General features: G+C 39.2%; 1 protein-coding gene and 1 pseudogene across 5 annotated transcripts; both read right to left on the reverse strand.

Moving 5' to 3' along the window:
* Window positions 1-387: 387 nt before the first annotated feature.
* OTUD4 (OTU deubiquitinase 4) lies at window positions 388-42461 on the reverse strand. 4 transcript variants are annotated; one of them, XM_084886336.1, is made up of 22 exons: window positions 41675-42461; window positions 34107-34190; window positions 30827-30877; window positions 27033-27079; window positions 26334-26406; window positions 24299-24380; window positions 22539-22671; window positions 19397-19454; window positions 19061-19178; window positions 18904-18968; window positions 15910-16004; window positions 14779-14882; window positions 14492-14678; window positions 12370-12532; window positions 9878-10001; window positions 9526-9581; window positions 8747-8824; window positions 7784-7922; window positions 6965-7225; window positions 6464-6504; window positions 4691-5285; window positions 388-1900 (listed from the first exon to the last, which is right to left on the reverse strand). In XM_084886336.1, exons 1-22 carry the CDS (start codon window positions 41831-41833, stop codon window positions 1845-1847), a joined length of 2769 nt encoding a protein of 922 aa, XP_084742462.1. In that variant the 5' UTR covers window positions 41834-42461; the 3' UTR covers window positions 388-1844. The 4 variants fall into 4 exon arrangements, with proteins under 4 accessions (XP_084742462.1, XP_084742461.1, XP_084742459.1 ...); XM_084886335.1 differs by having other exon boundaries at window positions 15910-16007; XM_084886333.1 differs by having other exon boundaries at window positions 388-5285; window positions 15910-16007.
* Window positions 42462-59482: 17021 nt separating this feature from the next.
* Window positions 59483-60626, reverse strand: LOC311623282 (proteasome subunit alpha type-1-like; annotated as a pseudogene). The gene is made up of 2 exons: window positions 60029-60626; window positions 59483-59939 (listed from the first exon to the last, which is right to left on the reverse strand). The product of its transcript is annotated as a proteasome subunit alpha type-1-like (transcript).
* Between the last annotated feature and the right edge of the window lie 11463 nt (window positions 60627-72089).

The raw sequence follows: 72089 nt of genomic DNA on the forward strand, positions 1-72089 counted from the left end.
AGATACCAGACTGTCGATTTAGGCCACTCCGCAGCAAGCCTAAACTGACAGTTAGACATCCCTCTTGCAATCCAGGACCGCTGGCTCCTAACCATTCTCTCCTGCTGGACTGATTGCCCCTAACTTCCTCTGCCTTGGCCCCTGCCACCATGACTTTGTCTGGAAGATGTCTGGTCTAATTAGCATATTACCCTTTTATTAGTATAGATATATAGAAGTAGGGAAAAGAATAGTACCTACCCCGTAAATTACACATGGTTTTTAGTTATACACACTAGAATTTTGACTGGATAAAAATCACTTATTTTTAGGAGTTCAATAAATTCCTCTTAAGATTTATATGCTATAAACTGAGTTAACTCTGGAACCAAAGAATCACAAGCAAAATCAACAGACAAAATTTAATATATGCACACAGTTTCATATATAATGCAGCATCACACCATGTAGGGCATTTACTCTGATACATTCAGATATGTTTGAAACACTTCTTAAGGCTACAAAACAGAACATAGAAAAATAAACAGGAATATATGCAACACTTACAAAAAGTGATATGATAAAGAATATAAAGTACTATTTTCCTTTCAACACTTCCAAAGATATTTATATATAATTTTTTACAAGTAACATCACAAATGATCACATCTTCACATGCTTTTAAAGTATTATTTGTACTCAGTATAAGGCTATTATTTTTCATACTTAAATTTTTTTCTATCTCTGTAACAATGCAATTTTAATCCATTCAAGTAAAATTCAACACCAAAGTTGCTGTTCCCCAGCATTAAGACATGCACTCTCCCCTTTACTAGGATTTTCTAAAACTTATTTCGGGGGCGGGGGGAGGGGTGTCCCGATTAGTGGGAAAGTAAATGGCTGACACTAGTAGTAAAACCTTAGTTCTTTGAGACTGACATGCTGGAACTGAGCCATTATTAAGGTTTTAAACAAGAAACAAAACATAGTAAACAGAAATAGTGTAGCCAAATATGCATTCTCTTCAGCTACACCAAAATGGACCTTGCTTAGTTAGTACCCACAAGTGAAAGACTACAATTCCCTCATCTAAAACTGAAGGTAAAATAAATGAGACATAAATAAATATTGCTAGTTTCTAGGATGGCTGAATGTTTTCTAAACCAGAAATGGTTAGAAAGGAACTTTATTGCACCAAGTCAATCATAAGCAAGTTTGCAGTTCACAGGCATTTTAATTCAATCTTCAATCACAAAGGAAACATAATGCAAAATATACAGTTTATATCAACTAAGCACTGTGGTTTGGGAAAACCTACTCCTGCCAGATCAAGGCAGGGTCTGAGCTCAAGTCAAGATGAAAATGAATATATGGGTTACCAGAAAACAGAATGAAAATTACACAGATGCTAGCATCCTGGTTCCAAGGAGTACATGGAGCAAAAGGAAGATTTTATCAGAAGAGCTTGAGGAAAAATATACCCAGTACTAAAAAGGACAAAATCAAGTTTAGCAAAAGCCAAAAGAAGTGACCCTTGGTCATTCTAAACATTTGTTTTTTAAAATGTATATAATCTTAATACAGTGAAGTTCCATAATTTCCAACTCAAAATAAAAATGATTCTCACTTCTAAGCATTAGTTTTTCTTATATGGAAACATTGTATGATAAACATTGTATCTCATGTCAACATACCATATGACTCAATCAAAATGAAGGACAAAAGCTCACTTGGTTCAACCTCGGCATAAGGCAAATCCCCTGAATACATTTAAAACAAAACTTAAAATAAAAAACTGACCTTCATGCAAGGACTCATAATTTTAAAACTAATTATCAAAATTCAGAGTTCTTTTATTCCAGAGGTCACTGAGTAAAGTACCATCTGCAAAGTTCTCTTTCAGCACTGTTTCCATCATGTCCTGGAGGTAAATATGGGAAACAGGAAAATCAGTATTTCTTACAGGAACTATAGAGTATGTTGTTACTCAACTGAGGTAAGACAGTGAAGAAATGAACAGTATTCTTTCCTATCCAATTTCAACTTTTCCAAAAGAAAGTGAGAAGATCAAATCCCAGTCAATAAAAGACGCTGGAAACACCAAATTTTTTTTTTTTTTTGTCTCCTGAGTTTAAATTTACATTGAACTTTTAAATCTGGCCATAATATCTAAAGGTGATTTTCATAAAAACTATCAGATACACTAATCTTACATTAAAAAATATGAGCTGAGAATAAAGGACCCGCTAATCTCATTCCATAACAACTGATGTTAACTAAGAAAAAAATGGCTTAAGCAGTACCTTCCCCAATTGTTAGAGCTTAGAAGGTGACAACAGAAATTCCTTTCAGCAGGTTCTCTCTCAATACTTCCCACACAACCATCTTAGTCTTTAAAGTTTTTACTTAGCACCATCATAATACATCTTTCAAAGTGCTCGCTAAAATCCTATGTTACAAAACATCTAAATGATAATTCACTACTTGAATCAGCAGTTACACAGACATTAGGTAATTAAAACAGAGGTAAAATAACCATTATTACAGTACAGTGGAGATTCAGAGCCTGGCTGGCATCCCAAATAATTCTGTACGTTATCAGAGAACCCAGAAAACTCATCTGTTTCAGTTTGTCAAATTCAAGTGAATTGTATTTGCTTTTTTAAAAAATATTCATTTTTGGCTAGGTATATTATACATTGCATGCAAAGAGAAATTACTACTTTATTTGCATAGCGCTCAAACTTCCTGATCAAAAGAGAACATAAAAAAGGGTATATATTCACATTAGTATATACAAATGAGAAATAAAAGTTATAATTATACAGTATAACACAGATTAATGAATACTGTGTTAATTCAAAGTCAAATCTCCAAATGAGGACAGAGTGCAACATGCAAAGGGAACTTCTAGTGAAATACTGCGAAGACGAAGACAAGAAGGAAGCAGGATGGACAGGTTACCCAAGAGGTAACAGGATATAAAATGCAGAGCAAAACCACTTTCTAGCAGCATCCTCTAGAAAAGAACTAGAAGTCACAATCATCCTTTTCTGTACAATAGTTCCAGCTGTGACAAAGTGAACATGCAAATGTAAAGTGATGCACACAACCAATGGTGCAAAGTGAAAAAACAAAACAGGAACTCTATTGAAACCTGTCAAGCTAAAAATTTTTTAACATTTCGTCTCTCAAAATATTTAAATCTGTCAGTGCATTAGTGTTAAAGTGGCATTAAAAAACTTCTGCAGTTTTAACAGATGCAGATTATTTTCAAAATGCATAGCATCTACATTTCTTTCGAGTAGGCACCATATTTACACCAGTGCTAAGAATTCTTGGTGGAAACAGCCATTTCATTGTATTTCCTATTATTTCTTAAACGTATGTTCTTGTATGCGATCTCAAATTCAACAAATACCAAAATTCAAAAATATACCCTATTAATATTAAAAGAACTATATACAACATTTCTAAGACACAGGTTAATAGGCTGCCTTATGTGTAATATTAAAAAGAAGACATTATTCAAGTTTGACAGATATTGAGATGAAAGGCCTTTGGGTTGGAAGCATTTCAAAAGACAACAGTGTTTTAGCCTAAGAACTGTTTGAGCCCAGTTTATGACTAAGGCATTGCATAATAAAATATACATTTCTATTTGGTGCAATGTTATGTTTTGGAATCTATCATATGTCAAATGGTGTATTTTCTTGTCACTTTAGTAAACACTATACAGCACACATTTCCAACATTTAAAATTAAACTTATATAAGGGAAAAACAAACAAACACTAAATCTATAATGTTTTATATTAAGCTGTTTATAAAAAATACTTTAACAAACTTATTTTCTACTTATGGGGGCAGTCACCCCATAAATAAACAGATTTTGAACAAAGAGAAATGGCAATGCCAGGAATTCACCTGCCCCCTTGAACACATATCCAAAATCTCTTGTCCAAAATAGAAGTGAGGGTAAAGGGGTAGGGGAGGAGATAGTTCCAATTTGGGTTTTTATTTTAATGTATTTTTTTTAAAGCCTTTAGAAACATTCCACCTAAGAAAAGTTTCTGCTCTAATACACTGCAACAATAGCCATCAAGTGTGTTGTCCCCGATGGCCATCTCCCATCCCTGACCTCCTCCTATCCCCCCTATAGGGTCGTCCTCTGCCATTTCGATGGTACTGATAGCCTTCATCTCGGCTTCTGCTTGGCTGCCCTTTCCAGGACTCCTCACCTCTTGTATGTTGATATCCTCCCCTACCAGAATAGCCCCAATCACTTTTGTACTTCCTGCCTCCATACGTCTGATTATAGAACTGCTTTGATCTACCACTTCTCAGAATATTAGACACTTCATTCTCATCTTCTGAACTCTCTTCTTTTGGTCTCTGTAGTCTGCTATCCACAGAGTTGGCCCCACTGACCACATCGGCAGCAGTCTTAGGATCTTTCACTTTTTCTGGTTTTTCTTTCAGACTTGGAATGGTCCTTTTAGGCTCAGGTTCAACAGGCACAGTTTCTCTCTCTCTGTTTAGATTCTGATTGGGAAGATGAGCCTTTCCCTCTGCTACTGGAGGGATGGAAACCAATGCCAGATCTGCCTTAGGTGTCTGGGACGACTGCTCTGCCCGGCCTTCATGCTCACGCACATCTGCTTCAGGGAGAGCATGTTGTGTGTCTTCACATCTGGCCTCCTGAAACTCACCTGCTGAAGCTGAACCACCTTGTTTAGACAGATCCAGATTTTCCAAGGGTAGATCCAATTCTTTCTCATCAGAAGGCAGAACAATATTCTGCCTCATTACTGGACTTTCTATGAATCCCTGAAAGGGGTACCCATACCAAACAGGAGGAAAGAAAGGAGGTGCAATGGGAACTGGGCCTAAGAATGGATTAGGCCCAAAGGACGGTTGTGGGTACATATTCTTGCCATTTAGTGACTCTTCATATTCAGCATGAAGAAGATGTCCAGAGTTTTCAGATTCAAGATCAGCCTGGTAAGACAACTGTCCATGACTTTCAGACACCTGAGATGGAGGGATAACCAGAGGTGAAGAAAATGTTGGTGGTCCAATCTCTGCATGTGGCATTTGACCATTAACACTGGGCTCAGTCTGCATAGGAAAGTGTGCATCAGCACAGGTACAATCACTTTCATTCTGAGCAGGAGCTTCTTGGAACCAAGGGTTTTGAGGATACACAGGGACAGGGACCTTTGGGTACATCCTGCAGGCTGCCAGGTAAGCCTGGTGCAGAGGATACAGGTAAGAATGTGGAGCCCACATAGGACAACTATATGCCTAAAAGAAACAAAACAAAACAAAAACAAAAAACAGTTAAAAAAACAAAAGGTTGAAAGTTTAAAGTTGGCTCAAGATGTTTCTTATGTCTACAAAGAGCATATAATCTGCAGTCCAAGCACTACATCACTGTGAGACTCAACATGGAAAAGAATTATAAAATCAAAACTGCTCTAAAACTCCATTCCTTGTCCTATCCTGAAACCAATCCAAAGTCCTGTATAGATGTTGACAAATGACAATATAATGAACCTACCCAAAGATTATCATGACCATTAATTTCATTCTTTGGATATAACTGCACGAAAACAATTATAGGTGATATGGATCTCAAAAGCCACCAACAGAAAGCACTTGAGCCTCCAGCTTCAAGTACCTCAATCATTGGCTGTATAGCTCGACCTGCATTTGTATTTTGGCTCTATCATTAGCTCACTGTGTGTGAACCCATGCAAACTAAATAATTGGTCTGGACCTGCTCTACCAGAAAAATGCTAGTATAGGAGTAGATGACCCCCAAGGCTACAACTCCACAGTTCTAGGAGACCCCAGAGCACTCCACAAAGATAAAAGTGAGACTCCTACTCACAGAAGGTAATACAGGAGACAACACAGCACTGACAAGGACAAAGAGTTCCCCCCCCCCCTCTCTCTCCAAGACAAACTATTGTTTGGCTGACCACTTCCCAAAGGAGTCCTCCACTCCACTAGTGAACACCCCACCTTCTATAGGGATATTTTTACATGGTATTTCCTTGATCCTAAGTTTAAACAATGAGGCAGGTCAAAGAATGCTACCACTATTCCATAACTTCAAAAAGCTGGGCTCAAATACATTAAATGACTTGTCCAGAGCTATCCAGCTAAAAAGTGATGCAACAGAACTTTAAACCCAGATGGCTCACTCCCTCACTGAGGGTATTTCCACTAGGCCACCCAGGGACAGAGCCATCCCCTGAACATACTCACAGAGTTAAATCACTGCCCATTAAAAGGAAACTCAATCAAAAATTGGAGCCTCAACCACCACCAAAAAGAAACATACTACACAATTCTGAAATTGCTAGTTAAGATGAGATTTAGTAAATCTTAGGGAATTTACTCTTAAGATAATTAAATAATAAGAATTTAAAATCTGTTTACTTGAAAATAACTTTAAAATGAAAAATTGTAAATACCTTTACACCAAGATTAAAGAAGAATCGAAGAATGTTCTTATCTGAAAATAAATAACATAATCATCATTCACTATAATTATACATTTCAATTCACATTGAAATCATCACTTTTAAAGTGTTTAAATCAGCATTCACAATTATCTTGAGATGGGGAATGTTCACCATAAGCTTTCTTAACTATTCAGCAGCACTTTTCTTCAAAATAAAGTAATGAATTAAAACTTCCCTCAAATGCATTCTTTGGAATAAAACTAGACATTTTTAAGTGTAAAAAATGTCTATGATGTTAACATCTTCAGAAAACTTGACATATAAAGATTTGAAGCTTGTTGTCAACACAACAAGATAGCATACATTTCAAATTGCATATCTATCAACATATGTGTAACTCCATCTATTGAAAAAACCCCAGTTAACCTAGATGTACCTAGTACATCTCTAACTCAACCAGTACCAGTACTTGACAAATAAAATCAGTTTTAACTTGGAGAAGCAGCTCACCTTTAGGCAGGTCCTCCCCAGTGTGACACAGTGAATAAGGTGGTGCAATGGCTCTATCTCCTTTTTCATTACAAGGAAACCCAGGGTAGAGTGGGTCTTGGTAAAGGCTCAGAGTCTGAGGCAAAGGCATCAAGGGCTGGTTAACTGCCTGTATTGACACAGGAACTGGAGAGGGTGTTAAATGAGCTTGGGACACGGCAGAATCAGGTCCAGTGGTCAGGGTCTGTGTCACTGATAAAACCGGGATTTGAGCAGGGACACCTACAAAAGAAAAGGAATCAAAAACTATAAATAGTTGAAAATAATTTTCTACAACTACAAATTTACATTAAGGTAAAAAGTAAAGTATGCTATACAAATTATATACCTGTTAAAAATATGTATACTTAAGCAATACAAAGAAACTTTTTATATTAACCAAGGACCCTTCCTGATATACAGGAGAAAAGGAACTCAAGAAACAAGCTTTTCATCAATATCACGAGTGTAGCTCTTACAAATATATGTACACAGAGCCTGACAAAGGGTTCAATGAGGATCATTAGAACTGGTCCATGGGGAAGGAAACTTTGGTGTCAGTGCTGAGTAACCAAAGCAACCAGGGGAGATAAACAGCTCACACATCTTCCTCCTGGGATGTTGAGGGAGTATCTCAAATGAATTCCACACAAGAAGCAAAGAAGAGGAGAGGACCGCAAAAAAGAGGCTCCATATATCTAACCCTACTGCGAGGTCAAACTCTCACTTGAACATTTGAAGTCTCTAACTTGGAAAGCTTACGTTGGATGGTTCATTGTATTTTTAAAATTCATAACTAACCTGTTGGTCCAAAAGATGTAGGCTCACTTGGCCAGGCTGGCACAGTGGCTGGTAAAGAAGGCACCGCAGGAGCTAGATGTACCTCTGGAGAAACCAGAAGGGGAGCTGGATTTGACAAAGACACATGTTCTGCTGGCTTCTTCAAAAAGAGAGGATAAAGATATAAGAGTTCATTTTAACCACCAAATGTACTCTGAGTTGCCTACCTTTCTACTGCAGCTTCTATATAAATGGTCTTTCTGATCTTATAAATGAAAGAAAAAAAGCACAGTAGCTAAAAATTCCACAAAAACAAATTTGATTCTAAACAGGGACTGCCTGCCGAAAGTCACAGAAGTCATTGGCAGAGTTACAAACAAACTTTGAAGCATTGAACACAATGCTTTTAAGGCAAGGAAGCAAAACCATTGAAATTACTTTGAAATTCATGAGTTTTTAGGAATAGTTCTTCACACGAAGACATGCCACAAAATTGTGTATGCTTTCTAACTGACATAAGGATGTTAACTGAAAGGCAAAAACTACCACCTTTCTCTAGGCCTATAGTAGACCAAGAATCAAAATGCCTGCTGGAACTCGGGTTCCTTCATCATTAAATTCAAAAACTGGTGATATGGCTCTTTAAACATTTTTTTCCCCTAATGTTAATGCAGACTACTGAAAAGTTTTTAAAGTAGAAAATTCCAAAAATCAAATTTTCAAGCCAACCCACCAAATACAAATTTATTCAAAATCAATTTAGAATGACTTCTATGTCCAAAATATAGTGTACCTAAAAATAATATCCCATTAAAACTGAAAACATTCTGAACAACATTATAAAAAATTACAGCTATCCAAATTATGTTAAAATATATCCTCCCATTTTCTATATAGATGTTTTCTGTTTTTAAATGTTATCAAATACAGAGCTAAGAGATCAGAGAAGGGAGCCTTCCATAACAGTTACAACAATGTACTTACTTGTTCTGAAGGAGGTGGGCATTCTAATTTCTTTGACTTTGATGGTGATGAAATTCTTGCACACTTATCATCAATATTCTTTAGAAGCAAAAAAACAAAACAAACAAAAACACCAAAAATGTAATTTTGTATTTCAAAGACCCACATTCTAGGATCATAGTGGTTGCCTTTATTGTTCACTCTACCACGTGATTGAACCCTCTCAATGGTCTTTTTTTCAATTACATCTGGTCTTCATCAGATAGTAACACTGCCTGCACATCTTTATATCAAACTACTAGGACATTTTTATTGGGGACAAAGTTTCAAAGAGCACACTTTTCCTTTAAAAACCTCAACCCACTGCCCTGGCCAGGTGGCTCGGTTGGAATGTCCTCCTGTGCACCAAAAAGGTTGCAGGTTTGATTACTGGTCAGGCACATACAGGTGGCAGCCAATCGATGTTTCTCTCACACATCAATGTTTCTGTTTTTTTCCTTTCCTCTCTCTAAAATCAATGAACATATACTCAGGTGGAGATTTTTTTTTTTAATCTCAATCTACTATAGATTATTGGAAAAGCTACTCCCCACCAATTCAGATAGGTCATCATAATGTACCCAAGAAATGGTTACAATGGTGAGTGAATTCTCCTCAAGCATTACTATCTTTTCCCCATTTTTTCTCTACCTTTCTACTTCCCTAACAGTTATCAAATGCTACTGTTTCTTTCCTGATATATTATTATCACAGTGTTATAAGGAAAATGAAAAGATGCAATTAGTATTTAAAACATTTACCTCTGATGTGCTTGGCCCAGGTTTTTTATCCAGGTGAGTATGTCCATGGCTAGAGTCTGTTAACAGATCAAGATTAAAAAAAACACAGCATCAGCCAATAGGTTTGAAGACAGAAAAACACATTATAAAAATATAGAAAGCCAAAAGTACTATTTGCATAATTTAATCCATAAAAAATATAGTTTTCTGAATGACATTTATTTAACAGGAGTGTTAGCCTGAGTCAGTTTCTGTCAGCAACAGATATATGACATTAAATTGCTTAATGATTTTAAAAGTTCTTTTTCTAATGGATGACTTTAAATCAGACACAGAACTCCAGTACATGCTTTCATATGATGAAATAACATACCTTTATCTTTTCGTTCTTCGGTATCCATTCTCCGCCTGCTTCCTTTTCTATCACTCACATATGATGATTTTTTCTGGATGCATGGATTGCTACTCTGAGAAGATGACTGACTGACTGATGAACTCTTCAAATGAACAAAACCCAACACTTTGTGTTAAAGATTTACCCATAAATATATTCTTTGTACATCTGATTAAAAATCTCAAAATTCATAGTCGTGTCTTTATACTTCCAAAAATAAGACCTAAGATTCATATTTAATTATGTCCTCTACAGTTATAGGCTTATTAATAAGTCTAAGTGTTACGCAATCAGACAGACCTTTGGCCTAAATTATTTTAACACTTCTTCATATCCTTATAAGAGAAAGCTGCTCTGACCAAACTTTCACCTTGCAATTTATATTCTTTGGACAAAGAATAGCAAGCACCCTTCCGAGCAACCTTCAAAAACAGCTATTGTAGAGCCACAGTCCTTTTGTGGGGAAAGATACCCAAGTGCAAATTAACAGATACAGTGCACTATGATTGTTATTCACTGAAATGCTACCGATGTAAGCACTGCATGAGATCTAACTTTCTAACTGGTGTAACAAAAGGACTAGAATAGGTCAGGTTTTTAAGCTAAATTATCATTGAAGGTCCTCTCCTGTTCTGGTACTAAGAGCTGAGAAGGGGATCTTAGGAGTTTTCCAGAAGACAAGACAGGATTCAAACTGCCTACTAGTAATCTAAAAATGATGAGTATGACTCCATTCTGACAATCAAATATTTCACATTGTATTCCTACATTACAGTAGTCATAGTCTTACCGTTCACTAACTGAAAAAGGACAAAAAGCTATGAGTACAAGCTTAAATGATTTGTGTCTGTTTTAAAATCTAATTATTATGGGAAAATAATATCCTATATAATAAAAGGCTAAATATGCAAATCAACCGAACAGTAGAATGACCAGTAGCTATGACACACACTGACCACTAGGGGGCAGAAGCTCAATGCAGGAGCTGCCCCCTGGTGGTCAGTGCACTCCCACAGGGGGAGTGCCGCTGAGCCGGAGTCATAGCTGGCAAGCACAGTGGCAGTGGCAGGAGCCTCTCCAGCCTCTGGAACAGTGCTATGGATGTCTGACTGCCAGCTTAGGCCTGCTCCCCAGAGAGAGTGGGTCTAAGTCGCCAGTCAAACATCCCCTAAGGGCTCCCGGAATATGAGAGGGCGTAGGCCAGGCTGAGGGACCCCCCTCCTGAGTGCACAAATTTTGTGCACTGGGCCTCTAGTATTACATAAAGATAAATATACTTAACACACAACCCATGTCTAATAATCCCTAAACTCCAAACCCTATTCCAGACTGAACTATTATTTCAGACGAGCTGTTTTCAACCAACATCTCACACCTCTAAAAGATTCCACAGAGGCCAGTGGATAATTGAGTGTGAGGGACATTAATGTTTTACACTGGTATACTGGGAAGCCTTCTGTAACATTTCATTTTGTTTCATCTACTGTTGAGAAAAAGTGTCCAACAAACATTCTGGATCACAGGTCCCTTCGACCACTTACCAGGACTTCAAAGCCATACTTGCATGGCTTCCAGTACCCCAAACTGAATCACATTCCCCTATCCTGTCAATGAACCCTCTTCACAGACCACTGACTTCACTCTATATGAGAACTGTTTTCCCTTCTGACTCCACCAAAATAATTAAGAAACCTAAAGAGCCCTAGCTGGTTTGGCTCGGTGGATAGAGCCTTGGCCTGTAGACTGTAGGGTCCCAGGTTCAATACTGGTAAAGGACATATGGCCAGGTTGCAGGCTCGATCCCCAGTAGGAGGCATTCAGGAGGCAGCCAATTTATGATTCCCTTTCATCATTGATGTTTGAGAGAGAAAAATCAATCAGTTGTCTCCTGCACACACTCCAACCAGGGCCAGGGACCTAAACCAGTAACCTAGGCATGTGCCCTGATGGGAACACATCTTTTAGTATATGGATGATGCTTCTACCAAATGAGCCGCACCAGCCAGGGCAAGGTACCCTTCAGTTTACAAATTATTAGTCTTATGGTTTAATATAAAAACTACAGTTGAACCTTAAACAACATGAGGTTTAGGGGTGCCAACCTGTCCCAGGCAATCGAAAATCTATGTATAGCTTTTAACTCTCCAAAAACTTAGCTACAGGTGTCCCTCAATATTCATAGGGGATTTGTACCAGAATTCCAAACAGATAACAAAATCCGTGAAAGCTCAAGTCCCTTTTATAAAATGACATAAAAGAATGCATACAGTTTGTCTTCCATAGATTCTGTGATTAGTTGAATCTGCAGATGGGAAACAAGGGGAATTCAGAAAGCCAACTGTAGTCATTGAGGGGGAAAAATCTGCATTATAAGTTGACCCCCAAATTTCAAACACATGTCGTTCAAGAGTTTGCTTCTATTAAGGAGAGATTTCAAACCAGTAACTTTTAAAATCTCTTTTTATACGTACAGAAAGGGCTGGGAAAGCGTGCTCATCTCGGTTTTGAATCTCATAAAGTAATCGAGATTCTTCTATAGCTTGCTTCTCTCTGCGCTCTTCTGGGGAGAGGCCAAAATAATTAGATTCTCGACTGGCGTGCTCAAAATCCTCAACTCTCTCACGATCAGGTTTTCTGTTAAATAAAACATTGTCACGAAAAAAAAAGGTAAATGTATTGACCACCTAAAATAAAATAACCTATTTTGTCAGTATAAATATTTAATTTAACTACACAGTGACTATAGAACTTTTGGCAACCTGAATAAATGTTTACCAAACGGAATCTCCTATAGCATCATGCACGCTACATAACAGAATCAAGAAGACAAACTTATAATAGGGAGAAATAGAAAAAAGAAAAAAAGAAAATAACAGACATATAGACCAATAGAACAGAACAGAGAACGCAGAAATCAACCTAAGCCATTATGCTCAATTAATATTTGATAAAGGAGGCAAGAGCATACAATGGAGCCAAGGCAGTCTCTTCAATAAATGGCGCTGGGAAATTTGGTCAAGATAAATGCAAAAAAATGAAACCAGATCACCAACTTACACCATACACAAAAACAAACTCAAAATGGCTGAAAGACTTAAATGTACAACAGGAAATCATGAAAGTCCTACAAGAATCCATAGGCAGCAAAACAGCAGACATATGTCCGTAATACCTTTACAGACATAGATCCTAGGGCAATGGAGACTAAGGAGAAAATAAACAAAATAAAAAGCTTCTACACAACTAAAGAAACCATCAGCAGAACAACAAGAAAGCCCACTGCATGGAAGAACATATTTACAAACACTATTTCAGATACAAGTTTAATCTCCAAAATTTACAGAGAACTCATATAACTTAACAAAAGGAAGATAAATGATCCAATCAAAAAATGGGCAAAGGATGTAAATAGACACTTTTCGAAAGAGGAAATACAGAAGGCCCAGAGACATATGAAAACATGCTCATAGTCACTAATCATCCGAAAGTTGCAAACCAAAACGAGATACTGCCGAAACCAGTTTGGTCCCAGGTTCAATTCCACTCAAGGGCATGTAACTTGGTTGCGGACACATCCCCAGTAGGGAGTGTGCAAGAGGCAGCTGATGGATGTTACCCTCTCATTGATGTTTCTAACTCTCTATCTCTCTCTCTTCCTCTCTGTAAAAACTCAATAATATATTTTAAAAAAAAACAAAAAAAAACAAAAACAAACCAGATACCCTCTCATACCTGTCAGAATGGCTATCATCAACAAATCAACAAATAACAAGTGGTGGGGAGGATGTGGAGAAAAAGGAACCCTTGTGCACTCTGGTAGGAATGTAGACTGGTGCAGCTGCTGTGGAAAACAGTATGGAGTTTCCTCAAAAAGTTAAAAATGGAGCTCCCATTTAACCCAGTAATCCCACTTCTAGGAATATATCCCAAGAAATCAGAAACGCCAATCAGAAAGGATATATGCAGCCGTATGTTCATAGCAGCACAATTTACCACAGCTAAGATTTGGAAACAGCCTAAGTGCCCATCAGCAGATGAGTATATTAAAAAACTGGTACATCTACACAATGGAATACTATGCCATTATAAAACAAGGAACTTTTGCCATTTGCAACAATATGGATGGAATTATAGAGCATTTTGTTAAGTGAAATAAGCCAGTTGAAGAAAGATAAATATCACATGATCTAACTCGTGTGGGATATAATGATCAACATAATTTGATGAACAATAATAGATCCAGAGATAAATAGTAGGGGGGAAGGGTGTTAGAGAGCAACCAAAGAACTTGTATGCATGCATATTAACATAACCACTGGACACAGACACTGGGGCAGTGGGGGCTGGCCTGGGTGGGAATGGCAAGGGGCTGGGTAAGGGGGAGTTAACTGGGGAAAAGGGAGACATGTAAAACTTTAGACAATAAAAAATAAATAAAATAAAGATGACTTACTCTGCAGTTACTTTTATTTCTTTAAAGAGAACTATGAAGAACTGAAATCCTCACATAGTATTTTATCAACGATACTTTTAATATTATTCTGTAACGAAAAGCATGAAATGTGGCAAATAAAAGAAATGCCCCTCCCTTACCTTATGATCTGTGAGGGTGTCCTGCTAAGATTCTTGTGCTCACTGGAGGGTTTCTGAGACGGTGACCCGGCAGAATGACTAGAGAATGCATGCTGTCTTACTCCTGAAGGGTGCTGGAGTCGAGGAGGTAGTGCTGATGGAGCTTTTACTGGCTTGCTTGAATTCTTTGGCCCTCTGTAATCTGTATCTGTGACAAGAACCCAAAAATACCCCATAATTTCCTATAATCAACAATGCCATGGATCTTTACCCCTCCCCCCAAAAAGAATAACTTGATGTGCTCTTACCAGAATGGGAATTTTGTCCAGAAGGGGAAGGTTTTTTCATCTTCTTCCCTGACACTGTGTTCCAGCTTTCTGGGGGAGGTGGTTTGAGGGTCTTCGGTGAGTGCCTTCAAAAGGAAGGAAAAGACATGTAATAAGTTAAAGTGCTCATAGCAATGATATCTACTTAAATATTCAGCAGAGCAATTTTATTTATAACTTATGTAAGAATTTCCAGCTTTTGTCCTTATATTAAAAATGAAGTACAAACAAAGCCATTTAGCAACCCAGATATAATTCTAATAAATAAAAGATAACATAAATCAAAAGTGTGTTTTCAAACCCAAAAATACCAGAAGACTAAATGGCCTTAAATCACAATCAAAGCAAAAGATACGAGGAATGATTGCTATTTGTTAGATGTGAAAATGGTACTGTCATTCGGGTGGGGAGAGGCAGAAGCCCTTACTGTGCTAGAGACACATAAAAGCACCTACATGTCTATGAGAAATGGTATAATGTCCGGATTTTTTAAATTATTCCAACTCCATTTATAAAAAAGGTTAGGGAGGATATATTAGAAAAGGTTGCTAAATGTGGTTAACTGATGAACCAGAATGGTGGTATAATTAGGGTTTTCTGCTCTATGCTCCTGACATTTATGGGTGATTGAAATTTTCCATAATACAGTTTAGGTGTGACTTACTAGCTATCTCTAGTACGGGCAGCAGCAACTAAAATAAAAGGTATTCTAAAGTAACACTGTAAATCTACCATAAAATTTTACTCCATCTGACATTTATTTAAAATTAATTACATGCAATGCAGTACCAAATAACATTAGGAATGGATATGGTCCCTGTCCTCCAAAGCTCGCACTTTATAGTTGTAATATAGTCAATTTCCCAAAATGCCTTTGTGAAGAATGGCACATTTTAAACAGTAACCGACAAAATTAGTTTTTATTTTAAACTACTATATCATCATGCAAAACATTGAATTTAAACTATTTTTCAAAAGCTCTAAACAAATATTTCTACCCATAGGCAACACCTTTAAATGAATTTACAAATACACAGCCATTTTGAAATGCCCGTGATTACATTACGCAAGAGGAAAAGACAGTAAATGCCTTATTTGAAGAGCAGTACATACTTCCTTCCAACTTCTTCAACCAAAACTGGTCCGTTCTCAGAATGAACCCCTTGAAGGTCTGCATTAGAAAATTTTCCATTGTGATCCAACCTAACCTGCTGAACAATTCCAAAAAGATCAGTCACCTGCTTACTTGCATTAATGATCAGTTTTTAAAACTTATTTTGTTTCCAATTAGAGAAAATGAAAAGTATTATTGTTAAACGCAAAACTAATTTCAAAACAGTATACAATATCTGTTTCTCTGACCTCCCAGACTTACGTACCTCTCCTAAAATGCTTTTGTGTTTATCCTTCCAAAATTGTTCTAAATCATTTCCTTAATAGTTCAAATAGTAGCAGCACCATCTACTAAGGCTCCTAACAAGAGAGGTATCTTGTCCCGGTCCTGAAGTAGGATTGTGGCACAACACAACCGGGATTCCAGGCCTGGCATTTCTACTTACTGGCAATATGACCTTGGGCAAGTTACTTCTCATACTCCAGTGTCTTCATATGCAAAATAAGGCTAATAATAGTACCAAAGTCATAGGACTGATGGAGATGGAATGAGGTATGTATCATATACGTGAAGGACGTGACAGTATTATTATAATTACTGTGTGTAACTGTGACCTTTCTCCTCCCTAAAAATAGATCCGTTTTCTCTTCTCTAACATACTACTGGTATTTTCCAAGAGTAAACTGTGACAGGAAAGTAAGCCTTGAGGTATTTCTATAGTCAATGCACAATGAACTACACCAGGAGCGCTAAGAGCCCATCCATGTTGCATGGCTTTGAGTACTGTCGTACTTTTATTAGTAGACAAAGTCCTCAAGTTGAGGTTTCATTCTTCACAAATCAAAATAAGATAGTTTGCCTTCCTCTCTTCGAGTTTATCAAAAAGATTTTTCTGAAGTTTTTTACCAAAAGTTATAACTATATTTTACATGCATGAGTAAACAAGTCATATTTGACTCCTAGCAGTTTACACAATAAAGTTTCAAGTGAAAGTTAAGTAGTAGAATTAGAAACAAAATACTCTAAAACAGAAAAAATTAAAACAAGTATCTGTTTTATGAACTACTTTATTAATGACAAAAGCAACTGCAACTTCAAAGAAGATATGCTTGATTTAAAATAATGAGTAACTAAACTTTAGTGATGCAGCGTAAGACAAGCAATCTTCTCTTCTCTGTTGAGGGGTAGGGAAGGAGGGGAACCCTAAGCCTAGGTTTTATTCTTCTCTTTATTCCCTTCGAAGACCCCACAATTCTGTTCTATAATTAGAGCACAATTTTAAAATCTCAGAAGGAAGAACCTAAATGAATTACATCCTCTTCTTCTTTTCCTTTCAAATATCCCAGAACCAGAACACTATGAAAAGTGCTCAAAAGTACACAGACACAATCCTGGTCAATCAGATACTTTTCACAAACCACTTTATAACAAAGGAAATGAGTGTTTCCCCCCACAAAGAGAATTGTTTGTCAATGGCTATGTAAGGTAGTTTTGAAAAGGCAACACTTTTTTCCTTTTAATCCTCACCTTAAGATATGTTTTTATTGATTTCAGAGAAAGAAAATAAGGAGGTGGGAAAAAGAGGGAGGGAGGGAGAAAGAGAGGGAGAAAGTGAGGGGATACAAAATCACTCCAAATTAAGAAACACTGATGTGTCCTTGCCAGTGTTACTCAGTGGTTAGAGCATCGCCCTGCGTACCAAAGGGTCTCGGATTCAATTCTCAGTCAAAGGCATGTACCTGGGTTGCAGGTTCGCTCCCCATCCCCAGTCAGGGAGCATTTGGGAAGCAATCGATGTGTCTTTCTCATTGATCTCTCTCTCTCTCTCTCTCTCTCTCTCTCTCTCTCTCTCTCTCTCTCTCTCTCTCTCTCTCCCTTCCTCCTCCTCCCCCCCCTCCTCCTCCTCCTCCTCCTCCTCCTCTTCCTCCCTTCTACTCTCTCTTTGAAGAGCAAGGGGGAAAATATCTTGGGTAAGGATTAAGAAAAAATAAACACTGATCTAATCCCCAACTTTCCCCTTTAAAAATCAGCTACTTAAGTCCAGAGCAGTAGTTTATTCAAAGTAAATGAAAATCTCTTATTATCAGTCCACTTTCCTTTCTTAATTCAACAGAAAACATTATACACCACTTGGATGGCTTGGCTCAGTGGTTCAGCATCAACCTATAAACCAGGAAGTCATGGTTCGATTCCCAGTGAGGGTACATGCCAGGGTTGCAGGCTCAATCTCCCCAGAGTGGGGCATGCAGGAGGCAGCCAATCAATGATCCTCTCTCATCATTGACGTTTCTCTCTCTCCCACTCCCTTCCTCTTTGAAATCAATAAAAAGATATATCTTTTTTATTATTTTTTATTTTTCTAAAATATATTTTATTTATTTTTTATAGGGAGGAAGAGAGAGGGATAGAGAGTTAGAAACATCAACAAGAGAGAATCATCGATCAGCTGCCTCTTGCACACCCCCTGCTGGGGATGTGCTCCCAAGGTACATGCCCTTGACTGGAATCGAACCTGAGACCTTTCAGTCTGCAGGCCAACACTATCCACTGAGCCAAACCAGTTTCAGCTCTTTTTTAAAAAACAAACAAACAAACAAAAACATTATGTACCTCTCAATCTTCCAAATTAGCTTTTATAAGCAAAACAAATAACCTATAATATCAAGCTTGAACCAATTATAAAATACTTGCTAACTGTAATGAAAATATCTAAAAATCTAAAATACTACTATTACTTCTTCAAAGCAAGCAATATCAAAAATTAGATTATTTTTTTAAAGATCATGTGACAGGATACCAAGGTTTTAGATACATACAATTTTGGTAATGTACTCAAATGAATAAAAATGCTAAGTATTTAAAACCATGAAAATGTAGACATAAAAAAATATATTCTAAAATTCCAAATTAACAACACATTCAAACTTATGTTTACTCAGTTCCTATTATAATAAGATTTCAGGTAAGATCTTTTCTTCTATATAATCACTTACTTGGCATTTATCCCCAACTTCATACTGTAAGCCAGCAGCAATGGAATAATCACGTTTCTGTTGAGCTGTAAATAATATCAAAAGAATATCAAGTTGACTTAATTATTTTTACGTGCCACAAAACAAATTCATGGAAAATGCAAATTTTTAAACTCACCTTGTTTAGATTTGAGCCAAAGTTCATATTCCACATTTCTATAAACTGCTGGATTGAGTGACTTAAGAACCTTTCTAGACAAAGGAAGGCTGTGGGAGTTCCCATTGTTTTTCAGGTGCTAAATAAACAAAGTCAGGATTAAAAAAAATAAAACAATTTTGTTTGACCTATGTATAAGAAAAAAAATCAAAAGAAAGCTTCAAAAATTACTAAGTTGCTGAAAAATTTACTAGATGTGCCTGACTCTACTGAAAAATGTACCAGAAAGAGAAAAAAAATTAAGACTACACTTTCATAAGCTCTTATATTAAAGAACAAGACCTTTAGAAAAAATACCTGATCACTTGACAGCGCTTTAAATCCATTTACATCATTAGCAGTGGTAGTTTTTCTCCTATAAAGGGAAAAAAACAACTATAATTAGTACAATATGTGTTCACATGCAATTAATTTATTCTAACTTCACATAAAATTATCAGAAGCCAGAGTTATATTCCACAAAGTCAAAGCTATATTCCAATGAGCCCTTACAAATTTCAATAAACTGTGCAAGTAGCCCTAATCAGTTTGGCTCAGTGGATAGAGCATCATCCTGTGGACTAAAGTAGTGGTCGCCAACCTCTCAGATCTCACAGACCTCTGTGGACCACTGGTTGGCGACCGCTGGACTAAAGGGTCCTGGGTTCAATTCCAGTCAAGAGCATGTACCTCAGTTACTTACAGACTTGAACCCTGGCCTTGGTCAGGACACATGCGGAAGGCAACCAACCTATTTGTCTCTCTCACATGGATGTTTCTCTCTGTCTCTTCCCTTCTCTTCCACTCTCTCTAAAAATCAATGAAAAAAGTCCTTGGGTGAAGATTTAAAAATATATAAACAATAAAGTGTGTGTGTGTGTGTGTGTGTGTGTGTGTGACTTATAAAATATTAAGTCAAAAACTTTTATCAGTAATTCTTACTGGCTCAATAAAACAAACAGAAATAAACTGAAATTCAGGTAAGTAGAATAATTGGGTTTATAAAACATTCAATGTAAAAATTTTTCCTTTAAATACATAGATAATGATCCATTAAACAAAATATTCCACTACAAAAAGACGTACAATCTAGTGATAATGAATGCAAACCACATTCAGTATGCTAATGCTAAAAAGTGCTATTGGGGGTGTTAGGAAAAAATCTAGTGTTCAGCCATAGGCTTAAATAATAAAAAGTAGGATGAGGAAAGAACTTGTTGAGATGTCTTTTTGAATAAGTAATTAAAGGTGATGAGATAGCAAACCATATGGCTACTCAGTATTCCAGCAGAAAAAAACAGAAATCAAGTGCAAAGATCCTGGTGTGGACAAGAGGCTGGCAAGGCTGGAACAGAGGGATGGCAAACAAAGTGGGAGATGAGGTGAGGAGCCATCTATACTCTTCTGTCCTACACTTCTTAATCAATTTCTAGTCTTCAGGACAATTTCCCAAGTCTACACCCTTAAATGCAACAATCTTTAAGAGACTCCAAGTAGCTAGTGTCTAGATTTAAAAGAAAGCACCCATAATTTCCAGTACTTCAGCACTGGCCAATGTGAATGTGAAAAGAATCCAGGCACGAGAGTAAACAACATCCCTAGTCTTTCCCCCTTGCTATCATATTATGCCTACCTATCATACCATGGTTGTGTAGCACTCTTCCCTGCTTGAAGCCTTGTCTTCCCTAAGCCAAATATGACACAAGAAATCTATAATAATGCAAAAAGTTAACGAGAAAGGCTCCTATGTTCCAAGGGCTACAATAGTAAAATATAAAAAGAAAAACAGCATTATAATGAGCACACCTTCCCTAATTAACTTTCTACTATGTTCAATGACATATCTTAATCAGAGAGGTGCTAGAGAAAACCATGGAGCAAAAATTTTACATGGGCAAAGTTAGTCCATTCTAGCATTAAATTTATAATAGATCCAGATTCTAACCTAACTGATTCATTTCTTTCTTATAAACAAATGGTAGACAATTTTTCAAACAGGATCAGGAAAACTTAATTTAAGAAATGCCTAAAATTACAAATGAAGATATATTTAAGTACTATTTAATAAAGAATTAAGATATCAATTTCATTTCTTTCTTTAGTTTCATAGTATGTAACACCGAGTAGGATACTTTCCTTTTTAAGATACAACAGCAATAATATAGTTTAACTTCATTAGGAACGGAATATGATTAATTGCTATAAAATATCCTATCCTATATAATAAAGCCCTAATATGCAAATCAACCTAACAGCGGAACAACCTATCGCTACGACATGCACAGACCACCAGGGGGCAGATGCTCAACGCAGGAGCTGCCACCTGGGCGGCACCAGGCCACCAGCCAAGGTGGGTGCCAGCAGGGACCCCGATCCCCCCACCCACCTGTCGTCCCACAGATGGGCCCTTATCACCAGCTCGACCTAGAGACCCTACCTATGCACGAATTTCACGAACTGGGACTCTAGTATTTTTTAAATATTATTGATAAAAACTAATATGTTGGGCACTTTATCTAGGAACTAGCTTATGCACTTTATATGTTATTTCATTTAATTATTATAAACTGGAGGCCTGATGCATGAAATTCATGTATAAGTAGAATCCCTAGGCCTGCCCGATCTATGGGGCAACCAGTGGGGCAATCGGGGCCCCCCACTGGCACCTGTCTTGACTGGCCTGGGGCCTGCATTGAGCATCTGCCCCCTCGTGATCAGTGAGCATCATAGCGACTGGTCGTTCTGTCATTCGGTCGATTTGCATATTAAGCCTTTATTATATAGGAGGATTCTGCCCTTTGAGAAACTACTAATATATCTCATTTTACAGATGCAGAATTGAGGCTTCTTAAGTGAATTTAAGTAACTTGCCCCAACTATAGTAAGTTGGCAGGAAGCCAGTATTGAAACAAGGTTTGGAAGTCTACAGCCCATGCTCTTGTCCACCAGTTTACATGTCCTGTGTGGGGGTAGGGGATGAGGGGGAATATCCTAGACTCGGAGTTAAAAGGTTCTTATTCACAACCTAAACAAAGGCATTATCCAGAGCTGTTCCCACACTATAACCCTAATTTGGAATTTTTATTATCTAAAAAAGAAAAAAAGGTGTCATTATTTAAAAAAAATAAAGGAAGTCAAGGAAATCAAAATGGCCATTTTTTTAGCACTGAATACGCAAACAATTGACAGGTTAACCTTAAAATTTTATAATGCGACAGATATAGGTAGACCAAATCTATTCCACATATACACATCCAGATTACATAGAACTAGATGCTTTCTAACCAAAATATAAGCTTTATGAAGTAAAATTAGTGGCAGAGATAAAGAACCTTCTATTGCGGATTGCTATATTTTAGGAATACCATAATATTTCAGTGTCAGGTAACTCCTTGCAGAATCATTTACTGAACTGTTTCTTTGTACAGCACAATAAAGATATCTTAGAAATTATTCTTACCTGCAACTATCATCCTCTGAATCCGATATTTCACTGTGGCTTTCACCAGCTACTTCAGCGGTGTTGAGTCCCATCAAAATTTTACTAACATCAGTTTTAAATACCTTCTCATACAGTAATTCATAAAGGAGAGCTGCAATTAACAAGAGAGATGTTATGAAACATTAACTAATTTTATGTTCTAATATAAAATTGAGTATCTATTGCCCATTAACTAGACACCTGCAACATCTATGGTCATATTTAATCAGAAAGTTGCCTACATGGAGAGCAACCAGAATTTGTGTGTAAATCAGTTTAAAACCATTACATTAAGATATCTGCCATTTTTAAAAAAATATCAACACAAAAAAATATCACAGCTCTGAAAGAAGTATGATGACAATAAGTAAACATGCATATTGAGCAATTATTACACTCCATGCGGTAAGCCTTTACATTATCTCCATATTTAATCCCAGCACAGTGGTATAATTATTCTGTACAGATGAGGAAACTGAGAATTATAGATAGCATACAACATGCCCAATCTTAAGAGACTTGGATAGAAAACATTAAGAAACATTAAGACTGCTTGCCCTAACCAGTTTGGCTCAGTGGATACAGTGTTGGCCCACAAACTGTAGGATCCCTCCCAAGTTTGATTCCGGTCAAGGGCATGTATGTACCTGGGTTGCAGGCTCGAACCCTGGCTCCCGGCCAGGAGCGGGGAGTGTGCGGGAGGCAACCAATTGATGTGTCTCTCACATTAGATGTTTCTCTGTGTCTCCCCCTTCCTTCTACTCTCTCTAAAAATCAACAGAAAAATATCCTCAGGTGAGGATTAATAAACAAAACAACAAAACATTTTTTTTTTTTAAAAGACTGCTATGAAGAAGACAATTTTCTATAAAAGAATAAAAATAAAGTGTTATAAAATGTATTCTCAGCCCAGCCAAAGTGGCTCAGGGATTGAGCATCAACCTATGAACCTATGAGTGAACTATGGTTCGATTCCCAGTGAAGGGCATGAACCTGGGTTGCAGCTTTGATGCCAGGTCAGGGAGGCAACCAATCAATGTGTGTTTTTCATATCAATGTTTCTCTCTCTGTCTCTTCTACCTTCCCTTTCACTTTCTCAACTTCATGTGAGCATTTAAAAAAAAAAAAAGAGGAAAAGCTGTTGCATGCCCAACACCACTGCTTAGTACAAGTGATGTGCATTTAGTACAGACAAAGGAAGGAACTAATAGAGCAGTAATTCTCAATTGGGATGGAACTGTACCCTTCCAGGAAATATGTGACAAAATCTAGTGACATTTTTGGTTGTTACAATGGGAGAGAGATCTACACAGCAGATCCTATGTTTACTACTAAACATCCTACAATGTACAGAACAGCCCCCACAACAAGAATCACCTGGTCCAAAATGTCAATAGTGCCAAGGTTAAGAAACCCTGCTCTAGAGCCAAATATAATCAAATGTTTGATTTGCTCGGCCATTTAAATTTTCAAGCCATATACTATCAGCTTTTAAAATACATACAAAACCTTATTATTGATCTTATTTACCACAGAAAATAAATAATGTTGCATTTATAAGTCAAACTCTAGCTACTAGATCTTTTTTTTAATACAGTATTAATATTTTTGGTAACCTAAGGTTTCTAGAAATATCATTTTATACAACAGAACAGAGTGTATGTGCCCTGACTTTTGTGCATTAAGACTGTGTATCTTAGGAATATAATTTCCTATACAAACACAAGGGTGAAACTTACACTGACACATAGCAGAGCTCTCTTTATATTTTATGGGATAGACAATATCATAGTGATTTCCATTCGAAAAACACAGTAATACCTGAAAGGAAAAAATAAAAGACACTTTTCAGTACTTCATATTTGATATTTACCTAGCAACTTACTATCTCCAATATTTCTCAATCACTAGTAAATAATTTTCAAACAGAAAATGAGTATTTTAGAAGCAATCTAAAGCTCCAAAGTAGTCAACTATGGTATATCTACATGCTGAAATGTTACACAGCTATTAAATCAAAAAGTTCTTAATGACTTGGGGAATGCTTATGGATAAAAAATAAATACATTGCCCTAGCTGGTTTGGCTCAGTGGATAGAACATCGGCCTGATTTTTCTGTTAAAAAATCAACTGTATTTCCTAAATAGAAGGGTCCCAGGTTCGATTCCAGTCAAGGGCACATGCCCGGGTTGTAGGTTCGATCCCCAGTAGGGAGGGGTGCAGAAGGCAGCCAATCAATGATTCTGTCTCATCATTGAAGTTTCTCTCTCTCTCCCTCTCCCTTACTCTCTGAAATCAATAAAAATACATATACATATATTTTTAAAAAAAAAAAAAAAAAAACAGTATGATTTCAGCTACTAAAGAAACAAGATGTAAGAGACCGTAAAAAAATATTCCAAAATGTTATTAATACTTACCTCTAAGAGGCAGAATCAAAAATAACATTTTTCTGCTTCTAACAGTTAAAGTACAGTTAACCCTTGGCCAATGTGGGGGTTAGAGGTGCCAACTCCTTCGCATTCGAAAATCCAAATATAACTTTCGAATCCCCCAAAACTTATCTACAGTCCTCCCTAGGTATCTGCAGGGTATGGTTCCAGGACACACTAACCCCCATACCAAAATCCACGAATAGTCAAGTCCCTTATATCAAATGGTGTAGAACAATGCATATAATTGGCCTTCCCCATCTGCAGATTCCCAACTTCTAACCTCAAATCGGAAAATACTGTTTTCAATCTGCTGTTGATTGAATCCGGACACTTTGGGATACAGAAGACAAACTATATATTCATTGAAAAAAATCCACATATAAGTGGACCTATGTAGTTCAAACTCATGTTGTTAAAAAATCAACTGTATTGCCGAAACCGGATTGGCTCAATGGATAGAGTGTCGGCTTGGGGACTGAAGGGTCCCGGGTTCGATTCCAGTCAAGGGCATGTACCATGGTTGCGGGCATATCCCCAGTGGGGGGGTGTGCAAGAAGCAGCTGATCGATGACTCTCTCTCATCAATGTTTCTAACTTTCTATCTCTCTCCCTTCCTCTCTGTACAAAATAAATAAAATATATTTTTTTAAAAATCAACTGTATTTCCTAAATAGTTAATTACTTATTCAAAGAGAAATGCACACTTATTTTATTTAGACTACGTATGTCATATTCCATTAAGTGTACTGGAAAAGGCCAGATCCAGAGACAAGCATGTTAGGAACCTCTAAGTCCTTATTAAGGTAGTATTTCACTCAATATCCCTCCCCCTTACCACCATTAGCATAGTGACAAAGATACTTCAACTTGGCCTGGATGGCTCCAAAACAACTAATTAAAACAAAGTATCCTTATAATGAATCAGCTGCGATTTTTTTCCTTCTAGAGTATATATTTTTCCAATTGTTTCTGCTTTGAACAGATAACAACTTAGTCAGCAAATTATCTTTATAATGGGAAATATGATTACCAAAGTATTTCTGGATGTAATGGAAGAACCTATTTTTACAAGTTATTTTACTATTTAATGTTCATAAACACTAGTATCTCAACTTTTTTCCTCTAGTGATAGGGTTCAACACGGTGATTTGTCAGGAAAAACTAATACAAAGTAATATGGTTCAATGATGATTAACGGGAGCTACAGTATATAACTCAGTATTAGCCTTCATGCACAAATATTTCCAAAACCACCTTAAAATTATAGCTTAGGAGGTCAAGGTGGCAACTGAGTAGTTCTTTCACTTAAAGCTTTTAAAAACATTGAAAAAATTCTTACCTTTTCAGGAAAATTATTTTCAGTTACTTGTGAAGGAGAAACATTTGGTTCCCGATAAATTACAAAATCTTTCCTGAAAGTAACATTTTTAGAAATTACTTCTGATGGTTTGTTTAGACACTGAAGATATAGCAGTAAACATAAGATAGCAATGGAATACTAAGTTGTAAAATACCTATATAAAAGCATCTTCTTAAAAAAAAAAAAAAATTTCAAATATAGCTTGTATATGTCTGATTTCATATATAATTCTTAAAGGAAACCTCAAATACAGAGGTTGTGAAGAGGAAATGTACAAAGACATTTTGAAAAGAAAATATAAAGCATTCACCTGCTCCTCTACTAGGCAATAGTAGTAAAATTGGTAATTGACACAGGTGTTTTGCCTCTGTTCTAATGGCCCTTCAGTGCTACTGGCCATGAGAAAGCAAGAAATCATTTCTCTATAAGGTTGATAAATGGTAACGTTTAGAGGTCTGTAAAATTTTCTGTACTCCTTTCCAAAAATATCTTGAAAATTAAAATTTCTAAACATTGATATATCTAAATGTCAAAATCTAATTCATACAATAAAAAAAAACTTAGGAAAGATGCTTCACAACCAAGACATAAAATCACTATTTTCACAATTTTAGTATAATGTAATATATTAATTTTCCACTAACTTTACTGTTGTTGAATTATGTTATTAGTGTTTACCTGTACATAAGAGAAAGGGCACTTATTTCCACCTGTCCAACCCATTCCTGTATTAAAGAAAAAAAAAAAATGGCCTTTAAATGTCTGACTTTTTACAATATACCTCTAAACCAGTGATTTTCAACCAATGTACTGCAAGAATTTTTAAAATATGCAATATTTGACTATTTAATAAGGGCACTGACCTCTTTTCCCTTAGAATGTCAAATAAAAAATGACAACAGTAACCGTCAGGTGTAAATGAATCAAAATTATACCTATTTTTTTTCTGTCAGATTAGTAAAACATATATTGTTGGTGTGCCGCAGATTTTGAGTAATTAGATTATGAGTCATGAGATAAAAAAGATTGAAAATCGCTGCTCCAAACAACATCTTCATACATACCTTTATACAATATAAAGCTCAGAAAGCTTATTAGTAGTATCATAAATATTATAAAAACATTTACATACAACAAGTTATATATACTAAAAAGCAGCCCGTATGTTGCAAAAATCCTTAGTAATGGGGTAAAATGACAGGTCCTAGTGGTGTATTAAAACCAAGAAGTGATATCCTTAAGTTGAGAACTTATTGAATGCAAGGGTTCTGTCCTCTAACCTTGCACCCAGGACAGAGCTTGGCACGTGTTGAAAGTACAAAGAGAGCAGTATCCCAGCAATCCTTTTCAAATGAGGTAGAGATTCTTCAATCCTAAAGGAGTTACTTTAAGTCTCTAAGGAGGAAATGGCCAATATATATAAAATTCTTAAAATATTTCCATAAACTCTTAGACAAAGCAATTCAACTTCTATAAACCTATACTACAGAAATGTTTCCTATGTCCACAAACATAAACAAGGATGTTCACTGTAGCTATCTGTAATAGTTTTAAAAAATGTTTGTTAGAGCCCCAAATTCCACTAACAGGTAAGGAATAATTAAATAACTTACACATTTTATCCATACTATATATGAAACATGCAATCATGAAAAAGAATGAGGTATACCCATGTGAAGAGACTTAGAAAAAAATCACTGACAAGTATAAAAAATCATTGTAAAAGAATCCTATTGTATAAAACAAAAACTTATCCTATCTAATAAAAAAATAATATGCAGATTGACCATCACTCCAACACACAAGATGGCTGCCCCCATGTGGTCAAAGATCCTGCCCCCATGTGTACACAAGATGGCCACCACTAGATGTCCAGCAAGGGAGGGCAGTTGAGAGGGACCAGGCCGGCAGAGGAGGAAGTTGGGGGTGAGTGGGCCTGCAGAGAAGGGCAGTTGCGGGGGACTCAGGCCTGCAGTGGAGAGTAATTGGGGGGATCAGACCTGCAGGGGAGAGCAATTAGGAGTGACTAGGCTGGCAGGGGAGCAGTTAGACATCAATCAGGCTGGCAGGGGAGTGGTTAGGGGGTGATCAGGCTGGCAAGCAGAAGCAGTTAGGGGCAATGAGGAAGGCAGGCAAGTGAGCAGTTGGGAGCCAGCAGTCCTGGATTGTGAGGGAGATGTCTGACTGCCCATTGAGGCCCGATCCAACCAGAATCTGGTCTAAACGAGCAGCAGGACATCCCTTGAGTGGTCCCAGATCAGAGAGGGTGCAGGCTGGGCTGAGGGACAGCCCCCATTCCGTGCATGGATTTTGTGCACTGGACCTCTAGTGTGTATAATATGTATGCATACATTCCTTGAGAGGACTGGGAGGATAACATCCTAAATTGACAGTGGAGACAGGGAAAATAAAGGATTTTCATTCAATATTAAATATTTTACCATAAGAATGTATTCTACACTATTTTTGAAATTAGTAAAGACTTAATACCAACAGTCACTAAAAATAATGAGCTATGGTACATGAATGCTGCCAGCTTTTCCTTGAAAGAAAAGAAATTTGAGGTAAGAAAAAGATTTTAGACAATGAACACAGATAAGGGTAATAATCTTTTCCCCAGAGATTTTTCATTTTAATAGTTCTTAAAAATTGGTTCTGGTTTTCAAACTGAAATGGATGCCATATATTAAAATTGATTTCTTAAAATAGGCCTCTACCTAACAATGGTTTTTTAATTAACTGCTGCAAGCAACACCCCTCTGATGTAAATGAAATCTCTCAGATTACAAACAAAAGCGACACCTAATGCAAAATGTGTTACATCACTTTAAAAAATGGAAAATTATTCTATTTGTCTCAACAAAATACTACCTCTCATATAATGTACTATTTATATTTAATCTTCAGAATAAATTCTGGTGTAGTCTGGTTAAGTAGACAATGGCTATCACAGCATCTTCTCTAACCAGGGTCAATTTTAAATGTATGTATGTATGTCTGTCTGTGTCTGTCTGTCTGTCTGTCTCTCTCTCTCTCTCTCTCTCTCTCCAAAAAAAAAAAAAAAAAAAAAAAAAAATCAATATCAATAAAATAAAAATATCTTAAAACCACTGCAATTGGTCTTCTTGCCTCTGATCTCATCTCCCTCGAAACCACCTTTATACAAAATTCTTTCATCCATTCATTCAGTCAATATAAATGTCAGGCACTGTTATCTAGTTCACAGTGGTGAACAAAACACACTCACTCACTTCCTGCCCCAAAAAACTTGCAAGGCTTCCCAATGCCAGATTCCCAGGCCCCAGGCACAGACTTTGATTCAGATCAGCAATAAAGAGGCGGGGACCTGCATCTGCACAACTACCTCAGGTGATTCTGATGCAGATGGTGTGTAACTCACACTGAGATATGCTGGTCTAAAGCATAAGCTTCAACTTGGTGAGCTTAGTTAGCACTGAGGGCTTTCTCATGATCTGACCCATAGCTTGCCCTTTGACTTATTTCTCATTACCTCCTACTTTCAAATGCTCCATGCTCCACAAAACTGGACTGCATTCTGAATCTGCATTGCTCACAATTTTCACTACCTGAAAATTGACCTTCACCCCTGGCGTTTCTTATTCAGAATCTATTCAGACTCCAAATGCAAACTCCAACTCTTGCTTTGCCTCCCCAGCTAGAAACAAAACTCTGAATGCCTATAACATCATTCCTGTTCTTCTTATGGCATATGTACTTTCTCACTTCTGCATCCCCAAGGTGACTGGCAATTCTTGGACCACAGCAAAACTCAAACTAATGTTAGGGAATCAAACTGAGATACCAGTTGTTGACCAAACACCCTGATCTCATGTTACTATTCCCTTCCCTCCTACCTGACTCCTCTCCTTAGCTTCATCCTTTGCTAATGTCATTTTAAAATTGACAGTAATTACCTCTGGAGATAACAGAACATTCTACATGACATCCCATGATATCTGGATTTTTTACAGGAGTTTTGTAAGCAGAAAAAAATTTATTTTAACATCAGCATTAACTGAGGAAGTGTGGCTGTTAGACCTGGAAGTGCTTACCTTTTATTCTCAACAGACATTTCCTTCTTCTCAAGCTAATTATGGGAAATAAAATCTCCATAAAAGAACCTATCTTCTCAGTTACCTGAAGAAGTAATCAAATCTTGACCTGTCCACCAACCCCCATACACCCACCAACACAGCATCATGAAATTCATCACCAGTTTTATTTTAGCTCTTTTAAACTACAGTCACATGCCATTATAACAAAGATAAAGATACCACAACCCTGTCCTTAGGCAATATCTAGTGCACAGTACAGTACAAAGCTCCAACTGTCTTCCAATTAAATGCTATGTAAATGTGTACCTAAGAAATGTTTTACAAGGAAACAGGGTAACTCACTGTACACTATAATATTAATCATATATATATAATAGATAAAAGACTACTGCATACCTGTGGGTTTTCCAAACGTTTTAAATACTCTTCAAATGATCCTTCTATAAACTGGAAAAGGAAAAAGAAATCTATTAGGAATACATCAAAACAACAGTTAACCTCTCCATTGTGAATTACTGAGTTCTTACATAAACCTTGGATACCTCAGTAACAGTAAAATATATATACACATATATAATCTAATTATGAAAATACATACAAATCATTAAGTGAGGATCATAAACACGTAAAAAGAACTTAAAGAAGGAAGTTCTGTCAGAAAAGGTTTCCTGGACAGGATGTGGACAGACACAGGGACAAGATGGCATGTGGAAACAGTGAGGACACTGTGTTGGGCAGACAGAAGTGACCTAGTCAGCAAGAACAGGGTACTTTCATGAGGAGAGCAGAGTGAGAGAGAACTCAGACTGAACATCTGTTTATAGACAGTTTGAGCCCAGGCAGGACTTTCAGAAGGAGAGAAGGCAATACAAGGTCACTGCAGGTGACATTATGAACAGAGAAATGATATGGTAAAAGCAGCATTTTAAGATTAATTTGAAAATGGCCAATACGTAGGGGAGAATAAACAAAGACAGATACATTAGCTAAGACATTGGTTTACTAATACAGATATGAATATTCACTGTTTCTTAAGTCAGTTATACTAAAAACAGAGATGAGAATTAATAATGCTAAAGATATTTTGAAAAATCAGTAAGATATTTTCTAATACACTTTGCTTCATTGTCACCTTAACATAAAAATAAAAGTTTATTCAAGCTATGTGAGCCCTGGTTGGTTTGGCTCAGTGGATAGAGCGACTGCCTATGGGAATGAGGGTCCTGGGTTTGATTTCAGTCAAGGGCACATGCCCAGGTTGTGGGCTCGATCCTCAGTTGGGGGTGTGCAGGAGGCAGCCGATCTATGATTCTCTCTCATCAATGATATTTCTATCTCTCTCTCCTTCTCCCTTTCTTTCTGAAATCAATAAAATTAAAAAGCTATGTGAGCCCTGGCTGTTGAAGCTCCCGTGCACCAAAAGATTGCAGGTTTAATTTCTTGACAGGGCACATGTTTCTCTCTCTCTGTCAATCCCTCTCCCTTCCTCTCTAAAAATCAATAACAAACCTAAAAAAAAAAAAAAAAAAAGCTGTGATAACATTTTTTTTGTTTGTTTTTCTAATGGTCATTATACTAATTTAATCAAGAAAGCCCTAAAACACCATCTGAAACATCAATTTTATTTAAATTACAATTTTACTTAAATTACAGGCTCAGTCAATTTTGCAAAATTAAAAAACATTAAAGTACACTACCTAGTCTATAAAAATCTTTTAAATGCCCTCAGATCTTTTTTTAAGACTGAGATTATTTTATAGACAGTATACTGTCAAATTTCCAGAAAGTATCTTGAGTTCAACACATTATAACAAAATAGCTAATTATTTTAAATATCCACCAATCAGAGGCTACTGTTTTATTAGATGATTATTTATAGACTTAAAACCCCAAAGAACCATTTACAGTTGGTAGAGACCTAAGCAGTGTTTTACAAGCCTATCCTATATAATCCTATATAATAAAAAGGTAATATGCAAATTAGCCATCACACCCATTCACAAGATGGCCGTCACAAGATGGCCAGCAGGGGAGAACAGTTGTGGGCAATCAGGCCTGCAGGGGAGGGCAGTTGGGAGGAAAAGGCAGGCAGGGGAGGGCAGTTGAGGGGCGGAGGGGAAACCAGGCCTACAGGGGAGGGCAGTTGGGGGCAACCAGGCCAGCAAGGGAGTGGTTAGGGGGTGATCAGGCTGGCAGGCGGTAGCAGTTAGGGGCAAACAGGCAGGCAGGCGATCGGTTGGTAGCCTGTGGTCCCGGATTGTGAGAGGGATGTCCGACTGCGGGGACTGGGCATAAACAGGCAGTCGGATATCCATGGAGGGGTCCCAGATTGGAGAGGGCGTAGGTTGGGCTGAGGGACACCCCAACTTAGGGCAAGAATTTCGTGCACTGGGCCTCTAGTATCCAATATAAGACACTCCTTTCTAATCAGAAAAGCATCCAGCTAGGCTCTGACTGAACATCCTCAGTCACAAGGAATACCCTGCCCACTTCCCATGACAGCCTTTTCCCATTCTGGCCAACAGAAATGGTAAAGTGAAACTTACCCCTTTGGAATTTTCAACTTTTGGTAATATCTTGTAAGATTGCAAGGGTTAAATAAATATATGCAAAGCATTTAAAATAATGCCTGGCACATATTAAGTGCTCAACCAGTGTTAGTAATTTCCATTATTGTCAAGAGAGTTTTACCCTCTGGGGTCAATAATAATGACTAACTCATTTGTAATTTCTTCAAATACTTAAAGACCACTACTCCATTTACCTTTCTCTTCTCCACCACACCCTAATATTCTATGTAGCCTCATTACCAGTTTTCTTTTTGTAAGACAAGTTTTCATATCTCCTGACCAAGTAGGTAATTCTCCTTCCTGAAATGTATTATTGTCCATTTTATAAAATGGCACTCAGGAAAATGTTACAAAGTAATATTTTGCTTGAATATAGGAAAACCAACCCAAGAACATAGCCAAATTAATGACCACTTATTTATTAGCTCTCAGAATTGAGTTATTTGCAAAACACCAACGTTCTTTTAGCAGTCCACAGGGGAGCATATCATTGAAAGTTGTCATATGACTTAATTCTAAGCAAATCTTACAAGGCTCTCAATGTAAAATGAAAATAGGTCACTGTCATATTTTATAACCTATTACATACTACTGAGAAAATTCCAGTAAAGTGTTCTACAACATTCTATTAACTATTAATCATATTTACATAATTACAGTATTCTAATATGATTCACAATGAAGCCTGAAAATTAAAATATATAAATGCTTTCTGATAAAATAAAAGATGTAGTATGAATTCATAGGGGAAATCACGGAAAACTCTATTAACCACAACACTCCCATTTAATCTATGTCATACAAAACTCACTCTTTATATGTAAGGAGCCTGCCCAAGTCATCCTCTGTCCTCCATAGCTGTGTCTTATCTGTCACAGAAGCTTTCTAAAAGCCTGAATAATAAATGAATACCACTAAATGGCAATAAAAACTACCACAAAAAAATATAATTGGATTTAAACTCAATAAAGCAGTTCTTTTTTATAAGGGGGATTTTCATAACCCCCATTAAGATCCATCCTGTGAAATTCCCACTAGACCACTTTTCTAAAGGGTGAACTGTAAAAGCAAGTCGAGATACCATTTCGTTTAAAATTACAAATTACCGCTTCAAATTTCTCTCTGTTCTCTCGAAGATAGTGAATACAGGCCATTCTGACTTCAACATGGCGAGACTGAGAATGCAATACCTAAAAGAAAAAGCAACATACTATTAAGCATTTTGTTAAAATAAGATTTAAGTTACAACCTAGACACTCCCAAAAAATCTCACAACCAACAGACACATCATTTGTCTTTCTATAATTTCTAAATCTTTATTCATTCCCATTTCTTTCTCTAATCATAAGGATGACATGACACACACAAACAGCAGTATTTCTTAAAACAGATGTCATTCTACAAAGAGCTTATTATCATTTCTCCTTTAGGTCACTGAAATACTGAAATCATTCCTTAAAGAAAATCTTTGTAAACTTAAGACACTTTCTTCTCTTGGTCAGCCCTCTACTGTAAATTGGCTCTTCACAAAGCAGAACTAACAGAATCTCTGCTGTGCACTGCTTAGATCCACCCCAGGCGTTTTAAATTACCTGCCTTATGTAGAAACTAAGTGCTTTCAGAAAAATTAAGATACTCAATTCTTTTTTTTTTTTAATATATTTTATTGATTTTTTTTACAGAGAGGAAGGGAGAGAGATAGAGAGCTAGAAACATTGATGAGAGAGAAACATCGACCAGCTGCCTCTTGCACACCCCCTACTGGGGATGTGCCCGCAACCAATATACTTGCCCTTGACAGGAATCGAACCTGGGACCTTTCAGTCTGCAGACCGACACTCTACCACTGAGCCAAACTCAATTCTTAAATCCTTACAGGACTCTTGAAAGAGCATCCAAGTGAGCAGCACACAGGATGCAAATATGCTGCTGTGCTGTCATTCCAATAGCCTTGAAATTTGCTCTTATGCCCAAAATATTTTTTAAAATATATTTGTATTGAATTCAGAGAGGAGGGAAGAGAGAAATAGAAACATCAATGACTAGTAAGAATCACTGATTAGCTGCCTCCTGCATGCTCCCTGTTAGGGATCAAGCCACAACTTGGGCATGTGCCCTGAAGAGGAATCAAACCCTGACTTTCTAGTTCATGGGTCAACGTTAACCCCTGAACCACACAGGCCAGGCTGCCCAAAATCTTAAAGCACCACCTGAAATAAGCCACACTACAAAATGAACCAAATCCTCTCATTCTGTAGCCTTTGTTCTTCAATTAAGCTACTAATTCAACAAAAGGATAATTTATTGGCCTTTTGTCTCTTAGCTTTGGTTTCAAACAAACTATTATCAAGTAAATGCTTAGGACCCTTTGGCTAGCCTCCAATACTTTAACTTCCACACTTAAGAGAAGATCAATATTATTTTCTATTGCTAGGTGTCTCAAAGATGTTCCTGGTACCCTATAGCACAAGGTGGAGGGAAAAAACAAAACACAAAAACTGACATTTAAAATAACCACATCTCAACTACTCTGAAGGCCACTTGAAAATTTATATTATAAAGTAATTTTAGGAGTTACAACTCCAATATATCTGATAAGGAATTGATATCCCTTAATACATAAGAAACTCATAAAACTCAGTAACAAAAAAAATAATAAACAATCCAAAAATATGAGCAGAGGACATGAAAAAAATTTTTTCCAAAGAAGACATACAAATGGCCAACAGACATCACTAATATCAGGGAAATGCAAATCAAAACCACAATGACATAACACTTTACAACAGTCAGAATGGCTATTATAAAAAAGTCAACAAATAGCATGCGTTGGTGAGAATGTAGAAAAAAAGAGAACTCTGGACTGCAAATTGGTGCAGTCACTATGCAAAACAATAAGGAGACTCTTCAAAAAATAAAACCGGAAATACCATATAACCTAGAAATACAGTCCTGGGTATTTATCCAAAGAAAACAAAAACACTAATTCAAAAAGACACATGCATCCCCATATTCACTGCAGCATTATTTACAATAGCCAAGATATGTCTAGGTATCCATAGACAGTTGAATGGATAAAGCTGATATGGTGGGTGTATACATAGACACACAATGGAATATTGTGCAGCAATAAAAAAGAACAAAATCCTGCCATATGTGACAACATGAATGGACACCTATAGAGTATTTATGCTAAGTAAAATAACTCAAAGCCAAATACCATATAGTAGTTTGACTCATCCTATCTAATAACGAGAAGATATGCTAATTGACCCTCACATTGTCACAAAGATGGCAGCACCCACAGCCAATAAGGGGGAATATGCTAAGTGACTGTCACACCCTCAAAGATGGCGGCACCCAGTCCCCTCAGTCTCTCATTTGCCCAGGGCCAGCCCGAGTTGCAGGCAAGCCTCAGATGTTAGCTGCCCAGCCACCCAGGGCCAGCCCAAGGAACAACCAAACAAGTAGGCTGCAGGGGCAACCAGGCCAGCAGGAGGGTTAGTGAGGTATGACTAAACAACTGAACAGCAGGCTGTGTAGGGTGACCAGGCCAGCAGGAGGGCCGTGAGGGGCAACCAGGCAGGCGAGGGGGCAGATAGGAGCGACCAGGCCGGCAGGGGGGCCAGTAAGAGGTGACCAGACCGGTGAGGGGTGGGCGACAGTTGGAGGCGACCAAGCTGGCAGGGGGGGCAGTAAGGGTAATGACTAGGCCAGTAGGGGTGGGGGACAGTTAGGGGTGACCAGACTGGAGGGGGGGGGGGGGCAGTTAGGAGCCAACAGGCCAGCAGGGAGGGGGCTGATGGGGGAGACCTGGCTGACAGCGGGGGACAGTTAGGGGCAACCAGGCAAGCAGGCAGGTGAGTGATTAGGAGCCAGCTGTCCAGGACTGTGAAAGGGATGTCCGACTGCTGGTCTAGACTGGCAGTCAGACATCCAGAGGGGTACTGGATTAGAGGGGGTGCACGCTGGGCTGACACCCCCCCCTCCCTGTGCATGAATTTCGTGTACCAGGCCTTTAGCAAATGGAATAAAAAAAAAAAAAAAAAAAAGAACAAAACAGACTCATATAAATAGAGACCAAAGGGATGGTTTACAGAGGGGAAAGAGATGGGGAATTGGGTGATAAGGGTGAAGGGAAATATAGTCGGCAATATTGTGGTAACTTTATATGGTGACAGATATCAGAATTAGTGTGGTGATATCTGGATGTCTGACTGCCAGTATCTTACCTAATAAAAGATATGCAAATTAACCACCACTCCACTATGCCCACCAGCCAATCAGGGTGAGTATGCAAATTAACCATAACCAAGATGGCTGCAGCCACTGAGCCAATAGGAGGGAGATTTGGGTTTCCCTGGCGATAGAGGAAGCCAAGCTTTCCACAAACGCTGGTGGGCCCAGGCCTCCACACAAGGGTACAAAGTTTCAATTATAGAAGATAAATTCCAACAGAAATGGCGGCAGCCACAGAGGTGGAAGAGCAGGAGGCTAGGGTTGCCCCCGGCAATAGAAGTCAAATTTCTGCAGCCCTGGCCAGACCAGGCCTCTGCTTAAAGCTACCAAGTTTCAATTATAGAAGATACATTAATTCCAACAGAAATGGTGGCAGCTCGAGCAAGAGGCTTGGCTCTGCTCAAGGTTACAAAGTTTTAATTGTAGAAGATAAATCCCAGGTACCACTTGAGTTGTAGGAAGGGGGGGGGGGGGGGGGCGTGGCTAGCCTGCAAACTGCCATAGGCTCCTTGCCCAAGCTGCCCCACACCCCAAGAAAACCCCCACCCTGATCTGGACACCCTTCAGGGCAAACCAGCTGGCCCCCACCCACGCACCTCTATCCTAACTAATAAAAGAGTAATATGCAGATTGAATATCACTCCAACACACAAAAGATGGCTGCCCCCATGTGGTCAAAGATCCTGCCCCCATGTGAACATAAGATGGCTACCACAAGATGGCCAGCAGGGGAGGGAAGTTGAGAGACCAGGACTGCAAGGGAGGGCAGTTGGGGGTGATAAGGCCAGCAGGGGAGGGCAGTTAGGGGTGACTGGGCCTGCAGGGAAGGGCAACTGCAGGGGACCCAGGCCTGCAAGGAAGAGCAGTTTTGGGGACCTGGCCTGCAGGGGAGGGCAGTTAGGGGCAATCAGGCTGCCAGGGGGGCAGTAAGGCATCAATCAGGCTGGCAAGGAAGTGGTTAGGGGTTAATCAGGTTGGCAGGCAGAAGCAGTTAGGGGCAATCAGGAAAGCAGGCAGGCAAACAGTTGGGAGCCAGCAGTCCTAGATTGTGAGAGGAATGTTTAACTGCCCATTTAGGCCCGATCCCACATCCCCCAAGGGGTCCCAGGTTGGAGAGGGTGCAGGGTGGGCTGAGGGACACCCCACACACACACCCTGTGCACGAATTTCGTGCACCGGGCCTCTAGTAAAGTATAAAAATGTCAAATGGCTGTTTTGTACATCTGAAACTAATATAATTAATATTGTAAGTCAATTATAGCTTAAAATGTTACAATTCCAATTGAGAGATTCTCCCATATGCTCACGGTGAGCAGAAAAAAGGAGGCTCCAGCTGCACATTTTATAGGTCTCTTTGGATAACAGCCAAGGCTCATTTATATCCACAGAACCAGAGGCCCAACTGTCTGGACAGCTAGTGTGTCCCTTTACTTTGAGACATACTGAAGATGCACTGTCTGAGATTAGCAATGAATTTGTTCAGTATAGCAGCTGATTTTGCAATGCTGTCCTGAGAACTATTAAAAAGCATCCTTACATACTATAAGCTTCCAGGACTGAAAGAACTGTCCATATATAAAAATAAACACCACACATTTTTTTTTTTTTTTTTGCCAATGAATAAATGTTAATGACACTTCACATATGTTAAATCAGACACCATTATGAACCAAGGTATTATTAGTCTGAGTAAATTGTAGTGTCATTTGATAGGGCTTTCTTGCAGTTAGCAAAGTGAAGCTAGTCTTAATGCAATTTACCTAGCAACAGGTGGTTAGTGAATAAAGCTTATTTTCCATCAAAAACAATGGTAGGAATACTATTTTTTTCTCCTTTTAATAAAGATTTTATTAGCACATGACATCTGAACCTGTTACTAAGAAGCGAACTCTAAGCCAACTTCCATAAAGTGTTGGGTGCTGGTGCTTTACAAAGCCAAGCACTGGAAGAGAAGCAACAAAGTTACATGACAACTGTTTAAAAAGTATAATATAGTACAAGTTCAAGGACACTCAGGAAGATTTGAAATGACAAATATCTCTGCAAATTATTATAGATGAAATAAGCTACAAATAGGAGGCTTTTCTGTCTTTGCTTGGGACAAGATAATGATAAACACTGGGAAAGACTGAGATACACTGCTTTAGCAAGTCCTCTAAGAGTGCCCTATTTTTAGCTCCATGGCCACAAAGCTGATTGAGGTCAGGCCTCCCGCAGGCCCAAGTCCAGAAGTGTAAAAAGGGAAGGGCCTATCTAAATCAGGTAAATTGGAGGGAAAGACTATTCCTAACTCAAGTCTCTACCCAACTCCCCCCAACGACTGCCATTTAGATTGCTTACTGTGACTCCTTAGAAACAATAAATTACTTTGATACTTAAGAAAATGTTGGCAACAAAATTAAATCCTTTGTACATATTTTTAAAGGGCAGCCTGAGGTTGGTGTTACTTCCCTTGCTCCCAACCCCCACACAAGCTTTGCCTTTGGCCATAAGGCTCCATGCTTAGCCCATGTCCAAGAACTGAGCTTTCCCAAAATTCATGGTGTTAAGCTTCCGAAACTCTGTATACTACAAATCACGAGTGGCATAAAGGAAGGGGATATTCCCTTAGGCCTAACTTAACACATTTTATTGTATGTCATTGTAATGGAATTTATCTGATGTTAGCAATGAGTTCTTAGTACAACTAGCTCTTGCCCCCTTCTACTTAACAGAGATCCCACTACAAAAGAGAGGCTTCTGTATAATCGAGTTCACTAATTATCTATGGCATGGAATACTGAAATAAGGTACACCTTTCTGCTTCAATATAAACCAAAGATCTGGAAATCCAATTCCAAATAAATGCCACACTACTCTTACTTTTATTGGTTTCTACCTCTTCCGTACTGAACTCTTCCTAGAGCTAACCGAATATATACTTTCACCACTCCCCTCTGCTTCTGGAGTGCTGAGGAGTTCAGGGAGGCTGAGACAGAAGCAGCAGAGCAGCCGGAGATGTGGAAAATTCATAAATGGGACATACTGTTTACCTACTACTGATAGTAAAGCCTAGGGTAGGTGGGTGTAAATATATTCCACAGCAACACTGGAACATCTTAAATTTCTAAAAATGAGAGAAAAATCAAGAACTGAAAAAGACAGAGCTTGATTGAGAAGCTTTAAGAAGAATGTTTGAGTGACAATGATACTTAAAATACAAAGGTGTATACCAGTTAAATCAATTTCTTGTTTTAAAAAAAGGTTTCATGCTACTGATGTGAAGAGAGGGCCTTTGGAAAATAAGTGACTGGCCTTTTGATGTTGAAAAAAAAAATTAGAATAGACTGGGCTACAGCTGTTAAGTAAAACATTTTTCATAAACAGAAATTTTGATAGCTATTTAGCATTCAAAAAAAGGTGAGAAAAACAGAAACCTAAAAACTCCATGGATGGGGAGGAGTGAATCTTAAGCAAAGGAAAGCAAAACTGTGAATGGTATGAAATTACTAGTACAAACCAGGTCAGCAAGTGAAACTTTTATCCAACTATTTTAGCAGATATTTTCAACATAGGATGGATCTTGGTGACTGCATATCTACCAACCACACGGTGTTATATAACGCGGAAAAGTCTCTCTTACCAAAAAAAAAAAAAAAAAAAACAGAAACAACTTCCTAAGCCACTGTGTTAGAATGTGATTTTGACCATTAACGGGAAAATTCGGCCAAGAAGGGCCTAAAGCACCCCCGGTTACATCCTTCCTACAATCAACACTAAACAGACTTTTTTTTTTTTTTAAGTAAATTATTTTCAGTATACCTACACTGCCTTACAAAGCCAAATAAAGAATGGAAACTAAGACAAATATTTTAAAACATCCTATATTTTTTAGAGGTCGGCTTGCCCTAGCTGCACATTTCCCCCCTCCCCTAGATTCACGGGGACCACGGCGGCCTTGACCACCCCCCACGTTCCAAAGTCCGGCAGCAGAAAAAACAATGTCCTACGAGTCAGGTCTGGTGCACCACCTCCTCCAGCAAACATCGGGTTTTACGCTCTGCTTGTAAAACGAAAAGGAGGTGAATGCGGAACAGAATGGGGAAAAAAAAAAAAAAAAAAAAATACATCATTTCGCCAAGTCCCCAGCAATCAATCAACTAACAGTGCATGCTCCCGGCGGCGGGCCTCGCAGGGGACCCACAACGCATTACCTCTCCGCCAGGAGGGGCGACACCCCGATCATCCACCGGTTTTTAAGTTTCGATTTGCAGCTTCCAGACCCAGGACGCCGTCCCGTTCCGGCGGCGTTACAATGGGTGGCTGTGACGACAGCGGGGCCCGCGCAGCCCCGAACGCAGGCCGCCGGGGTAGCTGCGGGCCACCCCACCCCCCCGGGCCCGGCCCCACCGACCCCGATCCCCGATCCCCGATCCCCGACCCCCGACCCCCTTACCTGCTCCGCCACAGCCCGGAACAGGCAGGACCCATCCTTGGCGATCAGTTTCCGATACAAGCCCAGTTTCCGCAGATAGGCGTCCATGGGCGTCACGTCCTCGCGGGGCCCCGCGCCGCGCTGGTCCCCGCCGTCGGGCGCACCGACGGCCGCCTCCATGTTGCCGGTCCCGCTGCAGGCCAGGCGCGGCGCGGGCTTAGCCCCACATGGCCGCGCCGCCGGCTCCTCTGCGCCCCGGGCCTAGGACGGGCGGCGGCGGCGGCGGCGGCTGTGTCTAGGGCTCCGCAGGCGGCGGCGGCGGCGGCGGCGGCCCGAGGCAGCGGTCCGCGCCCTCCGAGCGCATAAGGGAGCCCCTGCCTAATGCATGGCAGTGCGCACGCGGCCGCCTTCCGAGAGACCACGCACCCAGGAGAAATGTTTAGAGAAAACCCGAGAGTGAGAAGTCACTTCCCGGCGGCCTTGCTGCCGTGCTCCAGACCCGGGCCCGGGGTCGCCTTCCCCACAAGTTTCCTCCTCGTCCCGACTGGGGGGTGGGGAGGGGGGGGTGAAGCGAGGAAACCCCGCCCCTCGCGCGCGCGAGGCCGGCTCCGGTGGAACAAGGCCTGCGTGCGCCGCACTCCCGACACCGGGAGCCAAGGAAGCCAAGATAGAGAGAGAAACGCGGCCTTTCAGTCTCCACGCCTCGCAGGAGGGCACCGGTGGGGCGGGGAGCGGATGGGGGAGCCAGCAGGCAGTGAGGGCAGCTCCCTCGCAGCCCAGAAATTTGTTTTCGCTTTCGGCCCGACAGCCGGAGAGGATGCCGGGAGGTGTGGTTTTGGCAGCGGCAGGAAGTTTGGCTTGCGACGGGCGGGGACGCGCTGCCTGGGAGGCCAAGTGGACTACAAATCCCGACAGCCCTTGCGCCGCCGGAGCCGGCTTCGCGTTTCCCGGGGGCCCGCGCCGGAGCGAGAGCAGGCCGAGGGCTCTCCCGCGAGCTGACGCGCGGTGACTTGCGCGCGCCGCCCGCCGGGCTGCCCGCTGCGCCTCGCGGCCGCGGGAAGTGCGCGCGCCCCGAGTGCGTGGAGTTGCCAGGGACACGGCGGCGGCGGCGGGGTCGGCCCTTTGTGTATTCCCACACAGAGGGCGCACCTGTCTGCACCCCTCCCCCCGGCGGCCTCTCCTCCCGTTGTTTCCATGGCGGTGGCTTGAATGGCTGAAGTGGCAAACAGAGCTGATGGGCGAAGCCCGCTGGGGCCGGCACGGTGTTGGACGGCACAGACACAGTCCGTAAATCACCCGCCTGCTGCGGATTCCTATTGGAAATGCCAAGTGCAGCTCACGCACTGTGGCAAGATGCCTTTGCCACCGACGTTTTTTGTTCCCCCTTCTCTGTAGCTGCGCACCCAGCCCACAGAAATGGCAATGGTCAGAAAAATGCTAGTTGTTTTTTTTCCTTTAAAATGTCACCATGTAATTGCTTGATAACAAGCTGGTTTGGCCGAGGTTTCCACTAGTGCCTGGAGGCTTCCTGCTCCAGGTCCCACCCTTGGAAGTTATGTGACGCGTTATGTTGAGAACCCGGCATGTTTTTGTGACTCCGTAATTGTATTTTGCTAAAATTCAACAGCGGCTGATGTCCTAATTACTTAAACACATGGTTAATCGTAAAATGCACTCCAGTCTGAGGCCGGGTGGGGGAGAAAGAAACGGGGGTGTTACTGTGAGGTTAGACATGTAGTCAAAGGCACTCTGGAATGGAGATAAGGCAGGCCCGAGGGTGAGAGCACAGTGCACATTACTGAAAACTCAAGAAACTAGTTTTCAGTGCGTTTGGTGCAAGTAATGGGTGACTAACTTGTGTATCCACCCTGGAGCTTCTCAATTTGATTTATACACATATATATATATATATTTTTTTTTTTCATTGATTTCAGAGAGGAAGGGAGAGAGACAGATGAGACAGAATCATTGATCAGCTGCCTCCCGCATGCCCCACACTGGGGACTGAACCTGCAACCCGGGCATGTGCCCTTGACTGGAATGAAACCGGGAGTCTTCAGTCCGCAGGCCCACGCTCTGTCCACAGGGCCAAACCACCCGGGGCTCAATGTGATTTCTTACTGCTTAAAAACTCTTTCCAATTGTGCTGTTTTTAGAGAATATATGTTATTGTGACCTAAATAAATTTTCTTGTCGCAATATTAAATTTTGTACATGGTGTAAAGAAATAAACATTATGGAATCATTTAGAAAAATTAGTTTCAAGTCAAACCTGTTCCTTTTCTTCAAAAATATTTACATTGCATACACTTCTCATTCCACTCAAAAAGAATTACAGCCCTAACCAGTTTGCCTGTGGACTGAAGGGTCACAGGTTCAATTCCAGTCAAGGACATGTACCTTGGTTGCCTGCACATCCCCAGTAGGGGGTGTGCAAGAAGCAGCTGGTTGATGTTTCTCTCTCATTGATGTTTCTAGCTCTCTATCCCTCTCCCTTCCTCTCTGTGAAAAATCAATAAAATATTTTTAAAAATAATTATAGAGGTTTGCCATTACTTACAACATAGCTTGCCTTTTTAAAAAAAATAGGTTTGATTTTTTGTTTGTTTGCTTTTATTGATTTCAGAGAGAAAGAGAGAGGGAGAGTAATAAAAACATCAATGATGAGAAACATTGACTGCTGCCTCCTGCACGCCCCCTACTGGGGATCAAGCCAACAACCTGGGCATGTGCCCTGGACTGGAATGGAACCTGGGACCCTTCAGTCTACATGCCCATGGTCTAGCCACTGAGCCACTGTGCCAAACAAGCTAGGGCTAGCTAGCTTCTCTTTTAAACCCACAGAAGAATTCAAAGTAACATCTGAGCCATAGAGCTTAATCAGGGGTCTTCAAACTACGGCCCGCGGGCCACATGCAGCCCCCAGGGGAGTCTGATCCTGCCCGCCAGGTTTTTTGGGCAGTGAGCGCAGCCAAGGTGTTACAGTAGGAATTAGTAGTTCATATAGTCCGGCCCTCCAGCTCTCTGAGGGACCGTGATCTGGCCCCCACTTTAAAAAGTTTGAGGACCCCTGGCTTAAATATTGAATTCCTCAAGTGAGTAGATCCTATAGTGTTCATTTTATAAGCAACAGACTTTCTCATATGACAAGAAAACCATGCCTTTCTTAACTTTTATTTTAATACTATAGGCCCCTTGCAGGAATTCCTGCAATAGGGCTTCCTGAGGTGGTCTCCGCAGCCCCTCCTGTTTCCCTCCCTTCCCCCCTGCCCCTCCTGCTTCCCTCCCTTCTCCCCCACCCCTCCTGCTTCCCACCCTTCTCCCCTGCCCCTCCTGCTTCCCTCCCTTCTCCCCCACCCCTCCTGCTTCCCACCCTTCTCCCCTGCCCCTCCTGCTTCCCTCCCTTCTCCGCCATCCAGCTTGCTTGCTTCTGCAGAGTTTGGCTTCCTTCTACGCTGTCTTCAGTCTTCTCTCTGCACCTGGATATGCAAATTAACCGCCATCTTGGTTGGGTTAATGTGCATGCTCACTCCTGATTGGCTGGTGGGTGTGGCTGGTGGACATGGCTTGTGGGTGTAGCAGAGGTATGGTCAATTTGCATGCTTCTCTTTTATTAGATGAGATACTAAGGGCTTGGTGCACGAAATTCATGCCCAAGTGCAGTCCCTAGGCCGGAACTGCGATGGAAGCGCAAGAGTCTGGTGTGGAAGGGCAGGTCCCAGCTGACCTCTGGGCCCTGGGCAGCACCTGGGCCCCTGGGCCCCCGTGCCCCCCTCTTCCTGAGTCACAGAGCCTGACTCCCCATACGGAGATGCTGTGAGCAAGGCCAGATGCCACGGGCTGGGGCACAGCATGGCCCTCTGGACCACGTAGCAGCGCCACAAGGAAGCTGGCAGGCAGCACGCTCTCTTCCAGTCGGCCTCGCAGACTGGCTCCTGGGTGAACCCATGGGGAGCCCAACCAGCCCCTGTGGTCCCAGGGGCTGTGGCCTGGCTCACTGGAAAGAGGCCGACGCCTGGCACCTGAGTGTGGAGGCTTCCTTGTCGGGCAAGCCCTGGTGCCACAGGGGAGGGTAGCAGAGGGAGTGAGAGAACCTCAGCGGACACCCTGAATTCTCACCACACCTCCATCCCTATCACCCCTGTCCCCAGCCCCCAGGTATCCAGAAAGAGGTCACAGCATATAGCAGATGCCCGCATGTTCCGCGACGCCACCTGGTGGTCAGTGCACATCATAGCAAGCAGTCGAACTCCCTGTCAAACAATTGCCCAAGGGGACAATTTGCATATTAGGCTTTTATTATATAGGATTTCTTCAATAAGAATTTTGAAGCTTATCTCATTTAGTGTGTATTTATGGGAAATGTACTGTATATATCATGCTAAGATTGCACTGAATATCTTGAGGATATATTAGAAACATTTCCAGGGACTTTACATTTGAAAGTTTATGAACCCTTGTAATAGAAAAGTTCATGATAACAATTGCTTTAATTTTTTTAAAGTCACTCAAATAAAAGGATTGCTCACATTTATATGCAGACAAAGTTCATTTGGGGCGGCTAATAATGTTTCAAGCATATTTTATATTTTAAGGCTTATATATATTTTAATCTTATTTAAATGTTTCCATATTTTTAATAAAGTAATATCACCTTCTTCTAAAGCGCACAAATTCATTTAAAGTATTTTGACAAGAACAAATATATGCTTAAATCTAGAATGTCTTTATTTCCCATTGCAATAATTTAATTCACTGGCAATAGTATAATAGAAATAAGAATGGACATAATTATTTCAATAAGTATTCTAGTATAGAACCTGAGACACTAGAGTCTACTTTCAATATTTTTTAATTAATTGCTATAAATACTGAAAAAACAGAGGCCTTAATCAGAATTCATCAAAATTCTGTTATCTTGTAAAAATGTGGTTTTTAGAACTATGAGAATAAAACATCCATTTTTTCCTACACTTGATGTCTTGGCAAAATTACTTATTGTCCCCACTCCTGCTGAATGAGTGCATAGCAGCCTCATTCTAAACTGGCTGCTTCTGCTTCCAAAATTAGAAGTAAAACACCTGTTGTGTCTGACACTGGGCCTGTTTAAGGAAATCCTTTAGGTATTTTGAGACCTAATCCAAGACAGCCCCTCTGAATGCCAAATCCCCAAATATAGCTTGCTGTTCAGACAACTTTAAAGGATCCTATGCCTTTAAACTGGACCACTTACTTACTTTCAAAGGATCTTTAATTGTTAGCATTAGCTTCTGAAAATTTTTGAGAAAACACATCTGAAATTAAAATGTTCAAGTCTTCAGCCATTCCACCCTGGATACACCAGATCTTGTCTGATCTTGGAAGCCAAGCAGGGTCGGCCCGGTTAATACTTGGATGAAATCAAAATGTTCACTCTGACCAGCAAAAGTTAAAAAAATTCTTTAAACAGAGATATTTTAATCAAATAAAACCTGAAAGATTCAATACTCCTGAGAACCCACCTCTCCTGTGTGGCTCAATAGTTGAGCGTTGACCCATGAACCAGGACAGTGGTCAGCAAACTCATTAGTCAACAGAGCCAAATATCAACAGTACAACGATTGAAATTTCTTTTGAGAGCCAAATTTTTTAAACTTAAACTTCTTCTAACTCCACTTCTTTGAAATAGACTCGCCCAGGCCGTGGTATTTTGTGGAAGAGCCACACTCAAGGAGCCAAAGAGCCGCATGTGGCTCGCGAGCAGCAGTTTGCCAACCATGGAACCAGGAGGTCACAGTTCAATTCCTGGTCAAGGCACTTGCTGGGGTTGCGGGCTTGATCCCCAGTAGAGAGTGCACAGAAGGCAGCCAATCAATTATTCTCTCTCATCATTGATGGTTTTATCTCTGCTTCCCCTTCCTCTCTCTAAAATCAGTAAAAAAAAAAAAATAAATAAAAATAAAAAATTTTTTTTTAATAGCTGAAACTGGTTTGGCTCAGTAGATAGAGCGTCGGCCTGCGGACTGAAAGGTCCCAAATTCGATTTTGGTCAAGGGCACGTACCTTGGTTGCGGGCACATCCCCAGTGGAAGGTGTGCAGGAGGCAGCTGATGGATGTTTCTCTCTTATCAATGTTTCTAACTCTCTATCTCTCTTCCTCTCTGTAAAAAATCAATTTTATATATATATATATATATATATATATATATATATATATATATATATATATATACACACACACACATACTACTGAGAACCTAATAAAATTAATCAAATTCATCTTATGCAAATGGGTCAACTAGCTTTTTTTTCTTGTACACAATCAAGTCTATTTAGAGCTAATAATTGTACTGGATGGAATTTTTTATTAAAAAAAAAAAAAAAGAGATGGGTGTGGACGAAAGGGGCCACATCATGCTAACCTGACAAGCTCAGGGAAGGCCTGCATGGTGATCTTGCAAACTCTAAGTCCTAAAGAAACCAAAAAAAAAGATGGTCTGAAATTATACTTTAACTAAAAGCAGTTATGGTGGGTAGTCACCTATTAGGTCGGTATCATCCCTGACAAGGTCAACTTTTACCTTAACTATCTGTCTTTTTGCATCTATGATAACACATCCTTGAAATGTCTGGGTAACTTGTAACTTCCCTTTTTCTGGAGCCCCTGGGGTACAACCTAATGTGCCTGGGCGCCAGGACAAATACCAAAAATTCGTTCATTGTTATCATATTAATTATTCCTGTACCCACTTAAGTATGTGTCTATCATTTTACTTCTTATCCAATCCCAGAGGATTCCCAGCTTTGCTTTCTCCCACCTCTCTAATCTATCACCAATGGATTTCATATAACCTACCTACGTCCCCTCCTTTGACTGCCATGTATAAAAACAGGTGAGAAACTGCCATTCTCTGGAGCATTATCTCAATCCATCGAGGATCTGCTTCCTGGCAATTGTTGACAGTTTGGCTCAAATAAACTCACAAAAATTATTTACAAGTTTCAATGTTTTTACGTTAACATAGAATTTTTGGATGTTTTGTTTCTCCCCCTCATCCCCCAATAAAAGTTTAGATATTATAGTAGCCAGCCTCTAAAATGGTCACCAATAATCCCTACCTCCTACCGTAGTATTCACAATCTTATAGAATTGTCCCCACCTTGTACCGAGGTTAACCTACATGATCAATAGAATCTAGTAGAGCAAAAGTGACAGTATGTTGCTTTTACTTTGTATGTCACTTCTGAGATTAGGTTATAGAAGACATGGGTATTTTGTTGCTGTCTGACCCTCCCCCTCTCATGAAAAGGTAACTTTGGTGGAAGTTAGTTGCTATCGGTCCTAAGCAGAATTTCAGAGGTTCTCTTGGTAGAAAACTACAGTCTTCTGCCAACAGCCATGTGAGAGCTTTGAAGCGATCCTTCAACCTAGTCAAGCTTCAGATGATTGCAGCCCTAGCTGAAATCTGGACTGCAACCTTGTGAGAAACCTGGAGCCAGAACCATCCAGCTAAGCTCAGGTTCTTTTTTAAAAAATTTAAATATATTTTTATTAATTTGATAGTGGGAGAGAGAGATTGAAACATTAATGATTAGAGAAAATCATTGATAGGCTGCTTGGAATCAAGCCTGCAACCCAGGCATATGCCCTTGACCAAAATCAAACCCAGGACTCGTCAGTCAGCAGACCAAAGCTCTATCCATTGAGCCAAACCAGCTAGATGCTTGATTCTGAGATTCTGAGATTCTTGACTTCAGGAACTGTGTGAGATAATAAATGTTTGTTGTATTAAATTAAGCACTTAGATTTTGAAATAATTTGTTATACAGCAATCAATAAGTAATTCAGATATAATACTTTATTTCTCTTCACTGGGTAAACATAGAATATATTTCAATAATTCATCAAAATAATCACTAACTTAATGTCCTTAGTGGTTTTCTTAATAATAGTTCTCTAATAATCTAACTAATGAGTGAAATTTTTAAAATATAAAATCCTCTACAAAAATAGAGTAACCTGCCCAGCCAGCATGGCTCAGTGATTGAACGCCAGCCTATGAATCAGGAGGTCATGGTTTGATTACCAGTCAGGGCATATGCCCAGATTTCGGGCTCTATCCTCAACGTGGGGCATGCAGGAGGCAATCAATCACTGATTCTCTTTCCATCATTGATATCTCTCTCTCTCTCTCTCTCTCTCTCTCTCTCTCTCTCTCTCTCTCAAATCAATAAAAAAATATATTTTTTAAAAAGTGTAACTAAAGGGTGTCTGGACTTGATTGCCTTATAGTATTTTGATTTGCTTTCTGTAAAAATTTAAGTAATTGAATCCCACAACACCAAATTGACCATTATATTTATCCTAGGACTGACACTTTGCAAATTACTTTTCCCAGAGTCCTTTGCCATCTGGCTGTTGGATTCTGCAATTAGGAAGCACTCAGAGGTAGCAGATTCCCAGCTCCAAAGGGGCACTTCTCCCAAAGAGGTGAATACTAAGCTCATTCTTTTCCTTTTTGTCTCCTCAGGCCTAAATGTAGCTGTTGTTTCTGCTGTTGGCTCTGGGTTAACCCAGTGTTCTATTCTTGTTTTCTCAGTCCTATAATTCTTGAGTAATCGATTCTCTACATAAAACCTCATGTTAAAATATCTAGTGCCCTTCCTTCTCTTCTCTCTTCTCTCCTCTTCTCTCCCCCCCCCCCCCCCCCCTTTGAACTCTGGCTAATACAATATTTCACTCTGCTACCTGTAAGATGCAGGAATTTCCACCTCTTCCTTTATAAAGATATGAAAAGACTGAGTCTACTCAAGATTCATTTGCTGTAGTTCACATTTCAACTCTACATCTGTTCCTGGAGAGAAGCTTGAAAAGATTGATGGGGCTGTATTGACTGCTTGCAATCAGAAAATGTTTCGGTAGCTGTATTTACGATGTCAAAACAGAGAAAAAGCAGCATACTTGTTATATCAGTCAAGTTTTTGTTCTCAAGTATGGCAAATAAACTGATTTGAGTTATTATCACACAATAGACAAAGTTTTCCCTCTATTTCTCTTTCTCTTTTAACTGAAATTACAAGCCACCCAGAATTCAAAGGCTAATTTTGTACCAAAAAAGAAACAGCAAGGATAAAAAGTCTTCGCTTTGAAAACCATCAGAAAGCTGTACCAATTAAATCAGGCTTCACTTAATGTTGAATTTGAATTTAAAATTAACAATGGGAAAAGAGACTCTAGTGAAAGCTTAAGCCCTCCGTATCCTTTTGTTTTAAATACTTCCCTATGGTTTAGCCCACATGCAAAAAACGGTTAATCTGCAGATGGGCACACATTCACAAATGAACTATTCAGTGTTGCAAACAAATACATTCACAGCCAATCGAATCCTTTCTTCAATTGGGCAGATTTTCATCTGAACCCCAAGAGACAGGAACACACACATACACATCTCTCTGGTGTTTCTGAAGGCTCTCTTAGAGGCACTATTTTCCTGTAACCAATAACACGAAGGATTGTATATATGTTTACTTCATGTGTTTACTTCTGAGAGATTTTCCAATAGCTCTGTTGCATTCTTTTTTTATGATTATAAAGAAAATCAAGCAAGTAGATGCATTTTTGTCCTTCGATAACACTGTTTATTATTCTTAATTCTTAATAGCAAAAAAAAAAAAAAAAAAAAAAAGAAAAGAAATTCAAATATATTTAAGTAATAGCAAAATTTTCTACTTAGAGGGGCTGAAAATTAAGTGCAAACCCATAATCAACCCCTCCCACCCTGCCCTCTTTCCATGTTCTTCCATAAAGAAAACAAATTAGTTTCTCAAAAGCCAGAGAGCAAAGTTGAAGAGGACCTCAGAGAGCAAAAGAGCAAATCCCTAAACACACACCAGAAAAATGCCTAAATTGAACCATCGCCCCTGGCAAGAGGAGCGCCACTATTTTCCTATGAGGACTTTTCTTATCTCTTCCCTTTTTAAAACATGAAGTGGGGAGAACATTTTAATCCATAGTTTTTACTCTGGTAACCTAAGAACAATAATTTGAGGGTTTTAAATAGGTTAAGTGTCACCATGGAAACAAAAAGAAATCTCTCTGAGACACTAGTATGCTTCTGCCTGGAGGTTAACACTAATAAAAGAATGTGGGGCTCAAAGGATATGATCAGGTCATGCACTTTGGAGCTAGCTGAACCTTTGGTCTGCGACTAGCCCTGAAAATGGATTTTTGATGTCCAAGTATATTATTGTTGGTTGCTTTATAAAACGATGTGATCTCTATGGGGAACAATTTGCAAATAATCATCAAAATTACAATTACACATACTCTCTGACCCAGCAGGTCTTCTGGGGATTTGTCCTACATATGTGCAGAATTTACTGATATAAATAGTATATACATATATGCTAAATAATGCATAGATGAGGTTACTTGTAGGAACATTATCTGTAATAGCAAAAGCCTGGAAACAACCTACATTTCTATTAACAGGGCACTGGCTACAATAAAGTATGGACTATTATGCAGCCATATTGATATGGAATGATAGACAATATATAATTAAAGCAAAAAGGGCAAGTGCACTAACAAGCAATTTGTATAGCATGCTACTATTTAGTAAAAGGAAGGGATCAGGTTTATTTATTTTTATGTGCATTACATATCTTGTATGGATTCACCAGCAAAGTGCTGGCCTTGATGGCCTCATAAGCAGTAGAGCTGGGTAACTGGGGGACAGGGATAACAGGGAGATCTTTCATTGCATATTTCTTAATAGCTTTTGAATGTTAAACCATATAGATGTACTATTTGAAAAAAAATCAATAAAACTAAATAAAAAAATATTCAGGTGAACAAACTGTTCACTGACCCACAAAAGTTTTACTAGTTCTGCCCACCTTTAGAGATGTCTTATTATCCCTGTCTTTCATCTTTTTTCTAAAAAATACATTTTATTGATTTTTTTTTTTTTTTTTTTTTTTTTTTTTTTTTTTACTGAGAGGAAAGGAGAGGGATAGAGAGCTAGGAACATCAATGAGAGAGGAACATCGACCAGCTGCCTCTTGCACACCCACTACTAGGAATGTGCCTGCAACCAATGTACATGCCCTTGACCAGAATCTGGGAACCTGGGACCCTTCAGTACGCAGACCGACGCTCTAGCCACTGAGCCAAACTGGTTTCAGCAGCTGTCTTTCAACTTGTAAACAAGATTTTCTAACATGGAAAAAGTTTGATCTGAATAATGTATTAAAATAGCAATAGCTAGTTGAACACATATGTGCCAGGCAATATATTCAATTTTTCACATATATTGTCCCTTTTAATTATAGTTCCATGAGACAGCTACTGTTCTTATCTTCACTTACAGAGAAGGACATTCATGTAACTGATGCAGCTAGGATCCACCCCCAGTTTTACTGACTCAAAAACTTGGTGTTCAATCACTCTGCCATACTGTTGGGCTTTTCTTCTTTTAAAATACTTAAATTCTTCAAAGACCTTTGGCTGTACATCAGCTTACTAAAATTGGATAAGTGGAAAACAATGTTTAGGCATCATTTGGCAACTGGTTATCTCATTTGATCAGTCAAAAAAAAAAGGAAAACATTGTTTCAGAATAGAAGCCAAATACATTGGCTGCATTTTTGCATGACAATACAATGTAATCTTGAAGCCATCTGGTCAGAATCATAAATCATTAAATATAATTTGTGTTTGAAGAGGAACCTTCACCAGACTAGAATTAACCATCAACGCCTCCCCCCACTACCAAAAAGTAAAAATAAGTGAATAACCCATTGTTCTTTCATGGCTTTGTACCAAGAGCTAGATGTGAAAACATTAGTTAGCATTGGGTATTGTGCAGATTTAAGATGTCTTAGGTTCACTGGACTTGAGTCTTGTGTAGTTCAAGTTTCACTTAGCTTTGGCAGGCCTCACCCTTGGTCTTCAAAGGATAAAGATATTTGAAAAGCATCATAAGCCTTCAAATATTTTTTTACCAAACATTGCTGATTGCTTAACTATAAACAAATCAGTAACATCTGGATCACTTGCAACTTCACATGCAATTTTAAGGAGAAAAAAAAAAAAATGCCTGGAAGAATATACTTAGCGCTTAGTCAAATATAAAATTTGGGAAATAGACTCCTTTGGGTATGTTTGTGAAGTTTCATCCATCAAAAGACCATCTACATCCATTGTGTATATCAAGAGACTAAAATGTAAAAGGTAACTTCTTTGCCGCATTACAAGAAAAATTACTCAACAGTATTCATGTAGATAATAACACCATCTTACATGAAAGGAGTTTACTATTTACAAAAGGACAAAGTTTTTTATATTTTATAAAATCAATAACTGACTTTAAAGGAGGCAGTATGATAAAATTTTCAAGTATTTACATGATTTTAATATCTTTTATTTTTAAAAACTCCCATCTATTTCCAAAAGAGTTTGAGGTCCTTTATAATGAAATACACATATGTTTCTTTCTGAGTCAAGTCAGGAAAACAGAAACCACTGAAGGTTTTTCACAAGAGGGATATTAATTCAGAGAATAAAATGGTCACAAACCAGTGATAGAAAAGCTGAGAAGCCAAGCATAGGACATTGAGGCAACCCAGAGATTAGTAACATGGGACACTACCCCCACCCTAGATGCTGGCCTTGTTTTATATTTCAGATTGGAGAACATGTGCCTCTCAGGCTGTTCTCACAAACGGCCTCTTCTGTCTACTTTGAGCACTACCTTGTCTGTATTATGGGGCTCACACTAGATCATTCCTAATCACCTCTAGTGTCACCTAGAGTGACCAGCCTCATTGCCTCAATGGTTGCTACAGAGAACTGACAGAGTGAAATATGAAGTCTAGAGGCCAAACTTAGGGATCAGAATTGTTGGGGTGTTAGACTGACTGGCTTTCCTATCCTGACCACACCAGAGCATGGACTGGAGCTCCCCCAACTGTGAATGTTGAGGTACTGAGTCATACAACCCCTCACAACATCATATAGCTTCGAGGATTGGACTCCATGCTCCATCTCATGTCAGGAAGTAGATGGACAATGCTGAACTGGTAGGATGGAGTGAGAATGAAGTTTCTGCCTTGTTATATTGCTGATCATGCCTGGAAGTGGAGTGGAGGGGCTGAAACCTTCCTCATAATGCAACTTAAAAGCCTAATAGCCCAGAGGTTGGGGTCCCTCTCACACAGGCTGAATCAGCCAGAAGTCTCTGCACTGCCCCACAACGTATGGGCAATAGGAAGATCTGTGCGCCTGAGACTTCTTTTCCATGAGACATCCCCTAGAAATGCAACAATATATGGAGGCTGTTTGGTCCTTTTCTTTGTTTGCTCAACACTTAGGCCTCTCTTCTGATTTACATACTGTTTGCTTAGAGTTATTTCTCAAGTATTTTTCTTTTTGCTGCAAAAAGCTTTATTGTTTCCAGTTGGTCCAATGCATGGAAGAGGCAGTTCTATATGTGCTCCTACTCCCCCCACCTCTCTGATCTTTGAAAATGTCTGAAACCATTCTTGCTCATTCTTCTGTAGGCCCACTGGCCTCCTTGCTGTTTTTCCTCCGACACAGGCACTCTCTTACCTCAGGACCTTTGCATGTGTCTGGAATGCCCTTCGCCTTTACCTAGGTATCTAAATACGCAACTTATAATTCCTTCATAATTCCTCTAAGGTGACCTTTCCTTATCACTCTACTCACTCCCCTCCAAAACTCTCTATTTTCTTTTTTTATTGGTTTTATTTTAAAACATTATCTTTAGCATAGAGACAAATGTTTATTTTTATTTTAACAGAGTAAGCCATTTAAGTTCAAGCAAAGTCTAATGGTGGCAGAAGAGAGATGGTGGTTTTAGGTACAACTTATTTAGTCTAGTAAGGGCCATCACAATTTCACTCAGACTGGATCCTCACAGTGGTAGATATGATGTATTCTTTTTAATTTGAATGTCCAAATAAGTTTTTTTTTCCTATGAAATAAAGAACTAGTCATATTTTAGTAAAAGCCTTAAACACTATTAATGGACTTCTTATGAATTAAAAGAGTTTAGTTTTTTAAAAAATTATACTTTTATTGATTTCAGAGAGAAAGGGAGAGGGAGAGAGACAGAAATATCAATGATGAGCCCTAAACAGTTTGGCTCAGTGGATAAAACGTTGGCCTGTGGACTCATGGGCCCCAGATTCGATTCTAGTCAAAGGCATGTACCTTGGTTGCAGGCACATCTCCAGTAGGGAGTGAGCAGAAGGCAGCTGATCAATGTTCTAACTCTCTCTCCCTCTTTCTTTTTCTCTGAAAAAAATCAATAAAATATATTAAAAAAAAAAAAAAAAAAAAAAAAAAAAAAAAGGAGAAGAAGAAATATCCATGATGAAAAGGGATTGAGCCCACAACCCGGCCATGTGTTCTGATTGGTAATCAAACTGTGACCCCCTGGTTCATAAGTTGACACTCAACCAGAGAGACACACTGGCCAGACTAGAATATAGTTTTTGCCATTAGTATAATGTGACATGAATTATTATGAGGCTTTGCTTAAGTAAAATTAACTTTATAATGCATTTCAAATAGAAAATTAATTTAATACTTTTATCAAGTCACATATTGTGTGTGTATTTTATATAATGAAAACCTAATATGCTAAGTGTTTGGTTGTCCATTCAACCAATCAAAGAATAATATGCTAATAATATGCTAAGGTTGCTCAACTGCTCGCTATGACATGCACTGACCACCAGGAGGCAGATGCTCCAACTGGTAGGTTAGCTTGCTGCTGGGATTTGGCTGATCAGGACTGAGTGAGATGGGCTGGACATGCCTTGGAGCCCTTCCATGACCCCTCCCAGGCTGGCCATCCTCCTGTGTCCCTCCCCAGCCTCCCACTGTGTATTGGTGGGGTCCCTCGACCTGGCCTAAGCCCTCTCACAATCTGGGACCCCTTGGGGGATATCGGAGAGCTGGTTTTGGCCTAATTCTGCAGGCCAGGCTGAGGGACCCCACCAGTGCATGTGTGTGTGTGTGTGTGTATATATGTATACATTTACCAATTAACAATGAGAAATTCTTATAATAGAATGCTTGTAATATATACAAACAAAAATAAATCAAATATGAATACCTCTATTTTTCCACTTAATTGTTCAGGTCATTAAGTATTTTTCACATACAATAATAATTGCAACACACTAACCTATATGGGTCCTCTATAATTTATTTATTTATCTCCCCATTATAGGATTTGTGATTTGTTTTCTACTTTTCTCTATTATAGTTAAGGCTATTATAGATATAGATAATTCTTGTACACAGTTCTTTGAACATATCTCTGTTATATATATTTTAGATGGAGTCCAGATATAGAATAAATTAAAAGATATAAACATGGAAGTATTTCTTGCTACATATTGTCACATTATTTTTCAGAACTATGACACGACTTTTTCCTTCCATCAGCAGTGTATTAATGCATCCCTGATACTGAATTTTTTATTATGTAAAATATACGTAACATAAAAGTTACTATTTTGATCATTTTTAAGTGTAGAGTTCTATGGCATTAAGCATATTCACATGGCTGTGCAACCATCACTACCATCCATTTCCAAAACTCTTCTCTTCCCAACTGAAACTCTATACCCATTAGGCACTAAATCCCTCGCTCCATGTAGTAACATGGGTCAAAATTTCCTTCCTTTTGAAAGCTAAATAACGTTCTTTTGCAAGTGTACACCACATTTTGTTTCATATTCTGTTTATCCATTCATCTGTCAACAGACACTTGGGTTGCTTCCACTTTTTGTCTAGCCAGCATTACATTTTTTTTAAAAAATATATTTTATTGATTTTTTACAGAGAGGAAGGGAAAGATATAGAGAGTTAGAAACATGGATGAGAGAGAGTCATCAGTCAGCTGCCTCTTGCATACCTCCTACTGGGGATATGCCCGCAACCAAGGTACAAGCCCTTGACCGGAATCGAACCTGGGACCTTTCAGTCCCCAAGCCGACGCTCTATCGATTGAGCCAAACCAGTTTCTAGCCAGCATTACATTTTAAGAAGACTTTTCCCAGTATTAATTATATCAATTTGGTTTATTGCAATGCTGAACACCCATAGATGAACATACATAAATACATATACTCACATCTCCCCCTCTTGATTAGTTATTTGTATTTTAATTTTCCTTCTGTGGAATTTTTGGACAAAAGCTTTATTGACTTCAATAGAAATTATGTGGAATTGAGGGTGAACCAAGTTTGCCACCTTACAATATGCCTTTTGAGGATATTGGTTATTTTAATCTGGTCAGTTTCAAGAAAGGAACGACTCTGGAAAAACCTGTGCCCTTCCCCCAAGCTGCCACGAAGACTTTAAAATAGAGGCCTTGTTCCGGGAAGGGATATATCATTACAGATAACTAGAGTTTAGTATGATAGACAGGGAGGAACTTAGCAAGGACCATTTTATCAAAGTCCTCTCTGTATCTCATTGTTTCTAAATGGCTCAACAAACATTTGTTTACTAAACATTAACTTCCACCTTCCTGTGAATTGCCTTACTTCCTTTTTTGAAGTCTCAGGCTCCCTACTAACCTCTCCTTAGTCCAGAATGAGGTGGCATTTTCATGTTTGTGAAATCATGGCGCAATTTTCTCCCATTAATCTGCTGTATGTATATTATTAGACCAGCCAGAAGAATTTAGGAGGTCCCTAGCTGGTTTGGCTCAGTGGATAGAGCGTCAGCCTGCGGACTCAAGATTCCCAGGTTCAATTCAGGGAGTGTGCAGGAGGCAGCTGATCGATGTTTCTCTCTCATTGATGTTTCTAACTCTCTATCTCTTTCCCTTTCTCTCTGTAAAAAATCAATAAAATATATATTAAAAAAAAAGAATTTAGGAGGGTAGAAGGAAAATTATTTTTTCTCCTCATCAGAATCAACACAGGATTTGTGGTTCCTTGCTTAATAATATCAAGCTGCTAATAACATGTATTAGCTTAGTGATATCTATCTATCTATCTATCTATCATCTATCTACCCTGTTTCCCCGAAAATAAGATAGTGTCTTATATTAATTTTTTCTCCCAAAGTTGCGCTAGGTCTTATTTTCAGGGGATGTCTCATCTTTCCATGCGCTAGGTCTTATTTTCGGAGAATGTCTTATTTTTGGGGAAACACGGTATTAATCTATCTATCTATCTATCTATCTATCTATCTATCTATCTATCTGTAAAAGCATAATATGCAAATCGACCCAATGGTGGAACCACTGGTCACTATGACGTGCACTGATCACTGGGGGGCAGACACTCATAGTAGGAGCTGCCCCCATCCAGCAAGCCCCGATCATCCAATCAGGGCCTGCCAGCCAACCTCTTGGTCCCTCCCTCTGGCCAGCAGGCTCCAATTGCCCAATAGGGAACGGGGAGCTGGGGGTGGGTGGTGGTGGATGCACATGATGTCAGGCCAAGGTGGGTTTGAGTGAGCGGGCCCCAATGGCCCTGCTGGTCACCCCACACACAGAGGGCAACCAGTGTCAGCAGCAGGGGCTGGGGTCGGCTGCTGGCAGCCAGGGAAGATTGGCCCTGATCGCAGGCCAGGCATCAGGACCCTACCTATGCACAAATTTCGTGCCCTGGGCCTCTAGTTAATAATATTAACCAGAACGTCTTATTTATGTTTATATCCAAAGTGAAAAGTTTTTTTTTTTTTGTTTTGTTTTTTTTTGTTCGTTTGTTTGTTTTACCAGCAGATGAAACAATTTTATTTCAAACCAGAAAGACACTATGTTCTTCATATAAAACATTAGTAAAGGCAAATGTACTTTCTAGAAAATTATTATATAGACCCTTTCCAAAAAAAACAAACAAAAAAATGCATTCCATTATATGGTTTCAGCGAAGCTGCTTGCACTTCCAAACCTCACATCTGGACTGATTCCTAAAACATACCATTCCACCACTGCACCTTTTGGTTCAAAGTATAGATTACTGTCATCAGTACATGTTCTTGCATTCTTACACATTTGCTAATACAAATATGGACTGGGGGTTATCACTTAATGCTCCATTGGTTCATCAGCCTTTTCTGCAGGTTGAGCAGGCTGTGACTTTCTCTGTGGTCTTTCTTCAAGGCCTTCCAGAAATGGAGACACATCATCATCATCATCATCATAAATCGTAAACTCCAAAGTCTTTACCAACAATTCCAATGGATACATTCTTTGTAGTTAGGTCTTGTTTTTCAGGAAGTGTCTCTCTTAAAGCACACAGGCCATGCTTAACCAGTTTTGTTTTTTTTTTTTAATTTTATTTTTAAATTTTATTTTATTTTTAAATTTTTTAATTAAATTATTATCTTTGTACATATACCATTGCTTAACCAGTTCATTCAAATTGCAATAAACTCAGACATATGTCTTTCCAAGTAAGTATGAGCTGATTGAGAACGGGCTCCAATGGACATAGCTCTGCAGTCAAAATAGTTAGCTGACGGACAGGTTTGGAAAATATGAGGGCCCATATCATCATAACCAGCAATAAGCAGTCCAACACCATATGGTCTTCGGCCATATCTTTGGGCTGGTATCTGGGTCTTGCTTCCAATTAGAGCTATAAGACGAGACACAGGAAGAGGTCTGTCAAATACAAATCTGGAATCCAAACACTCCTGGCGCATAAAATTACATAGCAGTCTAGCATTAGAAGTAAGTCCCGAAATTGAAATACCAATATGGTTGTCAACATGGAGAATTTTTTTCTGATGAGCGCCAAGCTCTGAGTGTGCTCTCTTCAATGCAACCAATACTGCATGGGTTTTTGATTTCAGACCAACTGTGGCTGAACCTTGTTTGACAGCTTCCATTGCATATTCAATTTGATGAGTCCTGCGCTGAGGGCTCCAGACAGTGACATCATTGTCATACTGGTTGTGAAACATGGTTCCGACGCGGCCCGGACTGTGTGCTCCTCCTGCCCCAAAGTGAAAAGTTTGAATTCATGTATTTATTTTGCAATTTGTCACAACTTCCTTTAGATGGCATTAGATCCTTGGACATGTGTTGCAGAGATTTTTGGATGTTGCATGTTTATGTATATGTTTTGACAACTTGATGAATTTCAAATATGATCCAAATATTATTTGGGATCTAGAATGCAGGATGAATCCGTATAGAAGCTGGACATCCTAAGATCTCTTTTAGTGTTTAGTTTTTAATCTGACTACATTCTTCCATCCTGCTTTTTTCTATAGCAAATATTTTCCAGGTCTTTGCGTTGGGTTAGATAGCTATAGAACAAAAACCTTTACAATGTTTTAAAGTTAAGTGTGAGGCCCTAAGCAAAATAGACTATCCTCGCTTCTACACATGGTAAAAGTTGAGATTGAAAGGGGGTTCCTTTGATTATGTATGGAATCTCTTCCACTTGTTTTTCTGAAACAACACTTCAAACATCAGAATTTACAGTTCTGCTTTGGCATCTTGAACGCTTAAATATCTAGCAATGAAGGACATGGAGAATTGTCATCTCCATGATTCAGATATTTGGATTTTGATGTGAAGCAATATTTCTATTCTTATTTTTTGTTCCTGCATTCAGAATTTATTTTGCTGACAGTTTATGCCTTTTTTTCTTCTTTTTTTTTTTTTTTTAAAGTTCTTATGCTGATTCAACCCCTTTAATATATGTTTTACTCTCAGGAAGGTCCTGCATTTGACCAGGGCTGGCGAGGTCAAAGGATTTGAAAGGGATCTCAGCTTGGGTGATTTTTGTGGCTAGTCTCCCTTAAACCATGCTGGCTTCAAGACCTATGTTCTGTCTAGCCACTAGACAACATTGACTTCCACAGGAGACCAAAGTACTACTGAAAACCAGAAGGAAACTCTTCAACTCACTTAATTGTTTGGGCCAAGACTTCTTTTAAGGCAAGGAGTGGGGCGGGGGCTATAAGAATAACCTTTTCCATAAGCAAGTGACTTGGACCATCTCTACCTTTTGAACTGTTAACATTTTCTTTAGTAAATTATTCTGAAAATGTTCTTCCCTGTTTGTAAAAATCAATGACATATGCCATCATATGCGATAGTCCCCTTGGGGAAAAAAAAAACATATTTCCATTATATATATATTTGGTGAAAAGCAAACAAATTTGGAAAACTGTTAGGAACCAGGTGCTGATATAGTAACTCACAATAACTTCACAATAAATATGATTATCTCCATCTTATTGGTACAGAACTGGAAGTTCAGAGATTTCAAAGAAAAATTTGCTTAAGTGTACACAATTCGTAAATGACAGGAGGAAGATCATGATCCATTTCCACTGACTATGTGGTGGAAATAGAAACAATTTATTTGTTTGAAACATATTTGGTTACTTAGCCTGAATTATCATCTTTTGAATGTTTGTAAAATTCCTGCACCTTTTCTCTCCTGAATAGTCTCAGACAATAATCGCCGAACTTTTAGATGGGCTAAAGAGAAAGTCACAGGCTCAAAATGGCATCACCTGTGCTCAAAGCAGAGGAAATTAAACCTAGATTTAATACCAGCTTCAACTTCTAGAAATGCAATCCTACCCAACTTCTCTGGAATTTTCTAGTCAAGCACCAGTAAATTAATCTGTCACGTGGGTTCTCTCCACAATTTACCCCCAGAGAAAGAAGAGGCAATCTGCATGACAAAAACCCTTCCCATTCCCTTCCCCACAAAAGACGGACGTTGTGGTCTAAAAGTAATCCTTTCTTTTCTTTTGCAGGAGCTCCCTTGCCCACCTATAAAAAACTTCTGTGTAGTTGCCAGATGGGCTGCTGCCTGCTTCGCGAATCCCTTAATAAACCCAATTAGATCTTCAGATTTACTCAGCTGAATTTTGTTTCACAATATCTCTTTCCATAGTCATAGCTTACTCATAACTGGCAGCATTTTGCACCTTTTCCACTGAATATGTAATTAGTCTGTGCAGGGCTTTGAGAAACGTGGGGCTTGTCAAGGAAAAGGGTGAGGGAGGAAAGCAGGAACACAAGCTTTATTGGATGGCATTTGAGCAAGGCTGCATGAGAGGGAAAGTCCCTCACAGCATGAGACCACCCAGAGGCTTACTGAAAAGGGCCGGAGGAAGAGGAAGACTAGGGACCCCCCGGGGAGAGAGGAATGAGAGAGGGAGCTTACCAGGAGTCTCTGGGTTTTGAGAGCTCCCGGGGCAACATTGGCTCAGGCAGGGGCTTATCTCTGCAAGGCCCTGTCTTATCAATATGAAAAGCTGTGAAGTTTTTGGGGTATACAAAGCAGGCACATACAAAGTGTCTCATATTTCTATTGTTCTGGCCATTTTAAAAATAATTGGATGTATGTTAATTTGAGCCTGGCACCAAGGGGCTTTTGAGTTGTTTGCAGCTTGCAGAGAAAAATAAGCAATTTAGGAGCTAATACACAGAGGTCATCTGTGACTTATTTTAAAATCTATTTATTGCTTTTAGAGAAAGAGAGAAAAGAGAGGGAGAGAAACCTTGACTTGCTGTTCCATAAGTAAACCAATTTATTTATGCATTCATTGGTTTATTCCTGTATGTGCCCTCATGGGGATAGAATCTACAACTTTGGCATATTGTGACAAGACTCTAAGGAACAGAGCTACCCTGTAAGGGCTGACTGATTTCTATAACAGTCTACCTTAAGGCACCAGAAGTACTTAATTGTTCTGGAGACAGAGAATAGCTTCTTTAGATTATAAAAGTATCTAATCCCACCACACTAATAGTTTTATGAGTTCAATATTATTCTCTGGTTTTATTTACTTATGTTAATGGAGAATGGCACCAGAGGTTAAACCTTGGTCCTTGAAACTGGCTAAGAAGGAATTCAGAGCCAAGACTCTAACACAAGGGAGAGTTTACTTAGAAAGCCACCGAGGTAGAAGTGAGCTGTATAAGAAGGCAGTCGAGTGAGAATCTCAATAGAATATTCATCAGCTTTCTCCACCTTCACTCACCATGGGAAATTAAGCTAGCAACTTGTCCCTTCAGGGTGGTGGTCTCTACTGATTGGTGGCCACTAGGTAAGGGATCACTACTCTTTGCAGCTGGTCCTGTTGTTAGTCATGGCATCGCTTCATCTGGTTTTGCTGCTTTTCTGGGCCTGGAGCTGAAACTCAACTGAAGGTTAAATATTATCTCTAGTTTGACCAAAACTCTGTCTTTGTGGTCAACAGACCTGAGGCATTGTTTCTAAGATCATTTGATGCAGGCCAGAGCCTCATTGTCCTGAGGGCTTAGTGCTTAAGGATGTGGTCCTGCAAGGGATTCTATGGGAATCAGATGAGGCTATTCTCCTGCCCCCCTTGTTACTCCTCTAAGGGGGCCGAAACCTCATGACTAGTGATGTGAAAGCTCAGAAGGTCTAAACCACATGACCAGCAATATGAAAGGTCAGGAAGTTTAAACCTCATGACCAGCGATATGCTAAGGGAGGAAAGATTAACCTGGGGGTCAGATCCTACCCAAGGCCAGGTACCCAGGGCCCTCCACCCTGGGTGACCTTCCATATCTGGTTTAGCATTTCTACTCAGCTCATGTCTGCCTAACTGCCTACTGTATCACCTATACTTGAATATAGCACAGCTTAAAAAAAAAAAAAAAAAAAAAAGAAGGACTTTGATAAGAACTTTAGCTTGGAATGGTCACTGGCCTGGGGACACCTGTCATTTTTGACATTCTATGAATGTCAAAAGTCCGATGGCAGCATGTTACGAAATCCCTGATTACAAGGGTAGATATTGCAGATGAAATCAAAAGTTCCATTGCTTGCTTTTCCAGGCAGGGTTGGTTTGAATCAGAATGTTAGAATTCTCAAACATGCTGGATTCCATTTGTTTCCCCTCCAGTCACTGAGGTCATCTTAGTCAAGATCTGTTTCATGGATACTGTTTGTATGGTATTTTGAGCAGAAGTAGCATGCAGAGTTCTGCAATGTTTCCCAGTTCTAGAGGTTTCTTCCTACAGAGAAATTGCTACTCTGAAGTCTAGCTGGCAGGAAACTTCCCCAGATCTGTCAGGTTTCCAGAGCTGTCTACCTCCACCATTCACTCCAGAGAGGTAGCGTGATCCTGAAGCATCCATCTTATATAAAAACTGTTTGAAATTTTAACCCTGCTATTTGACTTCTATAAATGCTTGCTCGCTTAAATAATAAGGAAAATGAAACTACTCCCACTTCAGAGAGGCCATTAAACCTTCTCCAGACAAAATGATCAGTGCTGGCACCAGGCCAGGCCTTTGGTTGAGGTCTCAAGGCCCCATCACATAGAGGTTCTTTAAGAACTGGAAACACCCCATATTTGGGAGGCAAAGAAGGTAAAAACATAATATGAAAAGTTCTTCCATGTTGGAGCCCAGAATTTGAGAGACATTTTCCTCCGGACCTGCACGTAATAAATGTAACTCCAAACTCTCCAAGCATTGCTTGATTTATTCCTGTTCTCTGTAACAATCTAAAGAGTTACGTAGTTTTCCAGGAACTCTCCAGTGAGTGAGTACATGGGGGACGTTGAGTTAGTAGTATGCACTCCAAATTTAGACTAGCTGAAGCTGGCTCTACCTTCACTCACCATGGGAAATTGGATAATAATACAATAGTATCTATTTGATAAGATTTTTGTGAGAATCGGCTTACTTCAAATACAGCCTTATATTAAGGGCAACCACATTTTGTTATTATTCAAATGGACACATATTTAGAAGGCTGTGGAAAAATCTGTTTCCTGCCATTTATTTGTTCATTCATTCATGTATTTCTAAATATGCCCAGCACTATGCTAGGTGCTAGAGATAAAATGATCAAATAAATTGGTCTCCTACCTCATTGAGCCTATAGTCTAGTGGGGAAAACAGATATTAATTAAATAATCATAATCACAAATACAAAATTACTAAGGAGGAAAGGTATAGGGTTCTGTGAGAGGTGATAATGGAGGGATATGACCCCAAAGAAGTGTTTTGTGGTTTTAAAAAAATAATTTTTTATTGTTGAAAGTATTACACATGTCCCTTCCCCCCCCCCCCCCCAATTGATCCCCTCCAGCCTGTTTGTTTGTAATATATATTTTTATTGATTTCAGAGAGAAAGGGAAAGGGAGAGATAGAAACATCAATGATGAAAGAGAATCTTTGATCAGCTGCCTCCTGCATGCCATCTACCGGGGATCAAACCTGCAACCCGGGCATGTGCCCTTGACCAGAATCAAACCCGGGACCCTTCAGTCTGCAGGCCAGCACTCTATCCACTCAGCCAAACTGGCTCGGGCCAAAGAAGTGTTTTTTAATGTGAGATCTTAAGGCTGAATAAGAGTTATCTATCTCAAATTCAATTAAGTGCTACTACAATAGATTTACCTTTTAGACAACAAGGTAAGTCTGCATAGCAGAGGAGAACTTCATTCTTCTTTCCTAACATCACTTAAAAAGACAGAAATTCAAGACTCTGATGCTGAGTAGGTTGATGCCTTTTGTGGCAGTAAACAAATTTATTCAGGATTTGCCTTTGACACTAAGGCTGGCCAGTGCGGAATGGGATGACTCTCAGTGACACATGGAGTTCTTCTCCAAGGCAAAACACCCAGAGGTGCTCCAAGCATTGCTGGCTCTCCAACTATGCCCAGTGCCAACTACTAATGTTGAATTGAAGTTTTGTTTGACAAATAATGTTTTTCCAATTTCAAAACCATAGCAGGCCTTTGAACTTTCCAAAAGGGCTCCCAGAATAGGCATCCTCACTGCATGCTATCCTTGTGCAAATAACATGAGAACCAGGATTTAGCGCCATGAAAAATCAATACTTTCATTTTGAACAGAGATAGCAATTCCTATACGATCTGCTTCAAAATATTGGAATTGATTTTAGTGGTCCTGGAATGAATGAGAATATATTGATTTCAGAGAGGAAGGGAGATGGAGAGAGAAAGAGAAATATCACTGATGACTGGCTGCCTCCTGCAATCCCGCACTGGGGATTGAGCCCACGACCCGGGCATGTGTCTTGACTGAGAATTGAACCATGGTTCATAGGTTGAAGCTTAACCACTGAGCCATGCTGGCCAGGCATGGATGAGAACATTTGACAGAGGCATTGTTTTAGTTTTTTAAATTTCCCCCAAGGCACAAGGCAGCTTAACCATTACCAAGACATATGGCTTCACTAAGGTCTTTGGTAATGCAATAAGCAATTCTGCAGACACTATTTGTGTTGAGGCAAATCCAATTTTGGTTTTCACGTTTTCTAATTGAGGCTTTTACTTAGGCAAAAGAAGCAGACCGTGTATTTCTAGGATGTAAGGGACCATTTCAGCTTTGCTGACTTCCATTCCCATTGGTAAGAATCCTGTTATACAAGTCTCCTTCTGACTTTTGTGTTCCATTATGTTCAATGATACAAATAAAACTCAAGGAGCTATGCACATTCTTCTCTTTTTTTGCAGGTAGAGGGTGGTATTTCTTAGAGTAGCAAGGTATAGATAGATAAATGTTTATAATTATGATGGCATATCGTATTTTCAATTCATATCAAAGGAAGGCCTTGTGGGTATTATAACTGGACAATGATGACAATTATAAATTACAAAATTGTACATTGCTTCGCATCTGCCTTTTGCTTGTTTAGTATAAAACAATGTTTTAATAAAAAAGTACATGCTGCACAAAACATTTTTCTCCCCTAACTAATTTTAAATATTGGGGAAGGCATAGAAGAAAAAAACATTTCTCCCAGCATTGTGGGTCCCATGAAAGCCATCAGGGGTGCTCTGGGCCATAAATTTCAGGCTAACAATCCTACCTATCAAGTCTTTAATTTTTCAGCACTAATCTTTCTTGCTCTCATTCCAATTTTAATTTCACCTTTACTTTATCTATTAGGTATAATTGTCTGAAGTGAGACAGAAAGGAATTAAAATAACTTGGCAAAGCGATTTATAAATTGTGGAGTAAGGGATCACTGATAGCTCATCACTTTCCCAGTCTTCCCAGCCCTGTGGCATCAGTCCTATTGCCATCTCCTCTCCTCAGACTTCTTTTTAATACCAATGGTTCTCTGAAATTCTGAAAAGTCTCTCAGGAGTTTTTGTGTATCAGATTGACCATCTGCACATTTCAAAGGATATTGTCTACTCCTAGGAAGTTTTCTTGACCAGCCAGATCTGTCAAGGGCGGTTGTAGGGCCTGTGAACTCTTAGGAAAGTCACAAATGTCCTTCAGGGGGATCAAAAACCAAAATCTGCATATTAATTAACCCATTTGGATTTTCATGTGCCATGATTATTTTCTTGCTATGACTTTTCCCCCCTTATTTTTCTAGAAGGCTTATTTCTCCAGCCTGTCACTTATGACCACATCTTCTTGGATTTGTTTCCTTTTCTTATTCTAAATCCTCATCCATGTAAATTTCTGAATTACAACTTCCTGTTTACCCTAAGCTTGGCCCTGAATGGAAAGCCCTTTGCTTCACCTCCCCAGCAGGGGTCACCCTAGTTCCTTCTCAGTTAAGCTTATAATGCAAAGACCCATTATCAAGTTCAAGAATCCACCTTCTAGCCTTGATATAGTCCCAGTTTCCCTGTAACATTATAAATACTAAAGGCTCAGTGTTCACATTGCAGTCATATCTATCCTTATCTGATACTGGGTAGCACAGTAATTTTTTATTTTTGTTTTTGCTGCAAAAAGCTTATTGTTTCATTTGGTCCAAAGCATGGAAGAGGGCTTTAGGGTGGTTAAAAGAATGGTTAGCAGTTTCAGGGAGAGGCTCAAGTAAAAGCCAGACACCAGGGAATGCAGAGGGACCCCTCGAAGGCCTGGGCTCCAAAGCTTTTAGTCCTGCTTGAGGGTGGGCCTTGTGAACATTTGTGATAATATGAACAATAAAGATTTATTTAGAAAAAAATAAAGGCAGGAATTCTAACATTGTATTTGTGCTCTAATTCCCACAGGAGGGGCAAACTATATCATACTTAGATACAAATTGCACTTTTCTTCTTTTCTTTTGTCTTCAGCTCATACTTACTCCAATTCATTGGAGATTTACATGTGTATGTATTTGAAGCATTTAGAATCTATTTGGGTAATGAGCACATGGTGCAATATACAGAACTTGTAATATAGAAACTCGCACTTGAAACCTGTATGTTCATGTTGACCAATGTGACCCCAATAAATTTAATTAAAAATAATCTAAATGATATAATTGACATACATTTAAACTAGAACATGCTAATTGTTTGTTGATCAAGAATGCCCTTTAAAATTCTTATGCCTTTTTTAGGCATTGAATTTATTATTTTAAAAATCATGCTAGCCAAAACTGGTTTGGTTAACTGGATAGAGCGTCGGCCTGCGGACTGAAGGGTTCCAGGTTCGATTCCGGTCAAGGGCATGTACCTTGGTTGTGGGTACATCCCAGGTAGGAGGTGTGTAGGAGGCAGCTGATTGATGTCTCTCTCTCATTGATGTTTATAACTCTCTGTCCCTCTCCATTCCTTTCTGTGAAAAATCAATAAAATATATTTAAAAAATCATGCTAAATAAAAAACAACAGGAAAATTAGCTACATGAGAGCTAGTTATGAAAACATAATTTAAGTGATTGTTAGAGTTAATCTCAGAGAGCAACTTGATTTAAACAAAGATATTACACCAACAGTTCTACCTTCTCATTGTTGCATCATTTAATAAAGTCATTCCCACACCATCCAACATGCTATTATTTTTATCTTAAAACAAACAAAATATTTTGAGTCTACTACTCCAGCTATTTTGCCCCAACTATTTGCTCTTCTTTGAAACAAAACAAAAAGTTGCTTGTACTTTCTTTCTCTCCTTTCATTCTCTTTCACACCCATTCAGATCAGGCTTTCCTCCACTGCTCCTCTGAATTTGGCTTTGTCAGGTTGCCAGTGACCTCCATGTTGCTAAATCCAATGGTCAATTCTCGGTTCTCATCTTACTTGACCTATGGACTGCATCTGACAATTAATATTGCTTCTTACTTAAAAAAATGTTCTTTACTTGCTTCTTGGACACCACACTGGCCTGGTTTCCCTGTTACCTTGTTGATCCCTCATTGACAATTTCCTCTCCTAGATCCTCGTCCTCCTCTGGATGTTAGCGATCCATAGGCTCTAGCGTGGTTCTATACCTCCACTCATTTCCTAATGATCTCTTCCAGCTCAGTGGTGGTAAATGCCATCTGTTCCCTAGTGAATTATGTTACACACACTTTAGAGTTCATTCTCTTACACACTAGGAGTCAGTTCATAGCTAATATGGCAGATACACCAAGCCATAGAACTGATTTTCTGTCCTCTCATTGTAGCAGTTGGCTTCCACTCTCAGGTTCACTTAGGATTGAAGATTTAGCTCTAGGCATCATCTATACATTCCACGGAGAAGGAAATGAGAAAGGGACCTTTCCCAGCAGATCAACTTTTTTCAAGGAACCCTTTTGCAAGCACCATCCCCCACTCCCACCACACACACACACACACACACACACACACACACACTCACTTGCATGTTTTTCTCATTAGTTTAATGGCTAGACTTGGTCATTGGGCTTCTATCTTGCTGGGATGGAGATTAGTAGTTGTGGCTTTTACTTCAGGAAGCAGTATGCTCAGTTAAGACTGAAGATCTGTACGGAAGAGACAGAAGAGAAAGACTATTTTATAAGCACCTAGTTGTCTTTGCCAATAACATCAATATATTAAAGGGTCCATATTGATATCTCCAGTCCTGAACTCTTCTCTAAGCTTCAAGTCTATTTGCTCACTGTCTCTGTTTGGATGCCGACTTGGCAACTCAAACTTAACATGAGCAAAGCAGTCCTTTTAGAATGCAGTCTCAGACATGGTGCCTGAATGGAATGAGTTGAGGGGAGAATAAGGAATGAGAAATGGAAGGGCGTGAATATAAAGGACTATTTCAAGGAGTTTTTGAATAAAGAGGAGCAGAGAAGGGAAAAAAAAAAAAAGGAAAGTAGCTGGAGGAGAATGTGAAGTCTAAGAAGAGTTTTGGGGGTCTTAAAAAAATAAAATGAGTGCTTTTTCAGCCTACTTGTCTAATGATGAAAATGGTTCAGGGGAGAAGAAGAAACCAATGAGCCCAGAAAGAGGAAGAATGATTATAGACACAAAGTGCTCAAGAAAATAAGGGAGGATGAAATGCAGTGCACAAATGAGAAATTCTGGCTTTTGATACACAACAGAGAAGACAGAGTTCATGGGTACAACTTTTAGGCAAGATGGCTTTGATAACCCACGCTGCTCTAAACACAGGACAATAATAGATCAAATCTAAAGGGAGAAAACAATAAAGATAAATTCAGGTTCAAAAGCAAGACAGACATCCTTTTGTTGGAAATAGAACAAAAAATGTCAAAATGTGTAGGCTGAAGCCACAAAGTTGATGGAAAATTTAGAAAGCATAGAGTGCTGGCCAGGATTTCAGCTCCGGAGGAGTAGAGGACACTAAAGTTGTTCCATAAGAAATCATATCAAACCCTACAGTTTGAAAACTCCTCCCTTCTCAGGAGTGAGGCTGATGAGACATTAAAACTCCAGATGTCTTTTACTTGGAGACATGGCTTTTAGAAAGGGAGATGGGGGTTATCTAGATACAGTCTTACAATAAAAAAAAATTGAGCCTAACTGCCTAATTGCTCTGTGGCTGGATCTGAAGAATCCAAAATATCACCTTAGTGCAGGAGTTCCAAGCTGCTATTATAAGAGTTGGCTTTTGATGGAGAGTCTGCTGACAGAGAGGGGTGAGCTCATGGTTTGAAGGCATGGGGAGAGATAGAAAGAAAAATGTTAAAAGCTTCCAAATGCTTCACTTTGAGCCTGCAAACCCAAATTCCAAAACATGAGGATGGGTTTAATGCTTAGAAAGAAAGCCAACAGAATCAACAACGGGAATGTAAATGGACTATAGATGAAATCAGTTTTATCTCTGGCAAAGTTTGGTAAGGTTTTAATATTATATAACGATGATGGAGATGATTTGAAGAGATAAAGGCATAACTCCTACTAAAAAACCCAAGAAATTATAGAATAAAAACAAGCAAAAAATGAAATTTGTAAATGAAAATAGTCATTGGAGTACAACAGTGTTAGAAGATTTGAATTTTATTATAGTTGAAGGGGGAATTAATGATTTTCAAGATCCTAAGGAAAGAATAGCCCAGAACACAGCATAGAGAGCAAAGAGAGAGGACATGTGGGTGTGGGCAGTGTGTGTGTGTGTGTGTGTGTGTGTGTAGTTTATTTGGTGGTGGGAGACTGGGCATGTCTCTCTCTTTTTTTCTTTTTAATATATTTTATTGATTTTTTTTACAGAAAGGAACAGAGAGGGATAGAGAGTTAGAAACATCAATGAGAGAGAATCATCTAT

This window comes from Pipistrellus hanaki, assembly GCF_964339955.1.
Source record: "Pipistrellus hanaki genome assembly, chromosome: 5".
In the NCBI taxonomy this organism is placed as follows: Eukaryota; Metazoa; Chordata; class Mammalia; order Chiroptera; family Vespertilionidae; genus Pipistrellus; species Pipistrellus hanaki.

Excerpts from the sequence above, each read along its gene's own strand:
- OTUD4 (XM_084886333.1), bottom strand. The coding sequence starts at position 41,833 with ATGGAGGCGGCCGTCGGTGCGCCCGACGGCGGGGACCAGCGCGGCGCG. Across the intron at positions 12,533-14,491 it reads ACACCCTCACAGATCATAAG|AAAACCTGATCGTGAGAGAG; the intron begins GTAAGGGAGGGG and ends TTTATTTAACAG. Across the intron at positions 6,505-6,964 it reads TGGGGAGGACCTGCCTAAAG|ATAAGAACATTCTTCGATTC; the intron begins GTGAGCTGCTTC and ends ATTTATTTTCAG.